Below are 72,089 nucleotides of genomic sequence, written 5' to 3'. Positions count from 1 at the left end.
TGATTTCCTCGATACCTCTGAGGATTGCTACTCACAAAGATGCTTTTAAACTAAGAGTACCAAGTAGTGAAGTTGAATATCCGTTGTAAATGTTATGAACGTTAAAGATGACGATGATTAGGTTACGATTGTCGTAACTACATTGTATATATAATTTCGTCCCACTTCCCCGAATGTGCCTTATCGATTAAGACATATGACCGGGTTTCTATATACACGAGCAACACGGCGGGTGCCAAATGTTAAGCAGGATCTGCTTTCCATTCCGGAACATCTGAGATTACCCAATGTCTTTTGGTTACTTCGTGTTACTCAATCTTTAGTTTTCTTTGTTGTTTCGTGTACAGTTATTTGTTTGTGTTTTTTTCCCCTTTTTTTAAGCCATGACGGTGTCAGCTTACGACTGTTAATATATTCATAAATTCGAATTGTTTTCAACATGGCGTTACGGTAAACTCGGTTTTGTTAACACTTAGGCAAAGCTCGATCCTATTTGGGTCAGTATTCTACAAGGAAGTAAAGGTTGAGTGTTTGAGTTATTGTTTTGTATGTGTTTCTTTAAGATTTGGACTGTAATATTTTAATCAACATTTGTGGGATTTTCTAGAGGCTTATCTTACAATTTTGCAAATGTCATACCTTATAGTAGAACACACTTGACATAGGTTGAAATATATTGAATGTTTCTTTTTTCGAGACTTCCTGAAGCTATTTTTATGTTGCATATGGAAATCGATACATTTTGATCCAATAATTTCCGAAACTTGAGATATATACTTCTTAGTAATATCATTCATGAGCTTTGTCTGTTTCCTTGTTTTAAAGTAAGCAAACACAATTGAATCCTCTCAAACCTCCAATCTATATTTGGTAGATAGAACGAATTTATTTCAATGTAAAATTCAATTTTACAAAACATAATAAAATTGATTTTACAGTTGGCTTTTAAGAAACTTCGTTATTTTTGTTGACATTAGAAGACTTCTTGACAAAACTTGTTCTGACAAAACAATATTAACATTCTAATATGATACTAAAAAATCTACGACTAAATTGGATTTTCAAGCTGTAATTAAACTCTTCTATATACAATTTTCCTCTAAAGTTATTGCCGTTAGACGAACTGCCATATGATATCAAAATCTAACAATGCTTCGCAGTTTATTATTCACAAAGTGGAAAATAGAATTATCAATAAAATTGAGAAAATCTACAGAAAAATACTGGAAACCTAACAAAAATTATAACCCGAGCGGAGGTTAATCTCCGAGGCTAAATGGTACATGACACCTCTACAACGCTTCATTGCCCAAACGCTATCTAAATGTGCAAAGTGTATGTCAATTCTAATTTTGACGGGCAAAGAAGAAAATCCAAACCAACGAGTCATGCATACAGAAGTTTTGTTGAAATTGACAACCCCGAAACATTAATTTTCATTGGTAATATGGATTCGTTTTTAACGCATATAGATGATGGGTTAATTCCATCTTTATTGATGTATGGATTTCTAGAGTTAACACAAAACGTCGAAAATGTCACAATGGATTTATCAAAATAAATTTCCTGGATCCTAGTCGGATTTATTGTTAATTTAAACATTCAAAGGGCATACAAAATAGAGAATATTACAATTATCTTATTTATACGCAGTCGTTTTATTCAAATTGTAGATTCAAATTTTTCCATCGATGGTCACGTCTAAGTTTTAACGACAACTTTATGCTTTTAATTACCTCATTTTGTTACGAAAGAAAGTTATAATTTAAATGAAATGAAAATTGTAAACATTTGTAGTATTGATAATGTTTTGCTTTCTGATAATAAGAATGGTTGTAAAACACATTATTTTTCTACTACAAGAAATAAAAAAATAACCATTAATACCAAAGTTGAATATGACTCCATTTGAAAATATTCGTACATTTACATTACAAATTCCTACAGACATCCGCACTCATCCATGCCGTTTTGAATTCCCAATCATTAGTTCTAGATGCTCACCACTAAGAGAAAGCATTTTCGAAATGCGTATCTATATGAAATGAGAAGATAAAGAATAATGGTTAATTATACTACTTCCCAACACAGACCAACTAAAGTAGAAGTTTACAACTATAGTTCAACGTAAGGAATTCAACAATGAGATAGACCATGAAGAGACAGAAAGTACCTGAAGCAGTAATAGTGATACAGTTAATGTCATAACGGTAAAAGGTCCCTACATGACAAAAGTGTTTAAATGAGAAAAGCAATGGTCTGATTTATGAAAAAAAAAAAAAAATATTTGATTTAAAAATGCAGATCAACATCTCTTGTTGACTCATATCTTTTGGGAACCTGAATCTCCATCGTAAAATCGTCCATCTAAAAAGTACACTGCATTACAAATGTGTGAGTTATCAAAAGAAAACATTTTTTTTTTTTTTTTATGATATCCCCAAATAATACATTTGTAGAAATGTTTGGGTATGGGTATCCCCAAAATAACTCAGATTAAAAACTGAAAAAAAAACATTTACAAAGACTCTTGTTTCGTAGGAATCATCTATCGCAAGTTTGGTTGAGTACTATTAATCCAGCCGTTTATATTTCTCAGTGGATGCACTACTCAATTGTATGTTCACTTTCTACGTAATCAATCAACAGTGGTACTGGAAAAAACGACTGAAATCGACACTACACAAGATTCCAATGGGTACTAATTATGCACCACTACCGGCCGACTTGGGTTTGTACTCATCTAAAGCTGAATCCTTGCAGAAACTTTCATGGCATAAAGTAAAAGCATCATGCAGAGTTCTTTGATTTCTCTTTTAGGTAAATTGATAATGTTCTGTCAATTAGTTATTAATTACCAAAATTAGATGAGTGCTTTATTACATCTCATTTACCCTAATGAACTCGTGATTAAGGATACTACCAAAAGAAGAAGGTATACGTCATAAAACTTTGAATTGTTCGAAATACTAAGGATTTTCTACACCAGTAATGGATTATCTTAGCTATATGTGGCAAAAACCTTTCAGTCTTCAACTTTGTACTTTGATTCAAGCATCACTGACAATTTTTGAAGACTAAATTCGTGTCTTGCGTACATATTACCCTGGTTATCTTTCATAAGATTTGTCACATCTCTATCTTTTCTCCAATGTTGACACAGATGGAAAAGTTCAAACTAAAATCTACGACAAACATGATGGTTTTTAAATTTCCAATTGTTGACATCGTATTTCTTACCAGTAGCCTACCCATTGTTCCATCTTATAACGTTTACACATCTCAGTAAAAACGTAACGCCCCTCACACATAATCTACTCGAAAAGAGTTACAAGGAAGAACGACTTAAATCGACACCACATCACAAATTGGTTGACTGTTACGATGTGTCGGTGTCTTGACTCACTTGATGTCTTAAATATTTAGTAACCAGTATAGTCATCTGATCTGTAGTTAGAGACATTTGTGTCTTATTCCCAATTGCTTAATTTTGACTTTGTGTCTATTCCGGCATGACATAACAGGAGACACTAACTTTTCGACACACCCTATCTTGCTTTTATGGAATTCATAGATTTTGTTTGTATCATTGATTTGTCTGTTTCTCATTGATGTTCAATATTTAAACACCAGTAAATTATTGTCGCCTTAATTTACAGTCACCATCATGAATTGGCTAAAAAAGAGGGACGAAAGATACCAGAGGGACAGTCAACCTCATAAATCGAAAAATAAACTGACAATGCCATGGCTAAAAATGAAAAAGACAATCAGACAAACAATAGTACACATGACACAACATAGAAAACTAAAGAATAAACAACACGAACCCCACCAAAAACTTGGGGTGCTCTCAGGTGCTCCGGAAGGGTAAGCAGATCCTGCTCCACATGTGGCACCCGTCGTGTGGCTTATGTGATTACAAATCCGGTAAATAGTCTAATTCGTTAGGTCACATTCATGAAAGGGAAGGAGATTGTAGTTACGACGTAAGGAACATATCCGATATCATTTGTGAAACGGTTATTCCATAAAGGTCAACCAACTCGTGATGGCGTCCGTAAAATTTACGAAGTGATGATTTCAACTTCACCATTTGGAACTCTTGGTTTAATAGCTTCCTTGTGAGCAGCAGCCATCTATCAAGAAAATCAGAATAGGAAATGCAAGCGCGGGAATATCGTATCAATTGGGAGATATATTCACCGTATGCAGGTGCTGCTGGAATGTTGCTACTTAGAAATGGAAAGTTCACAATTGGAAAGCTGAAATCATCTCTTTTGTTTTTAAAGTTGTGTTTTCAACCGACCCTCATTGTCAATTTCTAGATGTAAGTCAAGATATGATGCCGACTTAACTGTATCTGTTGTATCCTTTATCTCTATTTCGATAGGGCTGAACACAGTTTGTTTGGTACAATGATACAATCACAATGTGTGTTTTCAACTCACGAGGGATATGTTTGCGCGGTCCAAGACCATATAACTTGGATTACTATTATGTCCCTTTCCTAAACATGACATTTAAACGGATCTGGTTTGGTATTGTGGCTGTTTAATTATGGCGACGTATCATATGTTTGAGTTCATGAGATTCTTTGAACATAAATACTAGTATACAACTGTTGCCTCTTTTTAGTGATATGACGATGACGGTGACAACGCAAGACGACAAAAGTGTCCTTTTTGTGTCGATACCGATTTGTTCGATATTGACATTGCAGTTAAGTCTATTGTGGTGTCCCATCAACCCATTTGGTTTTCGATCAAAAATGTATTATTTTTTTATCTCATAAACTGATTTTAAAATATATAAAAGCTAAAACGTCTTGAAAATTTGTTTTGGTTGCAATCAAAGGAAAGTTGTCATATGCCTGGGACCAATTTAGATTTTAAATGACACAATATTATAGAATTCATGCAATAGTATAATAAATCCAAGATGATTAAAGGCAATTGAATTACAATTAAAACTGACACGAGGAGCGAACAAAAAACGTACATGACGATTTAATACAATTGTGTAATTATCAATTATCTTTGAAAATCCTTTAATCAAATATTAAGACTCCTAATCCACGGAAGCACATAGAACTTTCAATTCTTATCTGATTGCAGAGTACATTGCAAGGGAGATAACAAATAATCTGATCACGAATTTGATGAGGATAATGGGATTTGATACACGTACTATGTAAACACTGAAATTTCAAAAATCATATAACGCCTGTTTTAAGTCGTAGAATTTACACAATTGTCATTCATGAATTTATTGGCTTTGCAGGTATATTGCGTCATCTCTAGGTTGTCTGTTGATTTCACTATGATGTTCTCATCTGTGACCCTTTTTTTCATCTATCAACAAAATGTTGATTCCTTAATAATTTCATATGTAAAGGGTGCTCTTTTCTCTTCAATTTGATAATTGCTGCACCAGAATAAAGATTAAAACGATATACATTTCAGATATCTTGAGATGATTGAAGTTGTTCGAAATTTTATGCATTGCTTATTTATTCATCGTGATGCAGATCTTACTTAAAGACCTAATTTACACTAAAGGGTATTTTTTTTTTTAAACTTTACAGTAATTGAGTTAGCCCGAGTCTCGTCTCATAACTCCGATGTACCAAGGATATTTGTACACAAGTTGTTTTCTTTGTATATAATACATTTAATAGGATCAGATGATGTTTTCTTTTCAGTTGTTCGTTTTGTTGACACAAATATTCATCCAGCAAATTGTAAATTTTATACTGTTAGTGTTCAAACATGTTGCATTTTGATTAATTCGAAAACGTATATAGAACTTAAAATTACGTTTAACCGGAGAAACGTGTATCTGTATCCTTACGTCGGAGGTACAAATTCTGGGATTAACTGAACGGGAGAGAGACAGAGTACCAATTGACGGTACTGAAAAGCCGTTTTAAACATCTCATCTAACTTAACGCACACGGTCTTTTTTCTTCCAGTTGGTTCCAATGAATCATAGACTTGAGTAAGCATGAGTTTCTGAATTGTTCAGTTTTGCAGTTAGTTGTACCAAGTATCTTTTAGTTGTATCAGTTCTTGGTAGTTATCAAAGGTACCAGGCTTATAATTAAATTCGACAGACGTGCGTTTCGTCTACATAAGACTCATCAGTGACGCTCAGATCAAAATGTTTAGAAAGCCAAACAAGTATAAAGTTGAAGTGCATTGAGGACCTAAAATTCCAAAAAGTTGTGCCAAATACGGCTATGGTAATAATTTCAAATAATTTATACTTTTGTAAACAGTAAATTTAAAAACAAATGACCATATAATTGATATCCATGTCAACACCGCAGTGCTGACTACTGAGCTTGTGATACCCTCGGAGACGAAACGTCCACCAGCCCACTGCTGGTGGAAGTTTCATCGACCCAGTGCTGTAAATGGTTATCAAAGGTACCAGGCTTATAATTTGATACGCCAGATGCTCGTTTCGAATGAGTTGTGTTAACTATATGTGTACATTCATGGTCTTCAAAACGTCTAGGTACCAAACACTTGTCAGGATTGATAGCCGGGACCATACTCTCAAACCCCTCGAACAGAAATATCAACCTTTTGCAAGTTCTTTTGGACTGCAGATTTTCCAGTTCTAAGGCGGTTAGCATTTTGGTGACCGTTCCTTCTTCTCTAAATTTGTAACCGCTTCGTAAAAATCGTGGAACTCTTTGCTGGATCATATCTAGTTGGTTAATGTTATTTGTGGTATATTGATTCCATCAATCTACTGCCCAATATGCCTTTGTAGCCAATATAGATTTTTTTCTTGCAGTCTTTCAACAGTCTCGTAAGTTGTGTCTAAGAAAGCCGAGAGTCGTTTTTTTCTATGGGTTGTCTATTTTAAGTTGTCCGAAATGTGTAGCCCTGAGTATGGTTTGCGTTTTACCTGCTGGTGTATGTGTCCATCTAGGAGTCAATTGCCCAGTCTTTTGCCTATTTCTCTTAGATTTATCAGATCGTGATGTAGTGGTGTGTGAACGAATTGTGTTTTTACGTTTCATTATGACAGAAAACCGTCAGCAAAAAATATAACGGTAGATTTAACTGCATCTGACATGTCGTTGGTACGCTTTTAGAAACCCCTGGTTCGACTGTAGCCTCTTCGGATTCCTCTCTATCGATACAACTTGCATCTCTACTTGGGTTTGAAATATTTTCGGACATTTATTGAGGCGTCATCTCACGCCATATTCATCTAATTATATAATTATTGTGTTTGTGATTCGGTGTCACATGCTTTCCAAAAGTCGAGGATAGCGACATCGAGTCATGCAGTGTGACTAATAGCTGTAGATTTGTAAAATCTGTTTCTGTGAAAGTCACATTCTAAAATATTTTATCAGTGTTTCTATACAAATACACTTTACACTGCCAAATAAGCAAACTAAAATACAATTTTTTATTCTCAAGATTTAAAGAACGTAAACTTTCAACCCAAAAAGAACACTATCATTCTCCATACATTATCCAGTTACTGAAACTATTTTCCAGATATGTGAAAATGCGTCAGGTAATTCAGTTTTTTTGTTTGGCGACTTCTGTGTACTTTTGTTTAATCTGAAAACTTCAACTGTAAAAATTGTTAATGGAGCAGAACGACTAATGAGACAATGTGACGAAAGTTACCTAATCGGTTACAAGACATACTCATTAATGAGATGTCTAGCTCATAAGCTCTCATGGGATTATTAATCCCTAATATCAATTAACATTTCAAATTTGTCCGGGGTTGTAGTATCAGTTTCATAATGCTTTCATTTTGGTGATTAATTCTTATCATTTATATAATAATGCGAGAATAGCGTTTCTTTAACTTGTCTTGTATGGGTAACTTGCACTTTCAATCATATCATTCAAGCTAATTAGGATTCTAAATTGACATGCATAGAAATATTAACAAGAATTAAATAAACAAAAATTGATCATATCTTTTTAACAATATTTTAAAACAAATATTGTAAAATAGAAATAAACACAAAATTTGCAAGCGTAAAAAATGAAATGGATTTTTATCTCGGGTAAATAATCTACCCGGTTTGTTAAACAATTCTCTTTATAACTCGATTTCATGTGCGTTTTTATTTTCAACATAATTAATAGGAATGAACACTTTATCTATACACGAAGGGCATCAAAGACAAAGGCTGATCAGATATGATGAATTTATAAATTTTGATTTCCCAATTGCCTCCACATGTATTGTTATAGCATTATATAGGAGGTTGAGTTCAGAAGAATTAATAATCGAGATGGTTACGAAGGGTTAATCATAAAACAAGAGAAATAGAATAAATTTATATGATATTAAGTCTTTGATGTTATTCCAGTAACTTTCACAAAATCTAAAATATTTCGCATAAGCACGAGACTAGGTACTCAGCAATATGTTTATCGCCTTTTTAATATCGTGATGTAAACTTCATTCTGATACATAATGTATTAAAAGGAAAAATATATTGCACAAATTTAAAACTGCTAATTCTCATCATGCAAGAAAAAAGCAATCCAATTTTATTTTTGTAAATCACTGTACAATAAAATTTAATTAGAGTCTATAACTATGAGAGAATCTGTTAGAAATAAGTTTAATTATTAATTACCTAGTAGGGTTTCACTGAAGGAACGTGATAGCCCACGCAAGCCTGTATTTTGGTTTTCATAACTTGTTAAAATTAAGAGAACAACTGAAACGATGTGCTATTGTAAGTAATCAGATTGTTTATCTTTCTATCTATATATGTCGTTCGTTCAACTTGCTCAGTGGAAAGTAATCTAAGTAATGAAGAACTCAACATCGAATGACCGCAAGTTCTGGTGGATGATCTCAGAAAAAAAAATCTATACCTAAAAGTTAGGTTAAGATGCATTAATATATATTTTTTTGTGAGACAGGTACCTGTGTGGATGATGCCTGATAAATGACAGGGTATTCAACCTCATCGAAATGATTATTACATTGTAGTGATCTAATTATTGGTTATTAGTAAAATCTGATTTGTTGTTATATATATTATCTTAACAGGTGTATAACAGTTATATCTCTCGAGATATTCTGCAGCATGCGATAACACAATTTTTCGGTATTCATTATTTATAACTGATATGTATATTTCTCATGAAAAAAAGTTACCCGAGGTACCAGGATTTATAATTTAATACGCCAAACTCGCGTTTCGTCTACATCAGACTCATCAGTAACGCTCAGATCAAACTAGTTATAAAGCAAAACAATTACAAAGTTGAACAGCATTGAGGACCTAAAATTCCAAAATGGTGTGCCAAATACGGCTAAGGTAATCTATTCCTGGCATAAGAAAATCCTTATTTTTTCGAAGAATTCAAAGTTTTGTATCAGGAAATTTATAAAAATAACCATATAAATATTATTCATGTCACCACCAAAGTGATGATTACTGGGCTGGTGATACGCTCGAGGACGAAACGTCCACCAGCAGTGGCATTGGCCCAGTGGTGTAAATAGTTATCAAAGGTACCAGCTAGGATTATAATTTAATACACCAGACGCTCGAATCGTCTACACAAGACTCATCAGTGACGCTCAGATCAAAATAGTTATAAAGGCAAACAAGTACAAAGTTGGACAGCAATGAGGACCCAAAATTTCAAAATGTTGTGCAAAATACGGCTAATGTAATCTATTCCTTGGATAAGAAAAGACCTTAGTTTTTCGAAAATTCAAAGTTTTGTAACAGAAAATTATGAAAATGACTATATAATTGCTATTAATGTCAACACCGACGTGCTGACTACTAGGCTGGTGATAACCTCGGGGACCAAAGGTCCACCAGCAGTGGCATCGTCCCAGTGGTGTAAGTAGTTATCAAAGGTACCAGGATTATAATTTAATACGCAAGACGCGCGTTTCGTCTACGTAAAGACTCATCAGTGACGAAAGTACAAAGTTGAACAGCATTTAGGACACGATTTAGGACACGCAATTCCAAAATATTGTGCCAAATACGGCTAAGGTAATCTATTCCTGTGATAAGAAAATCCTTAGTTTTAAGTTGTGTGACAGGAAACTTATAAAAATGACCATATAATTGATTTTCAACACCGAAGTGCTGACTACTGGACTGGTGATACCCTCGGGGACGAGACTTCCACAAGCAGTGGCATCGACCCAGTGGTGTAACTATCAAAGGAACCAGGATTATAATTTAATACGCTAGACAAAACATTCTCAGTCATTTATCTATGTCCTTAAAACATTTCACGAATATTCATTTAAGAAATATATTTATAACAAGCGATAAAGAGTGTTATATTGCACTCGATAATATTAGCGTATTTATACGAAATACGTTCGGTTATAAGGAACCTCTCAAGGTTAAATCCGATGTAGACAATTCTTTACTAATCTAGGGTATTGAAAGTGTTGCTTAAGTGGTTGATTTTCAATACATCGAAGTAGACCACCGAGACGCTACATGCATAAACAAAACTGCGCATTACAATTTATTGATGTTGATTGTTGTTTATTAAACGTCCAGTGGCAAAGTTTTTAAGGATTTCCGAACGAGAACAAATAAACAATACATTTGATAGGTAATCCAGTAATAGGGGTACACCGGGATGAAGGGCGTTAAAGAAGTAGGTCCGATAAAGGCCGATCATGGCCTCAAATTTCAAGTTCATCTGACGAAAGATTTTTGACACTTTTTAAACACTTAAATGTCTATTTTAGTTGATTCAATTCGTTTATGTGAAAGATTTTTACTGATTTAGTCATTAAAAACGCTCCTATTCAAGCTTAAATATGAAAAATCTATCAAATATGCAAAAAAAAAATGTCACTTTTCAGATAGTTTTTGTCAAAAATGACAGTGGCCATCCGTGTTCATCCTCAACCTTTATGTATGTATTATCATCAAATACAACTTACATTTCATATTTAGAATTTGAAGATTTCAGTAATTTAACACGACTTAATGATACTAGCACCCGATATATGTGCATTGTATTGTAAAACAAACAGCCTATATTATTGTAGCATAATCATTCTACTTTCCAATAAATAGCTAACAGTTTACATTTTAACAATTTTGTAAAACTGCTATATTTTGGGGCCAAAAAGGGGTTTTACTGAACCTACTCCTTTGGACTCCCACTAGAAGATGGGAACAGAAATTTATCCTTCCAATTGTCATCTACGGGTCTACCTCAGAGTTGTTACCAGAGTTATCAACACGCTGAGAGCGATGTACTTTTTCTAAACGCACTTCAACTGAATACAACCTTATGGGATAAAACCTCGAGCGACCACATACATGTTGAACCAGGCCACAGTCTATATATAGTTGACTGAAGTAGGTTTTCGTCTGTCATAATTGTATTCCTTTCAATTCTTTAGCTTAAATTCGAAAGTTTTAAAAATAAAAAAGCTTTTATATGATTGCCAATGAAACAACTATTCAACAGAGTCCAAATTCACATGGGTGTAAACATAGGTCACAATACGGTTTTCTACAATTTGTTTGGTAAAAACCATAGCGTATAGTACCTATAAAAGGCGCTGACATGACAAATGTGAAATAATTCAAACACAAATTATGGCAAACAATTAGCGAAAACAAATATATAACAGACATCAACCGACTTGAAGGATTCTGACTTGGGACAGGCACATCAATAATGTGGCATAGTAAAACATATTTACGATCGCTCAACATAAGAACAAACTTAAAAAGTTAAAACAATTGTGGCAACTCATATATAACCTTCTTTTGTAATACAAATGTTAAATATAATTGCTACAACTCATAGAAAGTCTTATTATGTATGTGTAACGTAAATACGATAGATAGATATATACTTACTGTCACTTTGATGCGATGATTAAAGCATTAATTTTAAAGCTTATGTACGTTTCGTTTCGATTTTAAAGTTTATCGACATGTTGAAAGTACTCGTATAGGCACTAATTGTGCTCTTTTGATAGCAAAAGTGTTCCTTTGTCATGAATCACAGTTCATGGATAAATTCAATAAAGATTCATCATACTACATTCAATTGAAAAAAAAAACTCTTATCGTTTCCTTGATTATATTTATTCCTAAAATAATCAAAGTAACGGTAGGTATATTCTGCGGAAATTAACTCACGGGAACTGACTATAAACACATATAATATAAACAGAAGTACATTTGTATATTTTGGTTTTTATGACACGGGTAATAAATACAGGACGAATGTGTAACAGCACCTTTTTTGCACAAAGAAAATTAGGAGTCTATATGAACCATAGTAGTATAAATGAGAAAAATGTGAGCAAAGTTCACAGTTGGAAAAACGAAAGAAAGAGCGAACAAAAGAACACACGATCGGACTCGACCATAAAGATTCACGGAAGTGGGTGTTTAATTATAGCAAATGTGGTAAGTTGTATTTTCTGAAAGTCATCTAATATATATACTTTTATGTATATACTATTAATATTGGATTTCACGAATGACTTCTGTAATTAAAAATGATATGATTAATATTTAAAGATGATAACCAAATCTAGAACACACGATAACAAACCAGACAAATGCTTGCCTGACTATAATCATCTATTGATATTTATTATCATATTGTGAATTGCAAAATTATGTCTACCTGCGTAAAAATAATTAAATGTCAATTGTGGTGACAAAAATACCAAAACATAGTCTATTATTTATGAAATTTGTCTGGAATATGTCTGAAAATCAGTGCCTAATCGTGTGTTCACAGCATATTAACGTCTCCCAGTCCGTGTTTGTTATTTTTTTATAATATAATATAGGTATTGGTTATTCAAAGAAGCTTACACTACAAAAGTATAGATCTACACTGTCTGGTCAAAGAAGATAAGCCAAACGGAAGATGATTTATTTTGGTAACAGTAAATTCATGCTGTAGTATTTATCCAAGTATTCTGAACTCTTTAAAAAGCGGCGACCAACACCCAAATTCATTCTAACTGGCTTACGCACCGAAAAAGTAAGCATTGCGAAATCGAAAATTCGATGTTAATTCATCGATAAGTTATTGCAATTTAGAAGTTTAACGAATATGAGATGATTGCTGTGGAATCCCAAAATTGTTAGGTTAGGTTATCACACTGATCCTTTAAATTAAAGCGTACAAACTTTATTGTCAATGAATACAATGTTGAATGAACTATAAAATTGAGAATGGAAATGGGGAATGTGCCAAAGAGACAACAACCCGACCACAGAGCAGACAACAGCAGAAGGTTACCAACAGGTCTTCTATGCAACGAGAAATTCCCGCACCCGGAGGTGTCCTTCAGCTGGCCTGTGTTTTTTTTTAATTGATTATCATATATTGGAAAACAATTCAATATTCAACAATTACATAAGTAAATCATTTTCAAGTTAGCCAGTCATTTTACCAGCTCTTTTCTAGAACTACGATAATTTCAGTATAAGTTAAGATATTTAGCTCTAAATTTAAATATATAGTTGGCTTTAAAGCTATTTCAGTCCTGTTCATATGCTTTTCAGTTAGAGAATTTTTTGATCGATGATAACGTTAACATATCCATAATATAAACAATCAATGCCAAGCTCAAAATTAATGTTGGATTTTATTATCTAGAATATTAAAACTTTTTTCATCTTTAATTTAATTTTTTTAAACTTTTCTGAGTTAAAAATTTGAAGCATTCTCAAAATAGTCACACTTTTGATATGAGTTAACTATTTGAAGCATTATTCCAGCTAGCTAAGAGGTATTTTTGAAAAATTAATTCTGTGTTGTTATTATGTTTGTGTATGTGTTGCTTTGTTTGAATGTAATATATTGTACCTTGTTTTGTGGAGAGGGCTTACATAGACTATGCCTGTTGCCAAATCCAATTCAATTTAGTTGAATAAAATATTGTTTAAAAACTAAAATGCCAAGCTTTACAGGTATGGTGAAACTAACTATTCTAGAGTCGGTGTGAATCAGATGAGGATCTGTAAGAGTACATACAATCTAACACTCTTTCATCTTACAAAGGTATTAACACAATTATCTTACCTCCTATACATTTCTAGGAATGTGATTGGTTAAAAGCGTCCGCGTGAAGACCGTGTATATTTGATATTAGGTTAGTAGGGAAGCGGGGCTTATTTCATACACGGTTAGAAGTGGAGTTACGTCCCTTTATATACCATATTAGGAAGTAGGGAGGCGGGGCTTATTTCATTCACGGTTAGTAGGGGTGTTACGTCCCTTTATAAAATAACAACGGTACTGAGAAAAAATCTTAATGGTTTCAACAGACGAAGAATTTGATGATTAAGATTGAAATAAATTCATTAAACACATTTAAACCTCACACGTTGTTATCGTTGGCTATTCTTGTAGGATCAATGGAAGTAGTTTCTTAATGCTAACAGTATTGAAGACTGGCTTGGTCATTTTGATAGATCACAAGTTTAAATTTTACACGTTAAAACAGTCGGTAAGATAATTTCGTTACGTAGTGTGCTAGTGACGTAATACGGTATACATGGGGTCAGTACATTTGATATGGGAATTTACTGACCCCATATATACCGTATTAGGTCACTATCACACTATGTAACTAATAATATTCCCCATTCAAAATCAAAAGAATTTGTCTTGATTTGTTTCATTAAAAAAGTGCCAAGGTAGATAGAAGTATCTTGTCTAAGGGAGGGAGAAATCGTACATGATAACCAAAACATACTCTGAAACTGATATTATCCAGTTCATTGATTTCTTGATTTCAACATATTTGGTAAGTATTGGAAGACGTGTTTTTCAACATACAACACCAATAAACTCATCATAGATATCACGATTAAATTTTGTAATTACGCCAGACGCGCGTTTCGTTTACAAAAGACTCCTCGGTAAGGCTCGAATCCAAAAAAAAATAAAATACGGAGTTGAAGAGCATTGAGGACCAAAATTCCTAAAAGTTGTTTTACCAAATACAGCTAAGGTAATCTATTCCTGAGGTAGTAAAGCCTTAATATGTTTAAAATTCAAAAATTTTGTAAACAAGTAATTTATAAATATGAACATATCAATGATAATTCATGTCAGCACAGAAGTGCTGACAATACTGGGTTGGTGATACCCTCGGGGAATTAAAGCTCCACCAGCAGAGGCATCGATCCAGTGGTTGTAAATAAACTCATCATAGATACCACGATTAAATTTTGTGATTACGCCAGACGCGCGTTTTGTCTACAAAAATCTACAACTGTGTTCCTCTTCTTGTCGACTTGTTCATATCATGCTGCATTATATAGTAAGAATGAAAAAAACCGGCAATATCTTTTAACTTCACTTTTCGCTATATAGGTGACGTGTTCTCACTTACAAATCCAAAGTTTGGTGATTATGTTGAACGCATCTATCCCATCGAACAATAAATAGAAGATACAACAGATATAGTTAATTTTGCCTCATATTTTGACTTACATGAGTACATGGGTTTTTAGAGTGGGGTTCATGTTGCTCAGTCTTTATTTTTCTATGTTGTGCTTAGTATATTCGTGATTCTACTTTTTAGTTCATTTGAATCATCATATCTATTAACGGTCGTATATCATATACGTTATTATGATTATAGGGTCCGTTGATACTGCTTGTATTTCTGCAATTGATTTCCTTCAGGTACACTTGATGACAAAAGTTAAATAATTATGTCAGCCATATACAAATTGAAAAGGAAGCAACAGAACATTTATGACCTTCTTAGGTCAGTTTTATATGACAGGCCTCGACTTATTTTTTTTTACTGTTTACAAGCTGAAAATATCCACAGAGCTATATCATCAGCTCGTTGCTGAAGAGTTGGATTGTTTTACCGAATTATCGCTTCAAAACTTATTGGAACAGCCAATCAATTTGAAAGAAAGTAGTTAGTACGTTGTTTGATTTTGCCATTGGTGTCAAATGCACATCTGTCTAACCTCTTTGACTCATGTGTACATAAGTTATTATACAGAAAATACCGACCGTGCGAGGGCTGTATAGCCATTCAAGGTACTCAAAACTTCCAACATTATACATTTAATGCATAGATTATCTTAGCCGTATTTGGCACAACTTTTGGGAATTTTGGGTCCTCAATGCTCTTCAACTATGTACTTGTTTGTTGGTTTTTTTTTACTTTTTTGATCTGAGCGTCACTGATGTGTCTTATGTAGACGAAACGCTCCTTTGGCGTATTAAATTATAAGCCTGGTACTTTTGATAACTATTTACACCACTGGGTCGATGCCACTGCTGGTAGACGTTTCGTCCCCGAGGGTATCACCAGCCCAGCAGTCAGCACTTCGGTGTTGACATGCATATTAATTATATGGTCATTTTTTTTTTTATTAATTTACTGTTCGCAAAAGTATGAATTATTCGCAATACTAAGGTGTTTTTTTTTTTATCGCAGGCATAAATACATTAGCCGTATTTGGCACAATTTATTGGAATTTGGGTCCTCAATACTCTTCAACTTTGTACTTGTTTGGCTTTTTAACTTTTTTTTATGTGAGCGTCACTGATTAATCTTATGTAGACGAAACGCGCGTTTGATGTATTAAATTATAAGCCTGGTACCTTTGATATATATTTACACCACTTGGTCGATGCAACTGCTGGTGGACGTTTTGTCCCTGAAGGTATCACCAGCCCAGTAGTCAGCACTTCGGTGTTGACATGCATATTAATTATATGGTCATTTTGATTAATTTACTGTTTGCAAAAGTATGAACTATTCGAAATACTAAGGTTTTTCTTATCGCAGGCATCGATTACCTTAGCCGTAACACAACTTTTTGGAATTTTTGGGTCATCAATGCACTTCAACTTTGTGCTTGTTTGTCTTTTGACTATTTTGATGTGAGCGTCACTGATGATTCTTATGTAGACGAAACGCGCGTTTGTCGTATTAGATTATAAGCCTGGTACGTTTGATAACTATTAATGCTGTTAACGGTAGATAAGTGAACAAGCCAAATCCTGAAAATCATCAATAATAAATGTGTATTTTATTTTTAATTACAATACACTCTCGTAAATATGCAATCTTTTTTCTAAGAGTTTTTCTCTTCAAGGACATAATAGTTGTTTCTTCAGAACTATTATGCGTTTAAATGCTGTTCGTAAATAAACTCATCATAGATACCAGGACTAAATTTTGTATTTACGCCAGACGCGCGTTTCGTGTACAAAAGACTCATCGCTCGAATCCCCCCCCCCCAAAAAAAAAAAAGTGCGATGTTGAAGAGCATTGAGTTCGTGTCAAAGTTAAAACAATGGATAAAAATCTAACAAAAGGTTCGATTTAACTGTCATTAATGAAGCATAAGAATTTGATAACAAAAATTGAAAGCTTTTTTCTGTAATTTCAGTATAGGGTTGTAAAGGGGTTTGTGAACGTGTGCACATTTTTTGTATGAAGCAAATCCGTGCGCTTCATAAAAAATATGTTCAATGCTTTTACATCCGAATAAAATTACAAAAAGAAGCACTTAATTATTTTTTAGTAGAAAGAAGGATAACTCAATTTCGATGATACAGTATCAATGGGTACATAATTCATGAGAAAAAAAATAAATTAATGGCAATACCTCCCTTTTAACATCCGACATGCGTGTCACTCAAATTTCTTCATCTCTCCATAGAGGTCAAACTCAATACTTTATAATCCAATAAAACATTTCCTACATTACATTTACGTGTGTTTTGCATTTTTCTTTTCCTCTTTTGCCCGGGTATTTGTGTTCAAAACGCTTTCGCATATTGGCTTCTGACTTTTTCCCTGAGCGTACGCGTCTCAAGGTGAAATGTTGTCTATTGACATGTTTACAGATTGTGTTAGAGACATTATAATTGTATCATATGTCCTGTCTGCACTGACACTGATAAAATGAATTAACCATGAAAATTAAGTAATGGTTCTTCAACTAAATATGATAAAAAAAGCTACAGAGAAACTAACTTGAACACCTAATCTTTTCGCTTATCATTGGACCATTCTACTACTTACAACAACTTAAAGAGGGGTGAAAGATACCAGAGACACAGCCAAACTCATAGATCGAAAATAAACTGACAACGCCATGGCTACAAAAAACTGGGCAGGCGATCTCATGTGCTCCGGAAGGGTAAGCTTTAGGCATTAAATTTAATGTTAAACTGAAAATTGTCAATAGTTCTAGGGACCCCTGTCAGTTGGATACTTGTATATTTAAAACAGAACACAAGTTGACTTTTGTGTTATAAGCGAGTATTGCTCAAATTAAATCCAATAAGCAGTTGACAGAGATCGCCTGTATGTAGTTTTTATATTAAAATGTAAATGTTGAAATTGAAATATAACACAGGAACATGTAAACTATGCAAAACATTTGAAGAATATGCCCATAAGTGAGGGTAAATTTCTTACTAATCTCTGGAAAGGAGACATGTTTATGCTAATACAACTTAAAACAAAATATCATTGCTTTATCTCAGCGGATCGATCCCCTTAAACTGAGTTTCAGAGTCAATGTATCATAACTGAAGTGGCAGGACTATAAAATAGAACTGAGATATATTGATGCTAATTTTAACAATAGCATACCAAATATAATATAGGCCACATGAAATAGACATAATTGCAAACTGTTTCAAATTCAATGGGTCATGCCTGCACAAAATCACTAGGGAAAATAAATGTGCCAATGCTAATACAACTACATCCAACTTTTTGTCAAACTTTCACACATTCTTGACAACAAAACTGCTGATGGAAGCAACATGCCAAAGTCTGACCTCTGCAACTTTGTCAAAGTGATCAAAATCTGGCCAATTTTACATGCATTGTTAAAAGATGAATAGATCGCAAGAGTAGCCTTTAAATTATGTTACAATAATCTCAATATAAGCTGCATTTTGGAAATTTTCTTAGGTTTGGTTATATTGACATTTTTTAGATTTTGTAAGATAAATGGTCTAGATTTTGTGTAACATCCCAATTTTTGTCGATTAACTGCCATGTATGACTCTATTTTATAACTCATGAAAAGCAGACTTATTTAAAACAAATTAGCAATGTATTATTAAATTGGATCAATTTGTTGTTATTCTGTAAATAAATATAGTCGCTTTCAGGTTCAAATTTAATGTTGTTCTCTAAGTGTTATATTTAAAATTGCCATAAAAGTGCGGTTTGAATAGAAACATAACCAGGTTCAACCAACCATTTTTCTTAAAACGTCCTGTATCAAGTCAGGAAAATGGTAGTTGTTATCTTATAGTTTGTTTCTGTGAGTGTTATATTGTCGTTTTTTTACTTGCATTTTAGTGTTAATGTTGTTTCTTTGTTTTCCTCTTAATAGTTGATGTGTTTCCCTCGGTTTTAGTTTGTAATACAGATTTGTTTTCTCTCAATCAATTTATGACTTTCGAAAACAGCGGTATAATGCGGTTGTCTTTATTAGTCATATTACAGAAAGGGGGAAACTGACCTAAGCACAAAATCTTCCTTTTTATCACTTTACCATATGGATATGTGGTCATGAAAGTCCCATCAGATTTACATACACTAAATAAAAGCCATGTATACCTTTAGTAACTGAGGAACTGATCTAATCATGAAAACTCAACATTGATCATTTAAAGAGGTACAAATCAGGGGTCTCCTGTGACTGAGAAAGACATGCACACCTTGCAATTATTTTCCAGCTCAAATATATAATCTGACCATTTAGGTTACGTTACCATTGTAACAAATCGAACAAGAGTGTCCCCCTTTTTGTCACCATGTTGGAGATGCAGTGTGCAAATTCCATCAGAAATCAGCCAAATTCAACTTGTTAAACTTACTGCAGGACTTCAAAACTGAACATTGTTGTGGAACATTGACATATGCCATCTATATATGAAATACAGATTGTCTAGATTTTCTAAAAATTGAAATATTACTTATTGCTATTGATGTCAGATTTACCAAAAATTGTCTTGCATTTTGCTGCATTTGACTCTGGGAATGCAAAAGTCCCGATGATTAATAAAAAGAAACAGAATACCCTCTTTTTATTGTTGCCATTGAACATACCATAGGTTACTTTTCTAAAAGTATGCAATCATCAATCACTTCGATATGATATAGTATTACAAGTCGGTAGCCAAGTATAAACTAATTCACAAGTTTTTACGTTTTATTTTAAATATCTGACAATAAACAAACATTGAAAAACTTCTTTTATACATATAAACACACTTTAAAAGTTAACAGACAAGTCATTGTTCAATATACATTATTTAATATATAAACTAATGTACTGAATTTTTGTTCTCATTGTGGTTTGATACAACAGCATGCATTATAAATGAAGTTTTGTGTCTTTAACACTAAAAACCCTATAAACTTATTCCTGGTTATTCAAATTTCAAACATTTTAGTCTTAAAAATGTTGGAAAAAAATCAGTTACAGTCTTACCATAAAAACATGCAAAACATAACTTTGATCAACTTGCTTGCTTTTTTTGTTTGCGAACATTAGGTAGGCGGAGTTTCAGTCTGTTTACTATATACTGGAATTTGATTGGACAATAAAAATTAACATACAATGTGGAACAATGAAGTTAATGTTTATTGCCCAATCAAATTCCACTATATAGTAAACAGCCTACCTGTTGTTTGCAAACACCCAAACAAACATAGCAAGCAGGTTGATCAACGGTTTACTTTGCATGCTTTTATAGAAAAGCTGTAGTTTGAACTAGATCTTGGGCAAATTCTTTACAACCTTTGATGAATTTAACATAGCAATTTTACCAGTATTGTTATAGTTACATCATCACATGTGCCATTTTACAGTTTATGGGGTAGAATGTATATGTTATATAGGTGTAGATAACTTTAAACCTCAATAGTTACTCAGATAAAACTTAAAACCTCAATAGTAACTCAGATTAAAAAAAAATATCAGGGTGCACAACTTACAACCTATAGACAAATCTGTGCTAGTGCCATAGAACTTTATCAGGTCTTTTGGTTTTTAAATGGTTGTGATTTAACAAATTGATATAAGAAGTCAAATTTTGGTATTGAAAGCCCCTAAACCACTTAGATGTTATCAAGGAGTTATATAAATACAAAGTGTGATGTAAGGCTAAGCCTCCATATCTATATGCTGTCAGGTAGTAAATGTTGAGAGGATTAACCATGTAACCTAATAGTTGTTGGAAAGGAGGTGAAAATTATGCTAAAGTATATTTCCTCACTTTTATTATTTGTAATTAATATGTTTGTTTTCCTGCTTTCAGTTCAAAATTTCATCTATAAGTCAGGTCAATTTATTTAGAAATTCTATTGTAAAAATGTTCATGTCTTATATTATAAAATTTAAGGTAAGATTCATCATAAAGGCTACAAAAGACATATTTTTACAGAAAAAGCACAAACTTATTGCTATTTGTTTAACTGATTTATCATTGAGTGATTATTTTACAGGATTGAAAAACATGATTCCTGATTTAATTTGACCAAATTCATGATTTTCATAAAAATAAAACAAGAGGGAATTTAACATTTTCTACCATGAATGCTGTTTGAATGATTTACCTCTAATAGAATTTTTAACATTTTGGTCAGTGATTTCTTTACCCAAGTAGAAAAATTACATGATTATAATTCTTTGTGAATTTGTCAATCTATATATGTTCTTCACTTTCATAATTACATCAACAAAGAAAAGAAATCAAGATGCCTGCTACAAAACCCTTAAGTTCACTTAACACCAAAAAATCTGCTAAAAAAAGAAGGTTGATTGATATTTCGGCAAACTTGACATTCTCTTTTATAAATACACCAACAAGGAAAAAAAATGGCAAAAATAAATCAGCTAGAAAGAAATTCTCTGAGAGAACAGCATGAAGATAAGTTGGTTTACGGTAAATTAAAGTTACTTCTGCCTACTTGGTAGCATGATATAATATGAAGGACCAATAAATTTTCAAATTATAATAACAACAATAAACTTATATAAATTAACAAAACATTTACAATAAATGTATAATTAAACAAAAAACTGTAACATAGATCTAAGACTGAGTATTATCGCCATTTTCCATTTCATGGTCCAGTTGGTCAGTTAAAACACTTTGTTCATTCAAATCCGCACTAATATTGTCTACATCTAGCCCCACCGCTCCAATCAAATCCCTTTTACTCTCTTTACTTTCATCTATATCTTGACTTGTTTCAGATACAATTTTTATCACCTCCCTTTTATCTTTTGGTTTGACAATAACAATATGATCAGGAATTTTATTCATGTGTTCAGAGTCCCATTCTGTTTGACTGGTACTAAGTGTAATGCATCCATTATGGGAACCAGAACTACTTTCTGTTTCCATTTCCAATTCCTGTCTACTAAATGTTTGTTTAGGTTGCCCTGTCACTATGTGAGTTGGTCTATCTAGATCAATGGTTAAGTTGTCTGCAATAGATGAAATAATAAAAACATAGCAAAATCCTAATAATCAAACCATAAACATCTGCATTAAGGAGGCTCGCAAGTATAAGATTTTCAGAAAAAAATTAAACATTTTTTTTTTCATTGCAAATTTTATTAATTACCTTTAGTAGTTTTTACTTTATTTTATGGTACATGTACAAAAATTATTCCAAAAAATTAAATCGTGTTGGCCCCAGGTGACTTTAAAATGTAGATATCATTGAAAAAGCTCCAATTATCTCCCTTTGGTGCAAAAATGCCATTTTTTGGCATTGAAATTGAAATATCTTTTTTAACTCATCGGTGGCCTATATTTTTTAATGCTGTTTTCAAATAAGCTGTACATAAACTAAATAATTATAAAATTTAAGCGATTTCTGTAATTAAGTTCTTTTTTTATTTCGATTATAACCGCTATTTCTCCTATTAGTTCAACAGAAAAAAAAGGACATTAACAAAAATGTATGCTTCGAGGCAGATTGTGAGCGTAAATGAGCGGTGACCCCATTTTTTTTATTTCATTTTTCTATTAAGTTTAAGATAAAGTTCATTTATAGAAAAATATAGGGAAATCCTATATTAAATAAAAAAAATGATTTAGACCCACAAGCCCCCTTAACAAAATGTAAATGATAATTTCTTGTCTGCCCTTTCATTAAATATCCAAAAGATATAACTGTTTAGTGTTTTTACCTGACAAGTAATTCAATAATCAAACAATCATTTTAAGTTCACAAAAGGGCCAAAAATTCATTAAACTAGAAGAAACATTTGTCTTTAAAATACATTTTTTGAGTACAGATTGTAAAGATACAATGTTGAGATAAATTTATCCCTTCAATGGCTTCCCTTATCATGATTGTAAAATTCTGAACTTATAAAAGGGAGGAGACCATTCAGACAAAAATAGAATTCTAAATTGCTACAGCCAGAAAATTTATAACAATTTTTTTTTCATACATAATAATTAATTATGCAGATATAATAGGTTAAGTATTTTCAATACCCTTCTCAGATGGATTTTGCTAGGTCTTTTTTTAGTCATATATAGTATTGCTCTTTCAACTTTTATACATCTTTGATTTTAAATGTTTGGGTTTGAGCATACCTCATGAAAGTAAATCAAAAAAAGCACTTTGGACGCAAAATTTCTAACATACTCTTTTTGTCTAACTCAGTATATTTCTGAATATGACTGATTCATGTCCAGAGCACCTTGTTTCAACCTCTTATGGGTAGGGTTGGTGCTACTCTATCTTACGGCACTATATCTTTTTGTGGATTGTCGTCTTTTCTTTGTTTTTCTATTGCAATGGATGTTGTCTGTTTTTCATTATCTTACGTTGTTTTTTTTATCCACCCTGATTATTCTATACTCTGTTATATTACCTGTTGCTGAGTCATCTCCACTGTTTGTTTTAGCTATCTCTAATGCCTTTAAAGCCTGAAAAAGTTAAACATAATAACTTGTGCATTTATAATAATAAGGATAGTGAACCAGAAGTATTTTTGACATTGGTTTAAAAATTCACATTCTGTAAAAACTAGTTACCTTGTATGGTTTTTTAATTTTAATTTTATTAATATTTTTTGGAGTTGAAGTATGATCTCCATTTTTACTGAAATAGTTCACATTTTTATTTCTGGGCCACTGAAGCCCGCCTCTGGGTGAGGGATTTTCGATCTGTGTTGAAGACCTATCGGTGGCCTTCAGCTGTTATTTGCTCTTTGGTAGGGTTGTTGTCTCTCTGACATATTCCCCATTTCAAGAATTTCCATTCTTGATTTTACATGTACATGTAGTTGTAAAACCATAAATTTTCAAAAGAAACCTCTTTTTAAGTCATTTTAAATCTGATTCTATACTGTGAAACATTACTATTTGCAGTTTCTACCGACATTTACAAATATATGTTATAAATTTCATCTAAGAAATTAAATCAAAATTTGTTTTATGCAATGTTCAAAATAACACCTTGTTCTAAATTGTAATGCAATATAATTTCAAAATGGAATGCAAAAATAATCAGTCTTTTTGGTAAATATGAAATACATTTTGTGATTTTCAATATCCAATTACCAGTATTTGTATAAGCATTATGAAAATATAGCATTTTGTGAACATGAACAAAATTTAAAAACTGCAATTTTGGTTATTGAAAATTTGATATTAATTGGATGAATGGATAAATAAATGTCAAATATTCAATGTCAAATATTATATGTATAACAAGATAGAAAAATCACAATGTAATATAAACATGAAACAAATTTATACTAGACCAACATGCTGAGACAGATTTTTAGTGTCCCTGTAATAGTAAATAAGTCCCCAAGAAGACATGTCAACCTATGTATACACATTATTCCTACTACAAGCTGACCAGCATATACTAGGTACATGTACATGTACCAGCTTTTAAGTTATTGGTTTCAACCTTGATGGGGATTGAATGCAAGCCCTCTTCATTTAATGGAGCAAGACAAGAAGACAGATGGATGGACACCCAAATCGTAGCTGCTTGAACAAATCAAACAATAGAGTACTTGTATAACAAGATCTTAGGGTACCATCTTAACTTGAAGAGGAGCCAAACACTTTATAAATACTACATAAAACACAATGCATAATTACATGTGACTGTATGGCAGCCTCTACTTGATTTCTAATAGCCTCTTCTAAACTATGTGTAGATACTGATGTTGGGCTGTTGCCATCTTGTACAACCTCTACCATCATTTCTTCCATTTGTTTCTCAGCAACCAGATTCTGTAATCTTGAGGTAACCTCCTCTACACTACCATTTGGATGGACAATCACAACTTTAGGGGCGGAGCCTAATTTACCATCTCTCATGTCATTGAGTAATGACCCTTGGATAAGATCCTCCGTTGACAAGGCAACATTTCCTCCATCTCCTAACTTCTTGTTCCAGTATTCTGGATCGTGGTTCTGCATGTGACGTAACAAATTACCTTTATTTGCAAAAGATTTATCACATAAATTACATTCATAAGTTTTCTCTTTGGGTTCTGGTCGGCTGTAGTCTGGTGTGTGGTACAAATTTTTGTGACGTTTAAGAAGCTGTTTTTGTCTAAATGTTTGTTCACACTCGTCACATTCAAAAGGTTTTTCTCCTGAAAAAGACAAGAACAGGGCATTCTTAAATTTTAATGAACTGATAAAATATTCTAATCTATTACTATTAATAAATGAAGTAATTATTTCTATAAAAGCAAAAATTTAAAATGTTTTTAATATATTGGATATAAGACTGTTATAAGAACATCTTTTTCTTCAACTTGGAAGATAAAAACTAATCCCCTTAGAAATCAATTTCAGAGCCAAAACAATTAAAATTTGACCACACACTTTTCTACAGTATACCATGTATATAAAATTCCTGAAAAAAATCAAATCCAAGTACAATGAGGAATACTTACAATGGACTTCAATAATTACCCCCTACTTTTGTTGTAATAAAGAAAATTAATAGTAAAATTTATCATACATTTAACATTATGTAACCATTACACTGTAGGTTAACATTTTGATAATGTGAAATAAAATTGAGAAAGGAAATGGTGAATATGTCAAAGCGACAACCACCCGACCATAGAGCAAACAACAGCCGAAGGCAACCAATGGGTCTTCAATGTAGCGAGAATTCCCGCACCCGTAGGTGTCCTTCAGCTGGCCCCTAAAATATGCATAATAGTACAGTGATAATGGACGTCATACTAAACTCCGAATTATACACAAGAAACTAAAATTTAAAATCATACAAGACTAACAAAGGCCAGAGGCTCCTGACTTGGGACAGGCGCAAAATTGCGGCGGGGTTAAACATGTTTATGAGATCTCAACCCTCCCCCTATACCTCTAGCCAATGTAGAAAAGTAAAAGAATAACAATACGCACATTAAAATTCAGTTCAAGAGAACTCCGAGTCTGATGTCAAAAGATGTAACAAAAGAAAATAAATAAAATGACAATAATACATAAATAACAACAGACTACTAGCAGTTAACTGACATGCCAGCTCCAGACCTCAATTAAACTGATTGAAAGATTATGTCTTCATCATATGAATATCAGGTACAATCCCTCCCGTTAGGGGTTTAGTATCATACTATCATAACATATATGAGAAGAACATAACCCGTGTCATGCCAACAACTGTTATTTTAGAAATAAATGTGTTTAGTTCCGATGCAAAGACCCTATCAGTGAATCAATGTTAAAGCCAAAATATGCAATCTTTAATGACCTGACAACAGTATCGTAACTATATCCCCTTTTGATAAGTCTATTTAAAGGTTTTGTTAGTTTCTGAGGAGAATACTGACATTTTTGTGCTTTATAAAGAATATTTCCATAAAATTTTGGATGTGAAATACCTGAACGTATAAGATGTCTGCATGTTGAGTTATATTTACGAATTATTTCCTTATACCGGTGATAAAATTTAGTAAATGTTTTGACCAGTTTGTGATATCGAAAACCCTGGTGTAATAATTTTTCAGTAATACATAAATTTCTCTCGCTAAAATCTGATACATTGTTACATACACGAGCGAATCGTACAAGTTGAGATATATAAACACCATTATAACATATTTGAAAATAAAATACAAATATAAACACAAATATATAACATTTAAAATCAAAAACAAGCTTCACAGTTCATATTGTTACTGGAACATGGTATTTTTTATACTTTTATAAATTAATAAAAATATATTTAAAAAAAATTCAAATACAAATATAATTAAAACTAACAATACATTATTAACGTTTTATGCCATGTTGTTGAAATATTTTCCTTTTTTAATTTTAGTGGAAAGAATGTTAGCCAGATTTTTGGCCATCAAACTATGAAACTTGCATTAAATAAAACCAGATGCTCTGCAGGGCGTAGCTTTATACAACCGCAGAGGTTGAACCCTGAACGGTTGGGGCAAGTATGGACACAACATTCAAGCTGGATTCAGCTCTAAATTTGGATTGTGATTAAATAGTTGACACAGCATAGATTTCTGACACAGAATGAATGTGTTCTAATGAACTTAAAATTTTTGTTTTCTCTTAGAGCAATTCACTATGCTGTTGAATATTAATCCTCTCAAAAAAATGTTTGAAGAAATTTTCTTTTTTATTTATGAAATTTTAAATGAGAAAAATTGAACCCAATTTTTTTAATCACATCCCCCTTTCCCTTATTCCAAAACTAATCTCAATTAAAATTTCTAATGGAGTTTGCAACAATAACTACTCATTTAAATACATCATAAAATATTAAGATGTAAAAAAACTGCTTGTTATCACTGAATGGTAAAGATTATTTTAATTTATCAGTTGGTAGTAAAAAGTGAATATACATTGTATATTGTATATAACAAAGATTTAAGTTGATTCTGGACAAAGAAAGATAACTCCAATTAAAAAAAAATCTTGCTATTGCACAATATTTTGCAATTAGATATTTCTTGCTTACTATTCTGGACAAAGAAAGATAACTCTAATTCAAAAAAAATTTGCTATTTCACAATATTGTGCAATTAGATATTTCTTGCCATTGCGCAATACTGTGCAATTGAAAAGACTTGCTATTGCACAATACTTAATATAATAATTTTAGATCCTGATTTGGACCAACTTGAAAACTGGACCCATAATAAAAAATCTAAGTACATTTTTGGATTCAGCATATCAAAGAACCCCAAGATTTCAATTTTTGTTAAAATCAGACTAAGTTTAATTTTGGACCCTTTGGACTTTAGTGTAGACCAATTTGAAAACAGGACCAAAAATGAAGAATCTACATACACAGTTAGATTTGGTATATCAAAGAACCCCATTTATTCAATTTTTGATGAAATCAAACAAAGTTTAATTTTGGACCCCGATTTGGACCAACTTGAAAACTGGGCCAATAATCAAGAATCTAAGTACATTTTTAGATTGAGCATATCAAAGAACCTAACTGATTCATTTTTTGTCAAAATCAAACTAAGTTTAATTTTGGACCCTTTGGACCTTAATGTAGACAAATTTGAAAACGGGACCAAAAGTTAAGAATCTACATACACAGTCATGACAGTTAGATTCGGCATATCGAAGAACCCCAATTATTCAATTTGGATGAAATCAAACAAAGTTTAATTTTGGACCCTTTGGGCCCCTTATTCTGTTGGGACCAAAACTCCCAAAATCAATACCAACCTTCCTTTTATGGTCATAAACCTTGTGTTAAAATTTCATAGATTTCTATTTACTTATACTAACGTTATGGTGCGAAAACCAAGAAAAATGCTTATTTGGGTCCCTTTTTGGCCCCTAATTCCTAAACTTTTGGGACCTAAACTCCCAAAATCAATACCAACCTTCCTTTTGTAGTCATTAACATTGTGATTAAATTTCATTGATTTCTATTTACTTAAACTAAAGTTATTGTGCGAAAACCAAGAATAATGCTTATTTGGGCCCTTTTTTGGCCCCTAATTCCTAAACTGTTAAAACCAAAACTCCCAAAATCAATCCCAACCGTTCTTTTGTGGTCATAAACTTTGTGTCAAAATTTCATAGATTTCTATTGACTTAAACTAAAGTTATAGTGCGAAAACCAAGAAAATGCTTATTTGGGCCCTTTTTGGCCCCTAATTCCTAAAATGTTGGGACCAAAACTCCCAAAATCAATACCAACCTTCCTTTTGTGGTCATAAACCTTGTGTTAAAATTTCATAGATTTCCATTCACTTTTACTAAAGTTAGAGTGCGAAAACTAAAAGTATTCGGATGCAGGACGACGACGACGACGCAGACGCCAACGTGATAGCAATATACGACGAAAAAATTTTCAAATTTTGCGGTCGTATAAAAAAATAAACATGAAAATAACAAACTAATTCAATTATATATCATGTACATTACCAAACACATAAAAACCTAGGTTAATAGAAATGGACCTTTATTAAATTATACATGTAAATGTAGGTTGAAATTTTTTTTTTAAACATGAATATTAATACTGTCATGACAGGTTTCATTAAAATCAAAAAATATGTATGCTCTATACATGTACATGTATATATATATAGCAATAAAACAAAAGAATATGTGAAAAGATTGCCAAGAGACAAATCTACAGCAGAAAACAAATGACTTAGATGTGAACCACTTTTTTCAATAGAATTTGTTCAGATATGCCTACCTTCATTACCTTAAAGCAAGTATTTTAAAGAGAAATGCCACTACATTCATTTGTAGGTAAACACAAATTGTAATAATGGTTGGTTTAATTGGGGGAAAAAAATGAAAATATTACACTTTTCTGAAAGCATCCTTTTTTCAAACAGTAATTTTATATGTGCTGGTACTACTTCAGCACTAAAAATGTCTTGTCTGCTAAAAGCATTGTGTAAATGCCCTTTATGTTTTTGACTTTTGGTGTTTCTGAAAAATTCATTTAAAGTAGCTATTTGATACAGATGCATTTTGATATTCTGCTTGAAAAAAATTGAAAAAAGTTTATTAATATGGATGGTTTTCTAGAAAGAATTATCTCCCCTTACCTGTATGTGTTAACAAATGACTTTCTAAATGACGTTGTGATAAAGCAGCATATTCACACTGATCACACTTGAAACATTTCTCTCCGTCGTGAGTTTTCAAATGTAATTTAAAGCTATAACGATCTTGAAACACCATGCCACATTTCTTACAGTCTACAGGTTTGTCATTGCTGTGTAATTTCATCATGTGTATTTTTAGATCAGTTTTTCTACCACATGTTGTTGGACAAAGTTCACACTGGAAAACAGGTTTTAGACCAGAGTGTATAAGTTTGTGTGCCTTCAGACTGTTACTCTGTGTGAAACGTGCATGACACACATCACATTCATAGGGTTTCTCCCCTGTATGAATTCTTAGATGGCGCTTTAGTTTGTACGTGTCAGGGCTCGCATAAGGGCAGTGTGGGCATTGATAAGGTCTCTCTCCAGTGTGTGATCTCATGTGCCGTTTAAGTTTACTTAGTTCCACACTAGCATAATCACATTCTGTACATTTGTGTGGTTTCTCAAATGTGTGTTTGTATCGAATATGTCTGACGAGTTCTCCAGAGGTAGTGAATGCCATTTCACAGTCCTTACATTTGTGTGGCCTAACGCCAGTATGTGTATTCACATGGTTTTGAAGAGATGCATGTGTTTTAAAACTCTTCTCACAAAGATTACATTGATAAGGTCTGTCTTCAGAGTGTGTTTTCATGTGACGCATCATTAAGTAACGTTTTGGTGCAGTATAACTACAATAATGACATTGCAGCTGTGCAGCAGGGGATGGAACCATTTCAAACTTTTTAGGATTCACCGAATTCACCCGTATTATTTTCCTAGTGGTTCCGTCATCATCAACAACTTCTTCAACCATATTTTGTCCATCTTTAAAATCAAAGACTGGTTGAAACATTCCCATATCCAAGGCAAATTGTTTGGGAGAGCCGCCTTCTTTTTCGCCATCTGGTTGTGAAACAATCAAAACATAATTCATTTCTCCGCCCTGATCCACTGATGTAGGAACAATTGAAACAGTTTGGAAGTTAGCATTTGATCCTGTCTCTGCATCACTAGTTCCCATCAATTGGATCTCCTGTGAATTATTTACTGTCACTAATTGTGGATTGGCATTTTCTGCATTCTGTAAGGCTATCAACTGAGCATTGGTTATATCTGCCTGTCCTATCTATATGATTAAAATCAAAGAAAATAATGGTTTGTACATGTTTTTGTTCATACTAAATGAGTATTATATTAGTAATATATATACATTATCTTGTTTTCATTAAATTTTTAAGCATAAAAATGGTGCAGGTGTATGATTTCATATTTATTTGTCATGTCTGTCAGGTTAATCATATGTTGTTCATCAGTTGTTTTGTCTTTGTGTGTACATCTACGTTATCAGGTCTGGTTTTATTAGACACAATGAACAACAAAACTTAGTGTGGTCTATTGTACTGTCCACTCTTTCCGGTCATTTCTGTTATCCTTTTTATGATTTATTAGGGAAATAGACTTCATTTAAACTATGGTGGATAATTGTCTCATTGCAATTAAACTACTTCTCCTTATTGTTGTATAGGTAATATCAATATGCAGACTAGATCATTATTTTAGTTTTCATCAAGAGTACCTGAATTCCTTGAAGTGATCCCATTCCAGCTGAATTTGAAGCTACTGTGGTAATCACATCAGTTTTCATAGCCTCTATCTGAAAGATAAAATCAACAGTTTTCATTTTTTTCCCAGACCAGGCCTATCATATAAATGACAATAACATAGGGGTAAATTTTTCAATTTTCTGAAGTGAAATGTTGTAGTTTTAAGGTATATTATATTCATTTTTGCAATTAAAACATGAATGTACATCAAAATTTAAATTCTTTTAAAACTTTTGATCAGCACTGATGAGACAGACACATTCTTAAATCAGTGCTTTAAGAATGTGTCTGCAACATGGCTGATATAAATATGATATAAGTTTCATAAAAATCTGCCAAAAATTGTATTTATGAGAGCACCCACAATTCAATTTTCCATATAATAAATATTTCTAATGGAAATGACGCTTTTAAAAATTATCTAACTTGGCTGAAACACTCACGGGGGGTCTCTTCCTATATAAAGGTATATACATATGTGCCGCTGGAATGGGTCCCTTTTTTGATCCGTCAAATATATCAATGGGGTGCAATTTTACAGAGGAAATATATCAATAGGTAGTAATTGGAAAGTGTTTTTGATGTATAATAAGATTGTATATGCATATAGGTACTATTTGAGCTGATATATATGAATGGGGGTGTTTTTAAAATCCCAGCTGCACACCTGTACCCAAAATCCCATGTTGAGACCCCCCCGTGGAAACACTGCTAAAATAAACGTATGTTATAAGCTTTATAGAATTCTGGCAAGAATTGTTCATGTTAGAGCCCAAGCTCTCACCTTTTCAACTTTAATTTATATATAGTGAACCAACACCCAAAGTAGTAATGATGCGGTTTTGTAATTGTACAAAAGAAACATAAAACAAAATTTAGATCCGACAGTAATTTTCATTTTAAAGTAAATGAGTATGAAAAGGGTTTCTAGACTCTCAGCCTGCAACTTATACTTTTTTATAAAAGCAAAAATTTCCATTTCCTACCCCTGGTTGTAATATTTCTGATGGCTGAGATACATGAATTATCTGGGGAATAACCGTTGTCATGGAATCCATAGACACTTGCATCTGTTGCATCTGTTCTTTGCCCTCAAGGGAGACAACTGGTAAAACTTTCTTCCCAGGGACATTTACCTTAAATTATAATTAAAAGTAAATACACATTATGATCAGTTATAATAGGTCAGAGAATTAAATAATTTAAGAATGATGGCATAACACATCATAAATCTTTATTCAAACAATTTAATTTGTAAGAGTCTAATACTACTGTATATCAAAATATATATGTAGAAATGATACTACATGTGCACATGTGTGTCTTTCATAAAAATAAACTTTTCATGGATTTCACTAGTCAATATATACTTTAAAGAAGTCCAACTTTCAAACAAAATATGAATATTATTGTATAAATTTGGGGTATATCGTGAACATTCATTTATTCTAATACAAATGTATGATGACCTACTATATTATCGTCAACCAGTATAATCACAGTTTCTCTAATTTTTGTGCTATTTTCACATTTTCTGACCGGTGTGAGAAAAATATTTCTCCTCACTAGTGAAAAATCTGTTCTCGGCAAATGATTGGTTGAAATTTAATTGTGACTTTGAATTTTCTTGTTTTCTTCTGAATTTTCTTATTGTGACGTCATGAAAAAAGGCGACCATGCCTGATGACATCACATCAAAAGGACACAACTTTCCTCAAATCTTTGAAAAGGAAGGATAAAAATCATTAGAGAAACAGATTCCACCACTGTAACTCGTGAATAACGATATTTTTCCACTCTCAACAGTGAAAATTTTAATTATCTAAAAAGCTTGGCAAGCCTCGCGCTTTAAATATTAAAATTTAACTGTCTCAAGTGGAGAAATATTGTAATACACTTGTTGCAGTTGTGGAATCTATATATATCTACTTTAAGCGCAAGCGCACAAATGCACATAACTGGTTGTTCCGCCTTGTACCCAACTTAATTATACTACCAGGTATTCTCAATATATCTGACATCAAAACCCACAGTTTACATAGGCCAAGATTCAGATACAATATATACATTAGTTATCTCTATTCAAAAGCAAAATAAACAAATCAGTCCATTTCAATTAATTTTTCTTGGTAAAATTTCATAAAAAGAAAAATTCCACAAAATGATGGTATCTTCTTTGCATGGCAATGAAACAAAGTGACGTCATACATGTATGTATGTTTCTGTATTTAAAAAAATCAAATGTAAACACCGGGCATTTTAAAGCTTGTTGTACCCCTTTGTCCTCAAAATGCAAAATTACATTATACATGTTAAAGGTGAATTATTATTATTATTGAATAAATAATATTACTTATATGTGACCAGCCACGACATATCCAGGCTTATGGAGGTAGAACGTCATTCTGAGAAAATCGCCGTTAACTATATGTGACTAGCCATTTCCAGGCTTAGGAGGGTACATTGTCTAAATTAGATTTTTGTATATTTATCTAGAATATTCCGAAACAAAACTCTCTGTCATGTTATTATGACATATTTGTTGTAATAGCAATGAAACGAGTCATTTCGAATACCGGTATGAAAATGAGACTGTTCTATGACGACTTTTATTTATTGAAGCCACTAATTTATAAAAGACAAAATTATTGTATTTATCGGCTTAAAGTGATATTCAATAGCGTATTTGAATAAAATTTCCAAAGACTTAAATTTACTACAATGCAAACAATTCTTAGCTCTATTTTAGAACATGTAATTTAAACTTGTTGAAATGAAGTTAGTTTGAAATTTGTCAAAGTACATGTAAGCTTTAAGAATTCCTTTTTTTAATTTAGATTTATTATGCACGTCTCTAAACATAGTATGCGACGCGTAACAGTTTACAAGTAGGTGTTCTCATATTTTAATTTGATACGGTGCATTTATTATGGATATATTTCAAACTTCATTTATGAAAGAAAAACTTTAGAGCTGAGCATTATTTGTTTGTTTGTAGCTCTATTTTTGAACATTTAATTTAAACTTGTCGAAATGAAGTTAGTTTAAAATTTATCAAAGTAAGCTTTAAAAATTCCTTTTTTTAATTTAGATTTATTATGCATGTCTCTATACATAGTAAGCGACGCGTAACAGTTTATAAGTAGGTGTTCTCTTGTATGCATTTGATACGGTGCATTTATTATGGATATATTTCAGACTTCATTTATGAAAGGAAATCTATAAAGCAGAAATTTGATTTTTTTTTTGTATCAATTTAAAATGTAGATTCAAATATTTTACACTTCAAACGATAAAGTAAAACTTCTTCAAAACTTATATATGATGTATAGTTCGGCGTCCGCAAAAAGGAAGCCAACTAAAGTGTTTATCTCTTCTTCACAAATACGTATTTCATTGAATCTCGATATTTATCATGTTTGTAATTTTTATAACAATGACGTTCTACCTCCATAAGCCTGCAAACGTCATGGCGGGTCACATATTAGCATATCAGGGTTCTCTCTTCGGCGAGTCCATGAGTCCTGCACTCATGAAAATCTGTCTGGACTCACCATTTTCAAAACTGGTGAATCCAAAGATGCATCAAGTTAAAATTTATTTGTATAAACTAAACACATATCACACCATTTTATAGGAAAAGTTTAAAAGTAATCTGAATTTAATGTCATTTCATTGCTCTTTTGGGTCATTTGGACTAAAATAATAAATCATATTGCAATACAATATCTGCTTCTTACTGGTGGACTCACAGAGGCCAAAAATGACAAGTCCCTGGACTTGCCCATGAAAACAGTATCCTGCGTATAGGGCTTTCAGGGTTAACAAAATTACAGAATTTGTCCCATTAGAAATTCAGTCTGCACCAAAAACTTTTTCAACTACTAGTCCTAAGACCAATATTCTGACATTTTTCTTATTGGTCCAAACTAAGTTTTTCAAAAACTTACTAGTCCGAATGAAATTTTACTAGTCTGGGGCATCGGACTAGTAGCTAACCGTGCAGACTATTAGAATTGAAATAATTCATGGCAGCGGTAGATTTGTTTTCATTTAAACATCAGGTTAAATAATCAAATATAAATGCCCAACCCAGGGTTAGATGAAAACAAATCTTTGGCTGTCATGGATTATTTCTTAATTTATGCATATATTATCTATTACTGTCTTAACATTATCAAAATATACCAATATTCAATTGTGTTACATAACATATTAAAATGATAATAAGGAGCACCCCTTTATCTCACCTGTACCAAAGTTCCTGGGGCCCCTGGTAATCCTTGTAAAACAACAGTTCTCTGCTGCTGATCTGGTGAATGTGACAAGGGAGATAACACACTTTGACTGATAACACTGTCAGTTTGATGTAGAAGTGCACCACTGTTAGACAGAGCCTCTGCTAACTTTAAGGTCTGACTCTGAGGGTCAAGGTTATCTGTTGTCATGGAAATTTCTACTTTACTATCATCACTTAAACTTGACAGTCCTGAAATAAAATAAAGCCAAATACATGATGTAGCTGATATAAAAACTACATATTGGTGATACAATGTGTAAATGTTTTTTTTCTTTCAAGTTCAGACAAAATAACAACAAGGTACAAAATGATATTGAGATTGTCAAAGTATCATTAGATAATTAATGAAAATGGTAAAAAAATTATTGATGCTCACTTGAAAAATTCAAGAAATTAAAAACATAACATTTTATGTCTTGGTTCATTTTTTCTTCTCTAATACAATACATGTATGTGGTGTGTTTCTTAGTTGCAGTTTCAATTGGATGCTCCTTTCATTGTGAACAAATTAAATCATTTCAAGTTCAACAGCAAATATAAAACTCCATTACAAATTAAATTAAAATGCTGTACAATGTATTATTGATGCCAGTGACATCAAACTATAAAGAGTATTGTTATTCATTGTTCAGCAAGAACGAAGCTTTTTTTTATTGATAACGCTTCTTTTTATCTGTTTGCTAAATTTAATTTATGAACATGTACTGTTCAACTAATGAGAATCATGGTACCTTGGCTAGGATGTAGACTTGTAGAAACATTTATTATCTGACCATCACTAAATAAAACAGGTCTTGCTGAATTTTGTAAATTATTAGAATCTACTTGTATTTCCCCTATGCTGTAACCTGTTGGCTGTCCTCCATGTCCTATTTCCTTGTTAAAGGTCACAAGGTAACTCTGAAGGTCACTAAGTTGGTCAGGACTAGTTTGGATAGAAGTAGGTACAGTAGGACCGTGATTTTGAAGCTGAACTATAGTTTCATCTCTTATTATTACAGGACTTTCTCTGTCGTCAACCAGGTGTTTCAAGTCCGAGTCATCGTCATGACTTTGTGAATCAGCCACTAGATTGGAATTATTTGCTAGTTTGCTGCATCCATCTCCACTTGTGAATTCAGTATCTTGTTCATTGAGATCTTGTTTTATAGTATTCACCTCTAAGGAATCCATATCCTATTCTTCAAAACAATCATTCTGAAATCAATTTAATAGATCAATGAAAATGCTATTTTTTTTATAATAAGACAACATTGAAGTACAAAAAAAAATGTACACATGTTTAGACATGTTAGATGTGTGTAGAGATTAAAGACTATTTATGAGTTGCAACATGATGTGGCACTCTTATATATATTGAGTGTTGAAGAGAAAATACATGATGCAACCCACAAAAATGTTTGTTAATCTAAAATTGATAACCGTATTTCATGCATAGGACTATCTTTTCATATATTAAAAAATTGCTTTAATAAAATTGAGAATGGGGGTTGTGTCAAAAAGACAACAACCAGACCAAAGATGTAACCTAGATTATAGACAATTATATAATTAGCATTAGAAATAAATAATTATATTTGTGTTACTTGTTTTTGCTACTATCAATAGTTATAAGATCAAGGGAGAGTGTAATAAAATGGTACACAGAATGAATGTAGGCTTACATCATACAAAAACATCTACAGTATGTCATGTACAAAAATGTACAACTCTAAATCATACAATCTTAAAAAGTAATAATTTAATATTCAACAGACACTATTAAACATGTAACTTTAATCAACACGGTGACACCAAATTCTCTAAATAAAAAAAACAACAACATTAAGACTTGCTTGGCAAGACACAAAACACTGACAAAATTCCTGACTTGGGACAGGCACATGAATTAATATATGGCTGGGTTAAACAAGTTTTTTTAGATCTCATACCTGCCTCTTATCATTTAAACATTTTGGCTGAGTCATATAAAGGGACTATATTCTAGAATTATGTTCTGACAGATGAAAAAAAAATATACAAAAAGTACCATACATGTACATCATGTACATTTATCATACCATGGAGTAGTCCAAATAATTATGACGTCTTGAAAGGCTATGATAATTTTTTTCTTTGACGCCCTACTTTTCTTTTTTTTAATGGAGTGATCGAAGTGATCGTAATATAACAACTGGATTATTCGGGTTATACTTGAGACAAATTGAATTAGACAGTGTTCACTGACTGTTCAAATGTCGTGAAATGAAGCAAGGTTTGGCCTTAAATTACATTATTGGACTGTGTCCACATATGGATATACTAGGTTAGGATATACATGTAGACCTTTAAAACTAACCATTATTTATACACTAAATTTTGAAGTCCCAGAAATTAATGAGATGAAGCTAACATATAGTAGTCCAAACTTTTTGAAAGTAATTTATTCTTACTTTAGGTTAATAGCGGACCAAACCATTCATTCCCTCTCTGCTAATCTAACACCAATTCTAAATTACAAAAAAGTATTTGAAAGCCAGAAAAATATGTTTTATTCAATTGTTTATCAATTTCGCTGCTGTCAAATATTTTCTTACACCCACGCCTGATAATTTTTTTTAAGATTAAATTAGATAATAGTGGGCTGCATTCAATCAACCCGTTGATATTCTGGATTGGAAAAAATATCATGATTAAATATTTTAAAAAGTAGTTGTAGTTAGGAAAATAAATATACTGGAGCCGAGAATTAAAAATAAATGAACTCAACTGTTTCAGTGTTTGACGTTTGGAGGGGGTCGGCAGCGATTGCTTCAATTCAGCAATATTTCAAGTATATTTTTGCATATGCAGTCATTTCGTTTAAAACATATGACATTTGTAGGATTAAGTGTTCCATAAAATATAACAATAATTTAGGGAAAAGAAGATAAAACGAAAGTAACTTGGGGGTCGCTGCAATAGCTTCGATACAGCGCCACCCTGATGGTCAGCGCCACCTTCATAGTGTTTTGTGTCACCGATAGGTGTCGAGTGATCGTTGATAACCAGCAGCTGCTCGAAACACTCACAAAAGAGCACTCAAAGTGCAGAAAGCAATGAATATGTTTCAGTTTTCTTTTTGTTACCGTGGAAGTTCTTGTTGTTCCTTGTTTTGACTCAATATGGCGACGAAATTCGTGGGATTGATGTAAATCGGTCGTGGAATCATAAATAAATTTAAGAAAATATGTCTTAAAGGACATAAGTTTTCATCTCAAAGAACTTTTAGTGTCTTATTATTGTATAGATAAGTTTTTCTTTGCTCTTACATATACATGTAGGGTCAATATTAAAGAAAAAAAGTCCACTTGCCCATGAATATACTACAAAAACAAAGCATGCGCATATATTTCAGCGGGAATTACAAAAATGAGGGAAGGTCTAAAACGCAGAAGTGAAAAATTGGTGTACATTACTAATATCTCTGGAACTGCTTAAGATAAATTGATAAATAAAACGGAATTTGAAAGCTTATATAATAGTCTATAAAATAAAGTTAAAAAAATATATATTTGAATATGTGTTTTTACCGAAAAATTGACCGGAAGTCTTACATAGCGTGACGGCTGGCACTCGACTAGCAATACAATTTTGATAGATGAAACACGAAAAAGCATTTAACCCAGTCAAAATCTGTAAAATGATTCTTCAAGACAATTAAATGACAAATAATATGATATAAAGAAAAGTTTAAATACATTACGTAAAAAGGGTAAAAAATTGACCAGAAGTCCCCCTTGTATATGATAAATCACGGAAGAAGTCAAATTTTCAACTTTGAACTAAAATTCACAAAATTTATATAATTTAATTTTTACCATATTGTAGGAAAATGTAAGCAAGTTAATGCGCATTATAGACCTGACACTTTTTCTTCTAATTTTCCGGCGCTCAGTTTGTTATGGGGAAGTGGTTTTACTATGAGCCGGTCTCAATGTTCTGCATGGTAACTCAGTTTGCCAAGTACTTTTGGTCACGGTAAAATATTTGTTCAAATGAGAATCATTATTGAACGAAAAAGAATTTTTAAATGAGTCATTTCTTGTTTCTCATCAAGTTTTTTTTATTTCTACGTTTTTTATAAAGAAATATTTCTTCGTATTGTACGAGGTCAACAATAATCTTCAAATATTCTGCCGGTATCTTAGCCCATAACAGAAACAGAATACTGTTTACAACACAAAAATAAGGAGACAAAATATTTTCAGAAAGAATTATATATGATTTACCATCTTACTAGAAATCTAGAGACATTATGACAAGCTCTCCCCAGCTACACAAAAAAAAAGTTGTGTGAATAGTCTTTATATAACACTCATATAACCATGTATTGATAAACTCGAGAAAAAATATAGTTAAGAAGTTAAAAGAATTAAAGACACGAGAATCATCATAAAGTAACTCCGACACGTTTTTTTTTTAAACTTTAGTGTCTAAAAATGACTTATACAATATATGGCTAGAAAATCTACAACCAACATGTTCTTTTTTTTTTTCATTATGTAAAAGGAGAGATGTGAGATAATTACTCCAAAACAGGTTGACAGATTTTTTTTATAAGTTGTCATAATCCTAGAAAAAAACTTTGAATGATATATACCGTAAAAACGAAGTCGGTGACCCTATAATTATTATTTTTTTTATTTTTTTTTAACTTTATGGCGTGCCAACGACTGTCTAGATTTTATGTGATTTCACATTAAACTGTAAGTATCGGAGTAGATCTTTAATCGTATAAACCTTGCACCTTTCGTAAATTGAATATGGGATTCTATCAATAATTAAAAATAAAACACTGCAGGTATGACGCGATGTTTGTCCGTTTTATGGGATTCCATCAATAACTAAAAATAAAACGCTGCAGGTATGACGCGATGTTTGCCCGTTTTATGGGATTCCATCAATAATTAAAAATAGAACGCTGCAGGTATGACGCGATGTTTGCCCGTTTTGAAGATAAACTCTGTTGAATGACTATCTTTTAGTTACTTTTGCAAAGCAAATAATAACACATAAAACAACACAATCCGCACATGAGGGTATATATATTACATACGACAGTTCAAGTGAGTCTTCTGTCAATTAAGGTTTTTGAAATATTAAAAATACCACCAAAAATAAATGTTCGCTATAAATGTGCATATATATGTATATTCCACCTAATGGTAGAGCCAAATGAATCAATATTCATCAAAGTTACCAGGCTTGATAATATTTAATATGATTCTTTTTATAAATGAGTGTTTCAATACACAGTTAAGAAGGAGGTAGAAACCATAAATTTTGCTTTTTGAATTCCTCTGACAATTTGTTTTAAATATCGGTAAAATAAATTATCAACAGAGGCTCTATCATTCAAAAGTATTGATCGTTTGCAATTAAAAGTTTAAGTATTTCTCTAAGCTTCAACGGGAACATATTTATTCTAATAACAGGGGAAGTAACTCATTTGTAAAGAGGTTTTTGCACTATATATGAACAATAAATCCTTAAATTTACTAATAATAAAGCTGTGTTTTGCTTGTTTAGCAATCTTTTATACTTCGGGTGTGGAAACGTAGTCATATGGGTTTTTTGATGTTTTCAGTTTTAAATGTAAGAATAAGATAAAAGTGGTAGTATTGTATGCTATAGTCATTAAACAGTTACGCTTTATATTCATATCATAAACATAGTGACAAACTCGATCAGTATTTGTTGTTTAAAAAAAAAACACTTTACAGTCTCAGGTTTAACCTAATTGATAAAATAAGAAAAAATAACAAGAGAGCTAAAAGACATAGCGGGGGGGGGGGGGGGGGGGGGGGGGGTTATTATATTATATAAGAAAAAACATTGAAAAGGGAACAACATATAGAGAAAAGGGCACTACTTCCCAAAACAGACTCTGGCTAAAATTAGATAAGACCTTCCGTTTGGATTTGATTTTGACTTATATTTTTGTGCATTATATATGCCACCAGAGGGGTCTACACAAACTGAAAATGATTTTCACAGACTAGAGAATGAAATTAGTACCTTTGTATCGAGAGGGAAAATCCTAATAATGGGAGACTTTAACGCAAGGACTGCTGAATTGGATGATTTTTATAAAACATGTTTCTAGTGATCTAAATAAATATATAGAGATACAAATGTCTAGACCGTATAACCAAGACCTTGCACGTAACACATACGGCAACAACTTAATTGATTTATGCATATCTTCTAGACTCCGAATTGTGAACGGTAGATATATCGGGGGACTCCCAAGGTTATTATCCATGTATTACCCCAAATGGTTATAGCAGTGTGGATTATGCTGTAACTAGTGTGGCTCTCTTGCCCTCAGTTCAATACTTTAAAACATGTCCATTCAATTATCTATCAGACCATGCTCAGATAGAAGTTGATTTAAAATGTAACATAAAATTGAAACAAACAACATATGTTATGATGGTATGATACTAAACCCCTAACGGGAAGGATTGTGCCTGATGTTCATATGATTAAATCATAATCTTTCAGTCAGTTTAATTGAAGTCTGGAGCTGGCATGTCAGTTAACTGCTAGTAGTCTGTTGTTATTTATGTATTATTGTCATTTTGTTTATTTTCTTTGGTTACATCTTCTGACATCAGACTCGGATTTCTCTTGAACTGAATTTTAATGTGCGTATTGTTATGCGTTTACTTTACTACATTGGTTAGAGGTATAGGGGGAGGGTTGAGATCTCACAAACATGTTTAACCCCGCCGCATTTTTGCGCCTGTCCCAAGTCAGGAGCCTCTGGCCTTTGTTAGTCTTGTATTATTTTAATTTTAGTTTCTTGTGTACAATTTGGAAATTAGTATGGCGTTCATTATCACTGGACTAGTATATATTTGTTTAGGGGCCAGCTGAAGGACGCTTCCGGGTGCGGGAATTTCTCGCTACATTGAAGACCTGTTGGTGACCCTCTGCTGTTGTTTTTTATTTGGTCGGGTTGTTGTCTCTTTGACACATTCCCCATTTCCATTCTCAATTTTAAATAATTTTGACTCCTGGAAAACAATTCGTATGGGGAAATAAGCATTCAAAACAAAAATTAATAGAAGTACTAGCTTCAAATGAAATAAAAGAAAATATCATAAATTTTGAACTTGAACATTTTTCAAAAAGTCTGTTTGGTATAAATGACTCTTAGCATCAGAAAAGCTGACTTCTATATTGGGTAAAATATCAGAAAAAGTATGTAAAGTAAAAGATAAAGTACTTAAAAGAAAGAATAGCAAAAAACATAAACAGCCATGGTCAGACCATACTATTTATTTACACAAAAGATAAACTTAAATAACATTGGAAACCTTCGGAAGAATCCAAGCGACAAAGTGAATAAAACTAAATATTATAACCTGAAGAAACAGTTGAAAACAATGGTCAATCAGAAAAAGCTATAACAAAACTTTTCAATTTAACACTTTCGTCTGAGTGCTACCCTACAACCTTTTGATACCGCCTCATAAATCAGGGGACAAATCAAACCCAAATAACTATAGGGGTATAGTGTTAACTAATTTCATAGCAAAACTATTTAGTGCCATTATAACTAACAGAATGACAAATTTTCTGGAAGATAAACTCAACAAATCCCAATTTGGATTTAGAGAAAAACATAGGACCACAGATAATATTTTTATATTAAATCTTTGATAAATAAATATATACACAAAAACACCAATTCCATATTCAAAGAGGGGTACCACAGGGGATTCACTAAGCCCATCCCTCTTTAATATATTTATAAATGATATTAGTGATCTCTTTAATAGCCAAGACTCAAACCCAGTCTCTCTTATTGAATCAAAAATAGGAAGCCTTCTATTTGCTGATGATCTGATCATTATCTCAGAAAATCAAGAGGGACTTCAAAACAGTTTAAATAAATTAAATAACTACTGTGAAAACTGGCAACTTACAGTGAATACTAGAAAAAGTGATCCAACTATGACAGTAGGGCAATCAAAATGCAAAAGAAAGACAACTTCTTTGACGATAAACGGAGAAACATTAGAGGATGTTTCTGAATATAAATTTTTAGGTAATATTATAAAATGTAATGGTTCATTTATACAAAGTACACTAGACTTATACCCTAGACTTGTCAAAAAAGCTAGAAAAGTACTATTTTCTTTAAAGTCCTTTACATCCTCTCTTGGAGAGCTGCCTATAAATGTTGCATGTAATCTATTTGAAACAATGTCAAAACCAGTATTAAAATTCAACTCTGAAGTATGTTATATGGACACATATATATCCTATTATCTATAATACTAAAATTACGAGGTCCAATTTGTCAGCCGTCATCACGTAAAAACGACGAATCAAAGAATTCAACTTTATATATAACTAATATAGTACAAAGGTGTAGATTAAAAATTACACCACTCCAGGCCCTTTTGTTTTCCACGTAATTAATATTGCCAATAATTAAGAAGTTCCGAGTCGAGTCCGATACCGATACCAATAGTATATTCACCTGCTACCTATTACCTTATCTGTACGTTCCGCATCTGACAGACGCACCAACAAACGATGTATTCAGGATTAATATGCTATATACACGGGTCATAATCACAGGGTTGACACTACTAAATTGTCAAATTGTTACCTATTGTAGTATTTTAATCAGTAAGACTTTCTAAGATAACAATACGAATACTAAAAATCTGGACTAAAAATAAGGCGTATAGGTACAGTTTTCAATTTGTAAGCGAGCATGACGTAAAACAGCGAATCAAAGAATTCAACTTTATTTATAACTAATATAGGACAATGCTGTTGATTAAAAAATATTCCATTTCAGGACCTTTTGTTTTCCAAATAATTAATATTACCAATAATTGATAAGTCCCAGTTCGACGGGATCAAACAGAAAGATTTGAAAGCAGAGAAAACTGTGTATCTTATAATCGGCATGACTTTATCAGATGACAATACTAATACTATGTTAAAATAAGGCTTGCGCATAGTTATATACTTTAATTCAGTCACGGACCCGCGATATCACGGTTGTGTTCTATTAGAGCTAAAGAGAGAGCAAAGAAAACTAATCAGACAGTTGATAAGTTATCTTTTATTGACAAAAGTCCCACTGAAAAAGTCCACCGTTTATTCTGTAAGCATATACTTGGGGTAAGAAAATTCTCATCAAATATAGCAACACGAACAGAGCTTGGTCGACTCCCTGTTGAAGAGTATAAACTCTCTCAAACATTGCTATACTTTTCCCGTCTCACTCTGGAAACCCAAAATGTAAACCCCTTATTAAAAGAGGCTTCTGAAATGTGTAAAAAATGCTCTCAGAAGGAATATATACATGGTATACTTACCTTGCTGATATTTTCACAGAATTAGATATTGATCCAGAAATAATAACAACTGTACAAAATGCAAAACATAAAAAAGCAAATTTAATCTTGTTGCAATGTCTTTTTCAATAATCTATAATTGGAAAAAAAGATAAAGGACTTAAATGAAAGTAATATAATTTTTCTATACAAAAATATTAAGATTAACTTGAAACAAGAATTTTACCTTAAACATAACCATTCTGACTCGAGAAAACTATTAACAAAATTCAGAATAAGCGAACACACTCTTTTAATAGAAAAAGGTAGACATCTTTAAAAGATCCCTAGAGATCAGAGATATTGCAAATTCTGTAATGAGATAGAGGACGAAAAACACTTCTTTCTCAAATGCCCTAAATATAACTTTTATAGAAACAAATATTTTGACTCCATGAAAATCAATTCGGAGTGGAAAGATACTGCTAAAGATGACATGCTTAAACTTAAAATAATACTAAACCCCACATCTCACAGTCAAATTAAAAATACAGTTTCCTTCATAAGACAGTCATTAGAAGTGAGGACGGGAGACCCAAAAACAATAATTTGAACTGATACATTTTGTGTTTTAATATTTTATTGTTTATTGTTTGTTTTTGTATATATGTTATGTTTGTCACATATCATGTTTTTGATTTATATGACAATAACATTATTTGATTTGATTGATTTGATTTAATGCCTCTAATTTGGTTTTCTAAATAATTAGTCTGATGTACATAATGACTACCAGAAACACATATTGAGCAGGTATCACACGTAAAATTTCAGAATCATTCTCACTTTATATCTGGTTTACTGGCGCGACAAGTTGGTGAACGATAGATGTCAATTTCCCTTGCAGAGTTATCGGTCCTTGCTCTCTCTCAAGATTTGCTAGATGTTGGAATTCTTTTTTTTTTAATAAAAAAATATCAAAAAAACTTATGTGACTACGTTTCCACACCCGGAGTCTAAAAGATTGCTTAACAAGCAAAACACAGCTATATTATAATTAGTAAATTTAATGATTTATTTTTCACATATAGTGCAAAAACCTCTTTACAAAAGAGTTACTTCCCCTGTTATTAGAATAAATATGTTCCCGTTGTAGCTTAGAGAAAAGAACTTAAACTTTTAATTGCAAACGATCAATACTTTTGAATGATAAAGCCTCTGTTGATAATTTGTTTTACTTATATTTAAAAACTAATAGTAAGAGGAATAAAAAAGCAAAATGTATGATGTGTTCCTCCTTCTTCATATAATTAAAGTATTGAAATTCTAATTTACAAAAAAACTGTAGTTGTCATTAACAATCCTGGTATCTTTGATAAGTATTTAATCATTTGGCTCTACCGTAAGGTGGAATAAATATATATGCATACTGTTGAAAATTTATTTTTAGAGGTGTTGGAGTTAAATTTTGAAATCTAATTTTGAAATCCTAAAAAAGTAGCAGTAGACTCACTTTTCGAATTGTTTTATCGATGAAATCGATGGACATTTATAACTGATATATCAACAATGTATGATTATTAACTTTTAAAATATAATTACATAATAATCAGGCGCACTTATAACGTTAAGATTTGTTTTCTCCTATTATGTATCGTAAAAACAAAATAAAGTTTGTTTTAAGACTATTAAACTTCAAAATTTTGCATCTCCTGGTTTGGAAAAGTGTAATCATCCTACCCTTCTGGGGTATCTTAGATCCCCCTTAGTTCTTTAAAGTTTTTTTTTTTTAAATGTTTTAAAGATTGAATATGAACATGATCGGAATATATTCCACTGACACATCCAACAAGCAATCAATTAAGCAAAAAGAATAGCAGGATAACGGAATGAAAAATAAATAATGTAGCATTTAAATCTTGATACTATAGTCATAATTCATGTCGAACCTTTTAATAACTTTTCTATGAGTGCAACATTTTTTTACTAACTAAATACGGTATTTCTGGTTTTTAACCTCTGTACACAGTAAACAATAAATGTAAATTAGTCTCCGCTTTCTGCAAACATGGCATGTTTTTTTTTTATAAAATGTATATCCGAATTAATCTTACACATTTACACGGAAATATAGCATTTGTTAAGGTTTGATCTCATATTCTCTGAACATTTTTTGGAGACAAAATCATTGGAAGAGTAATAATAAAAAAAATCTCAGAGAAATAGCAATCAGTCTATTAAACTACATTTTCTATAGATGAAATAAAATAAAAATACATTCAGTAATACAAAGAAGATGTTGCTTCAAGGCTATTTTTAAGTTATTAATGAACAAGGATGAAAAAGTCATTTTAATTATGTACCATGCGACAATTGTTGTCAAAAGGAGCATTTGGTAGTGTGAGAGTTTGTAATGTCCTGCATTTGTTTGTATAAAAATAACCCCTGGCGGTAAGCCAGACAGCATGTACATAACATGTACTTATTGACTAATATTCAGCTGTCATAAACCACTAAAGTCAAAGGTCAGTCAACCAGAAACTTATTTATTTCAACAACTATCTCTAATAGTATAGTTGTTTTATTTTTGTCAAATTAATAAAAGTTACATTTTCTATAAATAAAATTTGAAAAACCACAAGGATGTTGCTCCAAGGTTGTTTAAGTTATTAAAGGATGAAAGTAGCCATGTTTATCATGTATAATCCGACATAAATCGTGCATAGGACAACATGGTGCAATCGTTTGTGTATTTTGCGGTGTTATGGATGTCAATGTCTGGTAAGTAAAATTTATGTTTTCTAGTTATCAAGTTTTTTGTCTATGTATTTGCCATAAACAAATTGGTTTTTGTTTGTTCTGCAAATAAAGAATTTAAAAAGTAAAAATTGACTTAGATAGAGCGTGTTTTACGTTAGTACGGGCCGGTTCCGCTATTGTAGTGTGGTTAAAGTGAATTTACTACTGTAGCACTTGTATTTCATCACTGAGGTTGTGAGTTCGAGCCCCAAATGTGGCAGTTGCATTCATCTGTAATCTGAATCGACTAGGATTGTCAATTTTCTTGTCTCATGTCTGAGGTTCTCACCGGGCACTCCCGGTTTTTCCCATCAATAAAAACTGACGCACACGAAAAAGTCAAAGGTGGTGAAAGTGGCATTAAAACACCCAACATTTATCAATCAATTATTAGTAAGGCATCAAATTAAGATATTTTTGGGGCAACTGAAAATAAGAAAGTGATAAAAACAACAGATCAACAGATGAATACCCTCCCCTCCCGCCGTTTAAAAAAAACTTTAAAAAGAATACCTAAAGTAAACCTAAGTTTATTATTAATTGTAAACTTACCAACTTAAAAAAGCGTAAATTTTTGTCCGTCGATATGTATATGGTTCGAAGGCACCAAGTTGTGTTTAAAATAATGGAATAGGTTAACGTCTTTTCCTTTGGAAAAAGGTTACAGACAAGGACACCCTCTTACTTCCTATTTATTTTAGTAATAGTAATTAAAAAAAAAAGTATGTTATAATTCATCTCAGTACCGATGCACCGACTGCTTATAAATATAGGGATGGTTATTTTGTATTTTTTTTAATGACTTTACAAGTTAGTCTTTACTTTCTACAGTTCGATTTTAACATTTCAAAAATTCTTTGACAAATTTCATTAGCAATAAAATCAAAGAAATAGGTCCTGTTAAGTGATACACATTTGATAAGGTTTTATCAAAGATAGATTAATGGGTGATAACACACGCCTTTTAAATAATTTGATGCACTCTCTTGAGGAAAAAAATAAAACAGGTCTTTTATAACCTGTTGATTTTGAACAGGCGTTTGGTAACTATTAGAATGGTTATTTTTTTTAATTCTTTAAAAAGGTTTAATTTTGGTCCGTCGATATGTAAATGATTCGAAGGCAGCAAGTTGTGTTTTAAATAATGGACACATGTCTACGTTTTTGAGTAGTTGAAGACAAGGAGACCCTCTTACTTCCTATTTATTTGTACATGTAATTGGTGTTTAATTACTGTCTTTTAAATAAAAAGGTAATCCTGATAGAAGGGGAATTTCAGACAGTGATATAGAATCGTTTTTAAGCCAGTATGCAGATAACACATTCCTAATGTTAGGATGAGCGAAACACTTTCATGTCTTAAATTTTTAATTTTCCTTCGCTGGATGATTTCCCATATTATATTCAATAGAAAAATAAGTGAGTATGTCCTGACTATTGAAAAACAAATAAAAGATTAAAAAAAAAGGTTCTGTAAAATGGGTTGATCGGCGACACGAAGGGCTGGAAATTTAACCTTTTGATAGTGGTGGAAATTACGCATACCAGAGCCATCTACGGACCTCTAGAAGAGTTGAAAAAATAGTTCTTTGAAGAAAAGAGAGGTTGAGAGTATCCATACACCATGGATTTGAATGAAGCTTAACAATCAAGGGGGTGCATTATCATTTTGTAAGATGTCGACTGCTTCGTTGAAATAATTCAAATGGTTACAAAGGAAAATTTGAGTTGTTTAGATGCACAGTTGTGTCTTATATACACCTTCATTTTCTTTGTGCATCAACATAATGATTCAAAATTGTTGTGGTAAATATTAAATTGTTTACGAGATCTTGTCTCTGTTGTTTGATTGGTTTAACATGTCAAGTTTAACAAAAGGTTTTTACCCTCCGGAAAAATTTTATAAAATTAACTATGTGCACTTTTTTAATATACCACTTCAAATATGTTTTACTGACTGTACGAGTTATATATTTATCTTCACGTACGGGGAAGTGAACTTAGATGTAAACTTTCTTCAAAAGTGAATACGACCTCGTCAATCATAATACATTCCATGTCGATAAGTTTCAAAATGGACATGAAAGAAAAAGAGGAGCGTAAAGATATCATGACCCAACATTTTATTTTCACGCATGACAAACAAAATGTAATACCTTGTATTTAGACAATCAGCCATGTGCGCTAATCGACAACATAACAACCTGTCATAATTTAAAGAAGAAAACAACAATATAAACAACACGAATCCCATTAAAAATCGGATGAACCAAAGAGCTCCGGAAGTTATTAATTCTTGTCCCACTCGTGATACTATTTAGTCTGTGTTGCTGATGAGGTTTATGTAGTGATGTCATAATTTAAACGAGGAAAAAAACTAAAATAATAACCAACTGAACTCCAAGGATTATTCAAAATGGAAAGACCCTAACCAAATGACAAAATCAAAACCCGAAACACATCAAACATGTGTCAAACGATTTGAAAACAATTGTCAAATTTCTGACTTGGTGCAGGTATTTTTTATGTAGAAAAGGGACCATGATTGTAAACGTGTAAAGTTACTTTCTACTGGACATTAGAAAGAGAAACTTTATCAAACAATCCGTTCGTATTGCCAAAAATAGGGTCCGAACTCTTGTTTTTCGATTTTTTTTAATTGTCACCTTGAGGGGCATTGGTGATCGAGAGGTTGAAATAGTCAAATTTCTGTATCCCTAGCCTGTTAACACAGGTTGAGTTTGAATCCTAAGTCTTATTAAATTGATATATGATGTTGGGCTACTGCCACAACCTTGTTCATGCTCTTTACTGTCCTGAAACAATCTAATAATTATCAAAAGTGATGCATTATATGTATTAGAAATTACTTAGGTATATTAAAAGGGCAATATGCTAATTATTTAGTCTTATTGCTATGTTATATTAAAATTTTGTCTTTGGCAATTCACAATTTTACTATAACAACTGAGTGAGTTGTTATAGTAAAATTGTGAATTGACAAAGACAAAATTTTAATATAACAGCCATATGACCGAAAAAGACCAGATTTCTCCAGGGAAGAAAACGCGCCAAAGGGGGAGATAATGCCCTTAAAAAATCTGCCGTATCAATGACAAAAAATAATGTAATTTTTTTACAAGGCAATAATTATGCTTCAAATTTTTTAAATAGGATTCTGTAAAAACTGTGCCATCGCCAATCGTACCAATGCACCTAATTTTATATATAAGAGACATTTATTGTCGAAATCCGGATCTGGTGTACAAAAAAAATATTGACACCTTATGTTTATGGCATAACATATTGGCCACAAGTTTATTGTTTTCTGTTTAGTATTAAATTTATATCAAGATCCGTTTTGTTACATCTTGTGATCAATTTTATTTGGCAATCGCCAGTGGCAGTCAGCAGGGTTCAAGAACATCAGTTGTTCGACCTGTTAGTCAAATGCGTTTTGTTTAAATATACTTTTTCACTTTTTTGGTCTTTTGGAAATTGTTGTTTGTGCTGTATTTAGACCCTTCTACAACTAAATTTGTTTTACATGCACACGTATAAAAATTGCGGTTTTTATCCAACGCAATCATAGGTTTGAACGTAGTTTTCGATTTAGACTTGTATATATATATATATTGTATAGTGTGTTTGTATAGTGTGTTACACTATATATTTTTTCAGGTCACAGGTTGGCGCCTATCAAAATGTTTAAACCCGCTGCATTTGTTTGCACCTGTCCTAAGTTTGGAACCTGTCGATCAGTGGTTGTCGTTTGATAGATTTTTTGTTTGAATGGTTGTATGTAATAATCGTTTTGGACTCTTTATAGCTTGCCGTTCGGTGTTGGCCAGCGCTCTGTGTTAAAGGCCGTACTTTGACCTATAATGGTTTTATTTCTACAAGTTGTGACTTGTATGGTGAGTTGCCTCATTGGCACTCCTACCACATATTCTTATTCATTTGCACCCCTACCACATATTCTTATTCATTGTTATCATACCACATCTTCTTGTATATAATATGGTTGTATATAATTGACTGCATAAGAACAGTACCGTAGGGAAAGGGTATTACGAGACATCTTAAAAAAAATATAAACAAGAAGGCGAAATCTAAATTTAAGAATGTACGAAATATATAACGAATATAACGAAAAAATCGTTCGAATCTGACACAATGTAAATAAAATAAATGTGAGATAAACGTGACTAGGACAGCAAAAACACATCTAGAGGACAACGTACCGTAATCAACAATAGACAGGTGGTTATAAGATATATCAAGCTCTAAATCTTCCCGAAGTACAATAAGGTTGTGAACGAAATAATACATTACAAATAGCTGTTAGTATAGTACTTTACAAAACATAAGTTAAAAATAACAATAATGATAAATACGTTCTTATCGTTTCAATGAATCCAAGCAATTATTGAAAAAAAAACCAAGCTCAATTTCCTTATCATGTTGGAAAGATATAATTGAATCATAAAATGCTCGCATTTGCCTCAACTCGACCGATTCCGTGCCCAGATAGAAGGAGAGTAGCGGATTCTACCGAGGATAGCCGAATGAGAATGCTCGCTGTAATTGAAATCAAAATCAAAGTACTTAACCTGCTGTAAGGGTCATCATGCACACTAAGTAGAATGCGTATTTCATGAAAGATTTCATACACAGTCAAGTCAGCAACACAGGAAGACATTATCGAAGAAGTTGTTGTATTCGTATGTCAGACATGTACAGTGAGAAGAGATAATTTTTTTTAAATAATGGAAAAAAAAAGACAACACTGTGTTGTATGATTTATGACTTAACCACTTCTTGGCATATAATACATTGTAAAATGGTAAACTATGTTCGTTCATTTGACGTCTTATTTGATAATCTTTGAATTATTTAGAAAATTGTATTTGTCCGATTTTTTTCTTTAAATTCCTGAAGATTTTTAGGGATATTTATAGTGCACCAAGGTGACTTACAGATGCATTACTATTTCACTGGTACAACTAGTATTTCATATGCATTCTGAGAAATGTATAAACAATTCTGCTGCAGGCAGGCACATTTATGTCGTCTTGACACATCTAGTCTATTCATAGATAATCTGTTCAAGTTATAAGAAGTGTCCACTTAATGTCAACAACGTAGGTACACTGGCACTGGTAACAAAATAAAAAAGATAGTTTGATATATTATTATTATTTATAAAAAAAACAACTTATATACAGTGTATGCAACCTTGTGAAAGATTTAATTTACACAAAGCAAAGAAAAAACGTCTACTTCATATGTAGATATAAAAGACATACGTACAAGGTAAATAAGTTAACTAATCAAACATACACGTGAATAATTGGGCATGTATTGAAATGTTAATGGACACCTGTTATTTTTACAAAACTGCATGGGAATTCGATGTATTGTCTTTATGTTTTTGTTGTTTTTTTGTTTGTTCGTGTTTTTTTTTTGTGGAAGGGAGGGGGGGGGGGGTTCCAATGAATGTCAGGTAATATACAACACGCCGACAACCCCTTTCCAGATTAAAAAAAAAAATGAATGAATCTAAGACTGATTTTAAGCTTGGTTCTATTAATTGATATCAAGGATATAATCCACACTTGAATTAGTAAGGCTGGTGATACTGGACGACGGTCAAAGCCATCATTTTACGCATATTCAACAGATACTGTGTGTTCACCACTTTGAATTATATGTTGTTACATCTAATAAATACTTCTCGTAATTCGGCATTGTGCGTTCACCTGATGAAGGTTATTTCAGAAAAGCGGTTCGAACGCATATACAATTAACTAAGTGTTGTTTCATTTTTTCAAATCATCCGTTGTTATTACAGTTTGCAGAGAATCTAAATTTTGATATCAACTACTCCATTTATAGCTTTGTCGACGAAACTAGATAGACGGAGATTTATTTTAATTTTACCTCAATATATTTACAATAAATTGGCAAAATATCGAATAGAATTTAATTAGAGGCATCATAATTGGATAACATTTCGTTCCACAAAATTCCTTTTTTTTTCCATAATAAAATTGAGAATGGAAATGGAAAATGTGTCAAAGAGAAAACAACCCGACCATAGAGCAGACAACAGCCAAAGGCCACCAATGGGTCTTCAATGCAGCTAGAAACTCCCTCAACCGGAGGCGTCTGCTTGCTTGACTGTGTATAAATTAGAATTTATTACAATTTTACCTTAACGTGTGTACCATAAAGTTAGTCGAAAATATCGAATCAGCTTTTTGTTTAACAAAATAGCTTTTTAACCGTTGCTTGCATGTGGCTATATGTGACAAATATTCAAACAAATATAACTCAAACCTTTTATACATTTAGGTGTTGATGCATTGGAAGGCCAACTGACAAACAGTTTCATTATTGACAAACGGGGCAGACGTAGTACTAACAGTGATGACAGAAGTGGTCGACTTGAGGCAAAAACTATTATAGCTGGTGATGTATCAGCAGGAATCGTGAGCGCAAAGAATATTATGGCAGATGGCATAAGGGCGGATACAATAAGAACAAAATATTTAAGAGTAACACGAAAACGGAACCGAGAACAACCTCGAGATAATTCACCGAGAAGAGCAGAATTTAATAAAGATAAAAATACACCATTAATTGAAAATGGGCTTAATTGGCAAGAAAAAAGTGAAAATTCTACAAAGTCGTCTGCAAATGACCGATCAAAATCGGAACAAGCGATTGACAAACGGAGACCTCGTACAAAGATAAGGCCGAGGAGTCAAACAGGGCCGTCTGAAAAGGATTTATCGAGAGAAGGAATTCGTTCAGTACAGCCAAAGGAAATTGAACCGTTAGTAAAAGCTGCGGAAACAATACATATGGATATTCTCCCTACACCAACACGACCCCCGGGGATAAACGAACAGTCTGGATTACTAAAAGCAAAAGAGATTAATTCAAGAAATATTCAATCAAGTTTTGTCAAAGCTAAAAATATAAAAGCTGATAAAATACGTGCATCAAAAGTTCACAGTGATAGTGTTTTTGTGAGGAGAAAAGGTGGTCGTTCTGGGAGGCGGAAGCCAGTCAGGTCTGAATTCAATGTTGGGTCTGATATACCTGGTAAAAACAAGAAAAATGATATAGTTAAACCAGCAACTGCTGAGAAAGTTCGTATTAAACCTTCACAAATACACATGAACGGGAACGAGCAGAAAAGACCATCTGAATTAAATGAAATAAATGCAAAGATCTTCCCAACAACCCCACCAGAGTTTAGTCCCCACAATAATCAGTTTCACACATTTGTTCCACATTCGACACATGTACGAGATAAGACATTTCCCCGTTTGAATCAATCATTGCCGGGAAGGAATGACGAAGAAAAGGAAAACTATATCAATTCACATAGAATGAATTCAAAATTAGATTTCCTTCACTTTCTTGGTTTATCCGATGATTACTCTAGGAATTTACAAACTGAGAAACAGACAAACCGGAGACATCCCAGTTCAGCTGGGGTTAAAAATAAAATGGATGCCAACAGATTCATAAAAAATCGTTCCTTTATGAATACATTTTTGAACTGATATTGTTGTTTTAAAAAGTATTCATTATTTTATGAGTAATCCGCTTCATATTATGGAAAAAAACAGAGGAATAAAAATACATATGCATTAACAAAATTTACGAGAATATTTATTGTCATCGAGTATGTAATAAAGCATAATAAAAATGAACCACTTAGTGCATTTTAATCCAAAAAAAGCAAAAGCAAACAAGGACGATGATATTGAGAAAGTTACTAACAAATCTTTCAACAACAAAACATAGTGAGGAAAATTAACATATGTACATACTAGGTTTACTTCATTTATTCGACCTAGTCTAGAATATGCTGACGTTTTATGGGACTCTCTCACTAAACTTGAGAACATACAGCTTTGTGCTACATGCGTATTACTAGTGGGGTTACAAAACTAACAAACACCGACAAATCGTATGCTGTAACTATATGCGATACATTGTACAATGCATGAATTGATGCAGTCATAACTTAATAATTTTAAAAACAAAATTCTGAATAATAAAACGAGGGTCTGAAACGTTAAATGACTTCTACCGTTTGAAAAAGACATAAAATTGAGAATGGAAATTGGGAATGTGTCAAAGAGACAACGACCCGAACAAAGGCAACCAATTAGTCTAAAACATAGCAAGAAAATCCAACATCCGGAGGCGGGGCTTCAGGTGGCTCAAAATAAATTGTGTACTTGTTCAGATAAATGGACGTCACACTAAACTCAAACACATATAAATGAACTAAATTAAAAACAATACACAAGACTAACAAGGGCTAGAGGATCCTAAAGTGGGATAGCTAAATATGCGGCGGCGTTAAACATGTTTTGTGAGATCTCATCACTCCGCCTATATCTCTAGTCATTTTAGAATAAACAAAAACAGTAATATGCACAGTAAAACTCAGTTAAAAGAAGTCCGAGTCCGATGTCCGAATAGGTATCAAAAGAAGTTAAGCAAAATGACCAATGACTCATTAATTAAGATAGGACTACAAGTAGTTACTGACATGCCAGCTCCAGACCTCAATTAAACTAATAAAAGATTATGTCTTCATTATATGAAAATGAAGCACAATCCCTCCCTTTAGGAGTTAAGTATCACACCATTATAAAATATACAAGAAGTACATAACCCGTATGCCGACAACTGGTTTTAACACAAATGTGTTTATTTTCGATGCAAAGACACAATGCGCGAATCAATATTAATGTATAAAATATGCCATCTTTAATGAACTGACAAAAGTATCGTAACTATTTTGCTTCTGAATAAGTTTGTTCCAAAGTTTGGTTAGCTTTTGCGGTGAATGCCGACATTTGTGTGCTTATGATAAAGTATTACCATTAAGGATTGGATGTGAAATACCTGAACGTTTAAAATGTCTGCATGCTGATTTACATTTACGAATAATGTCCTTGTACCGAAAGGACAGTGTTCATTGTTAGTATTAGCTTATTCAAAGTTGTTTCACCAGGATATATCTCTTTAGTGTAGAAACTAAAATCGTCATTATTGAGAACCACTCAATATACAGAAAATATGTCAATATATCATCCAAATATCTTAAAGTTATAAATATTAAATTGTTGTATCAGATGATGTTTCGATGGGTCACAACAATACATAAATAGGTCCGCATTATGTGGTGCACAGTCATTTCCCGTTGAAATTCCGAAAATTTGACAATCTACGGTATCTCCAAAGTGAACAAAAGTGTTATCTAGTAAAATTTTCGAATCAAAGCAGGTCATAATCATAACACAAGACAACTTATACTGTCATACAACTTGATACATGAACCCGTTTCTGTATTTTTTAAGTGAATATCTATCTAATTCTAAAAGACATCAGAATCGGACTTCTCTTGAACTGAATTTTAATGTGCGTATTGTTATGCGTTTACTTTTCTACATTGGTTAGAGGTATAGGGGGAGGGTTGAGATCTCACAAACATGTTTAACCCTGTCGCTTTTTTGCGCCTGTCCCAAGTCAGGAGCCTCTGGCCTTTGTTAGTCTTGTATTATTTTAATTTTAGTTTCTTGTGTACAATTTGGAAATTAGTATGGCGTTCATTATCACTGGACTAGTATATATTTGTTTAGGGGCCAGCTGAGGGACGCCTCCGGGTGCGGGAATTTCTCGCTACATTGAAGACCTGTTGGTGACCCTCTGCTGTTGTTTTTTATTTGGTCGGGTTGTTGTCTCTTTGACACATTCCCCATTTCCATTCTCAATTTTATATTCGTACTCGTAATGCATATTGTCGTGGGGATACGTTCTTAATATAAAAAGAAGATGTGCTCACTTAAATAAACACAATACGTGTTCATTAAATACGCATGTTTTTGTAGTGACTTAAAAATAATTTCTTGATTCTTACTGCTCGTTATCATGTCCACTATATACCAATTTTAGGCAATACATTTTGCCTTCCCTTTTAAAACTTCCTATTCCTTTTGAAGCCAATATCTTGCTTTTTGGCTCAACTAACAGCACCTATGGTATGAATTTTTGTACATAAATAAATTATCAAAACCAGACGCTCTAATCTAATAATATAAATGATATAACACACTGTTAACAATACACAATTTTTCAACTGCATGGTTATGTCATACTTCATGTAATTTTTAACATCCTATCTATTTCAAGCATACTATTTTGTATTTATACAAAATGAGAAGTGATAAAACAAAAGGGATTTTCATCAGACGAAATCAAACTGACAATAATTTAATGCCCTGGCAAAGCAACGAAAACAGACCAAAAGACACACATCAGTCGGCAAAACCCAACGCAAAACACTAAAGACTGAGCAAAACGAATCCCACCAAATGTGAATATTTAATTCATAAAATAGTAGATCTGGTTTAAACTACACATCAATAAAACAATTTTAAGACTTTTTTCTCAGATGGTCAGTTTTCCTATTGATGAACAAATACCAAGTCGGAATTATGAAAATTACTCAACTTAAAGAGAGAACATTTACTTTCAGTACTGACTTGACTTAAAAATAAAAGCAACAGTAGTATACCGCTGTTCAAACTCATAAATCCATGGACAAAAAACAAAATCGGGGTAACAAACTAAAACTGACGAAAAACGCATAAATATAAGAGGAGAACAACGACACAACACTACAATGTAACCAACACACACAGAAACGGACCAAACATCAGACAAAATCCCACGAAAATAACAAATATAACATCAAAACCAAATACATGAATTTGGGATAGACAAGTACCGTGACACGTCTTATCGCAATGTCAATTTACTGGCATGAAAATACGGATTTTTTTTGTGTTATTAAATTTGCTGTTACAAAATATTAAAAGTTATTATAAATTAAGGAATGTATCTCCCTCGTGCAAAGCTCTGATTCCTTTCACGGATTTGGCTGTATTTTTTGGAACTTTTGGATTATAGCTCTTCATCTTTTATATAAGCTTTGGATTTTACATTTTTTGGCCACGAGCATAACTGAAGAGACATGTATTGTCGAAATGCGCATCTGGTGCAGAAAAATTGGTACTGTTAATGTTATTACTACCACTGGGTCGATGCCTCTGCTGGTGGACTGTTAGTCCCCGAGGGTGTCACCAGCCCAGTAGCCAGTACTCTGGTACTGGCATGAAAATACGGATTTTTTTGTGTTATTAAATTTGCTGTTACAAAATATTAAAAGTTATTATAAATTAAGGAATGTATCTCCCTCGTGCAAAGCTCTGATTCCTTTCACGGATTTGGCTGTATTTTTTGGAACTTTTGGATTATAGCTCTTCATCTTTTATATAAGCTTTGGATTTTACATTTTTTGGCCACGAGCATAACTGAAGAGACATGTATTGTCGAAATGCGCATCTGGTGCAGAAAAATTGGTACTGTTAATGTTATTACTACCACTGGGTCGATGCCTCTGCTGGTGGACTGTTAGTCCCCGAGGGTATCACCAGCCCAGTAGCCAGTACTCTGGTACTGGCATGAAAATACGGATTTTTTTGTGTTATTAAATTAGCTGTTACAAAATATTAAAAGTTATTATAAATTAAGGAATGTATCTCCCTCGTGCAAAGCTCTGATTCCTTTCACGGATTTGGCTGTATTTTTTGGAACTTTTAGATTATAGCTCTTCATCTTTTATATAAGCTTTGGATTTTACATTTTTTGGCCACGAGCATCACTGAAGAGACATGTATTGTCGAAATGCGCATCTGGTGCATAAAAATTGGTACTGTTAATGTTATTACACTCAAAAATAAGAGAAAACAAACGACACAACGTTAAACTGTAACACAGACTGAAACGAACTATAATATAACAAATAACATATTCCTGACTTGGTACAGGACATTTTTAAAGGACAAAATGGTGGGTTGAACCTTTTTAAAATTGTCTGTTATGAACTTAGTAATTATTTAGAAACCAAAGTTGCATCTTCCTTGATGAAAGATGACCGTATATAGATTTTGATATACAAGTTCGCTGCCTGTTCGTCATATAACCCATATAGCTCCTCAACTGTTTTGACTCTTATACATCCTCGGATTTCAAATATTCAGCATTGACGAAGGTAAATTCAGAAAAGCCCTTCGGTCGCAAGACATTTAAAAAATATTGTTTACATTTTTTTACCATAAAATTTTTATAAATCTGTAAATAATGCTGAATTCATTTTTTTACAACGAATGTAAGCTAAACAAATAAATAGATTCATGTGTTGCACGAGTTTAATGTGTTTGAGCTTCTGATTTTGCCATTTGCCTAGTGACTTCCTGTTTAGAATTATCCTCAGAGTTCCGTATTTTGTTATTTTACTGCTTTATTATGTTTTCCTGTTGACACCACATGTTGGATACACATCTCTAGTTGTTGTATTGCTCATAACTGCTTGTAAAATATCTTGCAGTTCAGTACTTTTGATTTATTTGTATCAGTTGGATAGTTTTAATGTAGTTTTTTTCAGACATTTAACATATTTAATGTCTCCATTAAATAAACATTAATGCAGTTAATGGACATACTACATACAAACAACTCTCGATGTAGGTTAGATATTAGTGTCACTAAGCAGCTGGACGTATATCTGATGTATTTTGTTCATATAAACAAACATTATAGGCACTAACGCATGGAGAGTAGTGTAAAACATGCTATCGACAATAATATTGTTATTAAATACATAAAAACGACTGGGATGAAATTAGTATTAGTACGTTGAAGTGGAAAAGAGAATGACATAAAATATTATTTAAATATTATGATCTCTCGAATTAACAAACAGGGATCCTTCACTAGAATGTAAGACTAGAGTGGTAAATTGTAAAGAACAATATTTTTTTAAAGACAAAAAGAAAGAGAGTGTTATATATTTACAAGACAATATGAAAATGTTCTTTCATTCTTTTAATATTTTTTTTTTTAATTTGTGGGGGGGGGGGGGGGGGGGGAGAGGCTGATAATATTTAAGGCCAAGGATATATTAAATGAACAGCTAGGTTTGCTGATTAAATTCAAAATTTATTACTTTTATGATAATGGATAAAATTACCTAAATTCGTAATGTTTTTTTTTTTTAATAATCTGATGCGTTTTGACTTTATCTTCAGTTTATAAATAATGTTACTTTAGTTATATATATACATAATATGCATATATCTCGGACAAACAAAGGCGGAACTATGATTAAGACAAATTAATTGCTCCTGAATGAAGAAAAAATGAACCAATGAAGCCTTTCAAAGTTATGTCAATTTAATTTACAAATGAACAGACTGAGATAACTTTGAACAAGTTTTTGATGTTTTGAACACGATACAAAATGTAAAATCACCAAACAAATACTGAACTCCGAGGACAATTCTAAACGGAAAGTCCCTTATCAAATGACAAAATCAAATGATAAAACACATCAAACGAATGGACAACAACTGTCATATTCCTTACATGGAACAGGCATTTTCAAATGTAGAAAATGGTGGGTTGCATCTTGATTTAAAGCGCTACACCTCTCACTTGTATGACAGTCGCATCAAAAAGGTTGAATCCATTAGCAAATATTCGAAACAAAACAAAATTTATATATTATGGGTCAAATTAGATAGTTAATTGAAAGAAGTTAATGATTTCGCCAGTGTTTATGATAGAAAAAAGTAAGACGTTATAGGCTACACGCTCTTAGAGAATAATTTGGTTATCTCAGGAATATGAGACAGCACTCTTTTAAGATTTAGAATAAATTAAAAAAATCTTTTCTAAGGAAATAGAAAACAAAATGTTTGAACAAATACATGCACCTAACGGTAAAAGACAGGATAAAGATTCCAAAAAGAGAAACAAAAATCATTAGTAAAAGGTACATTATTGATGGGCGGAGTTTTAAATCTTGTAGACTATTGGTTAAAAGTTTACTACACTAGATGCACATTACGACAAACGAAAGTTTCGTCAGTGATGCTCATAAAAACGATAATATTTTTACAAGGCAACTTCCTATAAACTAAAAATTCACCAAAAATGGACACTTTAATGGTATTTAATGTGATAACTGACCAACGATTTAGATAGCAGAGCTTAGTCGAGCCAATGCGGTATTCAAATCCTGAAATAAAAATGCAATCTTTCTCTGATTAATCGTTCAAAGATAAGAATGCAATACATTTTACAAAACAAACTGAAATAAAAAAACAAAGAAACTCTGTTTCCAAAATATTAGATGATTCTTTGAAGCCTCAATTCCACCAAACCGTGGACTAAACTGTTATTTGTGAATTTGTTTTGCCATAGGAATTTGTTTGGAACTATGTTAAAGGAAATGGAAAAACACAGCTTCAGTGGAAGCTACTACACAATAATCAACACTACATATGATTTATATGGTGAATGAGTTTTGCAATTACATTACTACCATTTTACCAAATACAGAAAAGAATATAATTATGTTTATGTATATTGAGGATGTGAATGTTGTGTGAATAAATAAAAGGCAACAGTAGTATACCGTTGATCAAAAGTCATTAATCGATTTAGAGAAAACAAATGCTGGTTACACACTAAAACCGAGGGAAACACATCAACTATGAGAGGAAAAGAAAGGAACAACGGGACCTCTGAATTGCAACAAAAACAAACGACAACATACATAGAAACCAACTATTTGACAACAACTGCCATTATCCTGACTTCGTACAGGACATTTTAGAAAAATGGTAGGTTGAACCTGGTTTTATGGCTTCAAACCTCCCACTTTAGATGTTAAAAGATATAACAAAACAATGTACTTTTAAAAATGGAATAAAGTTTGTATGGTAAAACATGATATAAGCCAATTTTCATATAATATTTTATCTATACCATTTTGTAATAAAATGGTTAATAGAAGACGTCATGGTATTTTAATTATAATTTCAAGGTACCTCAAACTCCCATATTTTTTTCCCTGACAATGGGGAATTGCTACACTAACATATTTATAACCAAGCGCACATTAACTGCTTACGGCTATTGCATACCAGCTACTGTAACTAGTATATAATAAAGTGTGCTTTTTGTTATAAATTATTTTTTTTTACCTCGGTTGCAAAATGTTATAGGTCATTAAATTAACTAAGGCTTTCGTGACATTTGTATTTATAATTCATGTGTTGATTTGATGTAATTAAAAGATTACAGTAAGGTGCAATGGTTCTTCCGATATTGAACATTATTTGTTTTTGTAACATTGCTAGACAATTTTGTCGTGGTTGTATGTAATAATGAAGTGCATTGTAACGAGGAATATGATTTCATCAGTGTGTTGGAAGTATTTGCCATTGTGTAATGAATTTTTTTGATATGTATGTGGTTTGCTGTAAAATTAAAATTCCTTTAAAATCATTCGAAACAGTACACCAGAGATGTCACTGTTTCTTGTAATGCTTGGCTTAAATAAAGGCAACAGTAGTATACCGCTGTTCAAAACTCATAAATCCATGGACAAAAAACAAAATCGGGATAACAAACTAAAACCGAGGGAAACGCATTAAATATAAGAGGAGAACAACGACATAACACTAAAATGTAACACATATAGACAAAATCCCACGAGAATAACAAATATAACATATATATATAACATCAAAACCAAATACATGAATTTGGGATAGACAAGTACCGTGACACGTCTTATCGCAATGTGAATTTACACTCAAAAATAAGAGAAAACAAACGACACAACGTTATAATGTAATACACACAGAAACGAACTATAATATAACAATGACCATATTCCTGACTTGGTACAGGGCATTTTTGAAGGAAAAAATGGTGGGTTGAACCTGGTTTTGTGGCATGCCAAACCTCGCACTTTTATGGCCAAGCTACCAAGATCATTTAAACATCATTTTGCAGTCATTCTTAAATTGGGTTTACTAACATGATTTGGAACTGGAAAAAAGGACATTATTGATAGTCTTGTCAAATTATACTAATAACTTGGTCCTGAAAGAGTTGGACTGAATTTGAATTTCCTCAAGGTTCCACTAAAGTCAAAATATTGAAATTTCATCAACATCTAAACTTTGCCTGTATTTTCAACCTATGAATAAAGTCCTAAACTATATGAACATATGCTCATTTAAACATACTTAACATATGCACACTGTATAAATTGTAAATAAACTTGAAATTGTTATGTTGTGGCAAAACCGGTTCTCAAAAGAATCTACTCGTATAGAAAACTTTCTGATTTTTGATGGGTTTAGAAATAAGAATACTGGTATGTTAGCTGACATCAGACGGTCCAGCAATGATAACACATACATACATGTATCAACAATCAATTTCAATACAAATGAGATAACGTCCGAAAGTAGAGGTAAAGGGTCCTTTAACGATCTATAACTTGCGCTTGTTGCTGTTAAGCAACAATTACCATATCCTTGGCTTTATCAAGACAGACAGTTTTTATTGGTGGAGGAAGCGGGAGTATCCGTATAGAACAATTGATCAGCTTCAAGAAAAATTAGCGACCCCTTTCTAGTTGGAAGTCAGCTAAAGTCATTTCGCTACCTGTGGAGATTATTAATTAAGAACGACTTAGACCTCTTTACAAACCACCTATATATCCCTTTCTATTTGAATACTGTCGACTTCCTAAGAAATACTGTATGTTTTGTTTACACTCTTTTGGTTTGCATGCTATAAAATGATTTCTTTTTTCGAAGTTTATGGCATCTCACAATTTAAGCGTAACTGTTTATATAATATCAATATCCCAGAAACATTTTGTGAACACGGTCATCCGTGTAATAATTTTGTATTAAAAATATCAAGTAAACATTTGTTATGATAGAAGTAATAAATTCCCTTAAGTGTATATGATAAACATATTGTTTAACTAGGCTACATGCTCCAGACGAAAATTTAATTATTTAAAATGTACACGACAGTTTGTTGCAGAAGTGAATATGATTTATTATCTCATAAAAACTGAATTCAGCTAGCCATCTATTAAATGAAAAAATCAAGCAAAAACAAAAACAATTTTAATATTATAACAAATACCTCGTAAAGAACAAAGCTAGTAAAGTGTCCCTCGGTTATAAAATTACTCAAAACTCGTTTACGTTGGATGTTCATGACCCGATAATTTTATATATTATTCATGTTAGATTTATGTATTTGATATACTAGCCGTTATGGAATAGAAATAATGTAAAAGTACAATGCTTCTTCTTATATCGATCATATTACCTTGCTTGACATTTTTGTTCTGATATCACAGTGTAGATACTATTCTGTACGCTATCCGGAAGTCGCGATTTTCGAAGCGAGGATTTCAAACTGGCTAACAGAACGGTTTTGTTTTGGTGCTTTTTCTCATCATTTGTTTACTCCTATATCTATAAAGTGCTTTGCACATCTTAAATGTATGTATAACATCATAAATATGAGTAACTGTAACAAAAACATGCAGTAGAATATAAAATATTCGCGTGCATCACACCAACTTCATAGAAAAAAGTGAAATCGATTGACAATTTTGCTCCCGTAGTACAAAGCAGATAATCTTTTATTGCGAATATTTGCATCAGTTTACAGTAAAATATATACTGTTTCAATATTCCTACCGTATTTAAGTAGAATGTTCGTATTTCAAATAAAAAAATATGCTTTCCTTGAGGAACCCAAAATAAATTACTGTACGATCAGTCTAAAACTGACTGTATTCTAGTAGCGATTTCAGATTTTTTGTCTGTATGACCAGTCGTGATTTTGAAGAAAAAAACAACAACAAATGGAAGTTTTTAACGACCTTGACTGAAAAACAACGGCAATTTGAAGGTATATATGTGTCTATGTGATATTATGATTGTGTCCATGGAACTATAACGTGTAATTTCTTTCATCAGACAATACAAATATATTTCTGATGATTTTTGTAGACGGCAAATTAATTTTTGTTCTGTCAGTCTTACTTAAAATCAAATGCCTAAAAAGCAATACATGATTCGCTTGTGGACTGTATTAGTGTGTCGTTGCAGTTATCTGTTTAACTATTACATTTTTAAAGACTATTTACACCGTCTACCGTTGATCAATTGGTGATTACATACATCAAGCCTGTCTCTTTTAAAATGACAAAAAATAGATAGAGAAAGCTTTGTTAAAAAACTTTAGGTATTGAGGAAAGAATTAACGAAATTATACCCCGCCACTTCTATAGTCCATGTTTTGGAAAAAAATAAACCACCAGAAAAACTGAATTATAGGTGCACAGGGGCATCATTTAATAACGAATATGAGAAAGTTTTATTAATACTAGTATATGGTAAGTTTTTGAAAGTTGCGTATAGTAAGCGGGTACTACCCAATAAGGTAATGGAAAAGTCCATATCATGGAAATAAAAAACTGATGATTTTTCGAAAAACCAAAATAAGAGGTACACAATTGAATTAAATGATAAGGAATCTGAAAAAAAAAGATTCATTAAGTTATGACAAGTGTCTGAAGGAAGTTGTGGATATAAAATAGGTACGCCCAATATAAGGTTATGACAAAGTCCGTATTTACGATAGAGAAACATCAAAAATATGTTTACAAAATATTCGAAATAGAAGGTCCATACATACATTAATAGATTACAAATGGAGCAATTTTAGAAAAGTTTAACAATTGGTTTTGGAGGTCACGGTTGAAAATATCTGATGGGTGCCCCCATATAATGCAATGTTCAAGTCCGTATCTTATATAAAGAGACCCCATAAAATATTCTTAATAAAATCAGAAATACATTCCTTTTATTATATAAATAAGGCCGTTAATTTTCTCGTTTGAATTGTTTTACATTGTCATTTCGGGGCTTTTTATAGCCGACTCTGTGGTATTGGCTTTGCTTATTGTTGAAGGCCATACGGTGACCTACATTTGTTAATATCTGTGTCCTTTTGATCTCTTGTGAACGGTTGTCTCATTGGCAATCATACCGCATCTTCTTTTTTATATTTTTTATATTTATGATACGGAATCCGAGAAAAAATAATTAATAGTTATACCATTGACGGATTCAAGAAAATTGGGATCCGGCGGTTTGAAACTCTTTTTTTTTAACTTTCAATGCATTTGTATGGGAACATGTATTTGGAATCCTCTTTTCTCCTGGATTGGACCCCCTCTCCATTTCAAAATGTCTGGAAACACCAATGTATATTAAGTGGTGTATGTGGAGATGCGCTTGCAAAACCGGCGAAACATGTTGTACCGGTCCAACGGACAAACGGAAAGACGGACTTCATTATCACTATAAACCATCGCCTCACAAAGTGGTGTACAATTGAGTGTGAAAGAGACAGATCTACATCCAAAACAAAGTGAAGGAACTGTGATCAATTATAGGCTACAGTACGGCCTCGAATGTTTGTAAATTCATGCATTTTTATATAGTAACTATTAAATCTGTGTGTTTGTACAATTTTAAGTAAAACGGAGGACATTTCTGAAACTTCTATAAACAAACAAACCTTTTTCTTATTTCAGCCACATTCAAACATCCTTATACTTAATGTAATAAGTCGAGTACACCCTATCAAGCTAAAACATGTTTGAAAAGTTTACAGGATGTGAATTTATTAAAATATATTTGTGTTATTTAGAAAAATGCCATCTTCTAATGTATCGTAAATAACTTTGAAATCACTACTAGAATACAGTGAAATAACGACTGATCATACAGTTTCAAAATATACAAGCGAGACTGATCGTACAGTGAAAAATTCAAACAAGTGTAATTTTCTTATTTCTGGCTTCAAAGATCTGGCTGAAACTTTTACCACCACTTAAAATACACTTTATCTAGTAAATTAAGTCTGGATTTTACGTTAATTTGTACAGTAAGAGTGCAAAAAGATTGTTTTTAGGTTCACCAACTGATTTTCCTTAGTGATGCACTTGAAAATCTCTTAATTAAGGCAAATATACGAATAATGAATGTGCTAAATTTAATTATAAACCATTTGTGAGTATCGATGTCAGCTGAATTAATCATTAAGCAATGTACAGATGAACATCTTACCGTTTAATATAGTATATCCGACAAATTTAAAATGTGATCCAAAAAGTTCTCGCTTCGAAAATCGCGACTTCCGGAAAGCGTACAGAATAGTATCTACACTGTGGATATGCTTTGTTTATTGGATCACTAAAAAGAGCGTAAATAGCTGAAAGACTGGTCAAACAGTTTATTTCAATACAGATTATTGCACATGTGTCGAGGTTTTGCATCTGCTATAATGGAATTGTTTGGGTAATATTTTCTCTTGTCACCGACATGGAAACTTAATATATTTCAATCAAACTTTATTATCAAATTCATATAAGTTGGGTTTTTTTATACAAGAAAAAAGAGAGAAAAGCAACATTTTCTTTACTTCAGGCGTTCGATGCGCTTTTCTATATGTACCTCCACCAGCAAGGTACCAAGCCGACTATTTAAAAGCAAAGGATGAATAAGAACCAAAAACAATTTTATAACTTAAAAACAAAAATATATGCAACTGAGCATATTTTCGGAAGACCCAAAAAAAAAATATCATCTGTCTGAAAAGAAAGTGAAAATGATGAAAGATATTTAATATTAATAAAATAAGACATTTAATAGTGAAAAACTCACCATAGATATAAGCCAGACAAAATCGAATATTATTATTTTTAAAGACTAAAAAAAGCACGGAGTTGAAGTGCATTGATGACCAAACTCAATAACATGTCTGCCAAATACAGCTAAGTTAATCTATCCCTGGCTGTAGAAAAGCGTTAGTATTTCGAAAATTCAGACTAAATTTATAATTAAGACCATACCAATGATAATTCACGTCAACACAGAAGTCCTGACTTATGAGTTGGTAATGCCCTCGGCAAGAAAACCTCGCAACAGAACTGGCATCGACCCAGTTGTTGTAAATAAACTCATCATAGATACAAGGATTGAATTTTGTATCTGAAAAACAGAAGGATGAAAATAATGGTATACTCCCTCTCATGTGTAGACAAAGAGGGGGGATGTCGTATCGAAGTCTAGCAGCAGATTGTAATGAAATTGTTTATACGGTACATCGAGAAAGCCAAATCCCTAGTCCTTATTCTCCGTCAATACCTTTAAGAAATATTAACCATCAATCAGTAAGTTCTACAACATGGATCAATTTGAACAGGGCAGGAATTTTGGACTTTCACAGTAAAAGTTGGTTTGTCTGGTTGGAATCAAATTCGAAACACTTATTATCTTTAGACAGACCCATTATAAGGTTTCTATCGTCAATACATACAGAAAGCTTTATTTGATCTTAACAAGGAACGTCGGATTTAACTTTAACATTTCAACAAGACGTCGTTGAGTATAAAAAAAAATCAGATACCAGACATTCTGTTGTCATCGATCTTACTGTGACACGGAAGTAGTCTATGTGACCATATTTCTATATCGTAGTCAATCCTTTAAGTTTAAGCTTACTTTTACATTATAAATGCGAAATGTTATGTAATTGTCTCTATCGACATAAATAATTCAGATGTTGAAAAGTATTAGTTAACTTTTTCCATCAATATTCTACTTGCTGCTGTACATTTCAATGCCATTCATATAATTGAATACGGAGGTGTGGTATTTTTTCATATTTTGTGTTTTCATGGACAATAGCTCGGAATAATACAAAGTCGACACATTTCTATACAGAAGTTTTATCTACGTGTACCTAAATATTAGTGTAAAAACACAAAGATTTAAATAAATATCTGTACATAAAGTACTTGCAGAGAAATGCTTTTTATTTCGATGGTTAAATTGTAGTATATATATATATATATATTTTTTTTTTTTTTTTGGAAAATGAATTAATTATTATCACTTTTGCTGTCTTTATAAATGCAGGATGGTTGATAACACAGAAAATTCCGGTCATATCAGAATGAAGACTGTGAATCCGATGACCTATGAAGAGTGAGTAGCCAACACTCTGCACGTGAGAGAATCATTGTAACATCTATCTGATGGATCCGTATATATCCTTGTTGCAAGAGAAAATTGATGGCCCTATCAAACCTTTATTTTCCAGTGACAGACCAAATTCCTCGTGTTTCACTCTATTCGGCCTTCATGTACCTGACAGAAGCTCATATTGTATCATTTGCTTTAAATAACTATGTAACCTTGGTAATCACTTGATCTGTTTCTTATAATTATAAACAGTTCCCGTTGATGTATTAACAAATTACTAAGAATTCCAACTCCCTCAGGAAAAGTTGACATATTAATTAAATTTTGGTATTCCTTTTAAATGGTTTAAACGTTGCTACGTTTTCATAGATCACAGCCTTTTAATATTTAGGTATGAATGCTTCTGATGCAAGTTACTTCAGACGAATTTATGAGGTGTTGTTTTCATTTAGGGAGCTACCATTTGATTTTTATGGGGGGCTAGGATGAAATTTGAAAAAAATAGGCAGGACAGGAGTTTTTAGTAAAAAAAAAAGGCAGGATGAGAAACTTGTTAAAAAAAAAAGGCAGGATGACAATTTGTGTAAAAAAGTCAGGATGACAATTTGTGTAAAAAAGTCAGGATAAACTAGTAAAAAAAAAGGCAGGACCGAATAGAGTAAAAAATAAAAAGGCAGGACAGAGATTACAACTAAAAAAAACCAAACAGGACAAAATTTTTCATCCTAGCCCCCCCCCCCCCCCCTCCCCCATAAAAATCAAATGGTAGCTCCCTTAGCGTAGTCATCATTTTGACCAATTAAAGGTAATTAGACAAGGTACAAGTTGTCAATGTCTAACTAAACAATTACGCTGCTATATTTCCATAACCGTTTTACAGAACTAGTTTCTGAAAATAAATTCCAAAATTATGTCCATGTACAAAGTACATTCAATACCAAAATTTAAAATTATTTCTGTTATCTTTAGTAACATTTATTGAAAGGGTATAGTTCTTTACCTGGAGTAAAAAAATCTCACAACAGCAACTTAATTTGTGCATGAATAACGGCATCATCATATACGACATCAAAGTAAAATATTATATGTAAAACATAGGGAAACCTACATGTGTTTAAAATCAGGATACAATTGGTTTAAACATTAATAAAACATCAAAACACGATATGTTAAGTAACAACGGTCTATGAACGCAAACTGATTGTTCATTCGGGATGGTAGAGCTAACATTTTTAATTGCAGCTGCAACTGTTGGAACAATGACGTAAAAAAGAAATAATTCGTCAAATATAAATCTTTAAGGTCTCTAATATCTTTGCTTTTATTACGTAACCGTTTATGTTATTGTTAGCTAGACCTCCTGTCTTGATAATTAAGTCATCATTTATTTAAACGAAAATTGAAATATCTATGATTAACACATTTAAATTGGGAAAAAAAACAGCAATGTGAAGAGATAATTACAGTAAACAATGCTATACATCATAGATGTGTTTAGATAACATTACTTCATTTTAATTTTCTATTATCAGTAACCAAATGCTCAAAAGTATATGAAATTACTGACATTATAAAACTAGAGAAGTTCATTTAAATATTTAACAGTATTTTTCTTCAGATATAATATTAAATGAGTGACTGGGAGTAGAGAAATGTGGTCATAACTGGAATTTTCCGAGGGTAATAGATGACGTGAACTTGGTTTCAATAAAATAAGACATTTTACAATTGTTTAAAGTATTCTTTATGGAACAATCCTGTTATTAACTTGGATATAATAAATGAACTCATCATAGATACCAGTATTGAAATTGTGTACGACAGACGCGCTTTTCGCTTACAAAAGACTCACCAGTGACGCTTGAATAAAAA

The 72,089-nt window shown here is 32.3% G+C and overlaps 2 protein-coding genes across 10 annotated transcripts; one reads left to right on the top strand and one right to left on the bottom strand.

The window, feature by feature from the left end:
• Positions 1–20,198: 20,198 nt before the first annotated feature.
• Positions 20,199–39,260, bottom strand: LOC139523950 (uncharacterized). Of its 9 annotated transcripts, none has more exons than XM_071318390.1 (10): positions 39,148–39,260; positions 36,772–37,237; positions 35,991–36,229; positions 32,727–32,876; positions 31,713–31,790; positions 30,092–31,262; positions 29,451–29,465; positions 25,152–25,654; positions 23,906–23,960; positions 20,199–22,498 (listed from the first exon to the last, which is right to left on the bottom strand). In XM_071318390.1, exons 2-10 carry the CDS (start codon positions 37,211–37,213, stop codon positions 22,101–22,103), a joined length of 3,051 nt encoding a protein of 1,016 aa, XP_071174491.1. In that variant the 5' UTR covers positions 37,214–37,237; positions 39,148–39,260; the 3' UTR covers positions 20,199–22,100. The 9 variants fall into 9 exon arrangements, with proteins under 9 accessions (XP_071174491.1, XP_071174498.1, XP_071174492.1 ...); XM_071318397.1 differs by having other exon boundaries at positions 25,152–25,492; XM_071318391.1 differs by having other exon boundaries at positions 39,091–39,192.
• Positions 39,261–47,918: 8,658 nt separating this feature from the next.
• Positions 47,919–55,898, top strand: LOC139523948 (uncharacterized). Its single transcript, XM_071318383.1, has 2 exons — positions 47,919–48,150; positions 54,526–55,898. Exons 1-2 carry the CDS (start codon positions 48,102–48,104, stop codon positions 55,746–55,748), a joined length of 1,272 nt encoding a protein of 423 aa, XP_071174484.1. The 5' UTR covers positions 47,919–48,101; the 3' UTR covers positions 55,749–55,898.
• The last annotated feature ends 16,191 nt before the right edge of the window (positions 55,899–72,089 follow it).

This window comes from Mytilus edulis, chromosome 5, assembly GCF_963676685.1.
Source record: "Mytilus edulis chromosome 5, xbMytEdul2.2, whole genome shotgun sequence".
In the NCBI taxonomy this organism is placed as follows: domain Eukaryota; kingdom Metazoa; phylum Mollusca; class Bivalvia; order Mytilida; family Mytilidae; genus Mytilus; species Mytilus edulis.
This window is presented reverse-complemented; position numbering and strand designations above follow the sequence as displayed.

Bases quoted from the DNA above. Each gene is read 5' to 3' on its own strand.
- LOC139523950 (XM_071318390.1), bottom strand. From the start codon at position 37,213: ATGGATTCCTTAGAGGTGAATACTATAAAACAAGATCTCAATGAACAA. The intron at 32,877-35,990 runs GTGAGATAAAGG...TTATAATTTAAG, and splicing joins CCCCAGGAACTTTGGTACAG to GTAAATGTCCCTGGGAAGAA. The intron at 31,263-31,712 runs GTACTCTTGATG...TTAATCATATAG, and splicing joins GATCACTTCAAGGAATTCAG to ATAGGACAGGCAGATATAAC.
- LOC139523948 (XM_071318383.1), top strand. From the start codon at position 48,102: ATGGTGCAATCGTTTGTGTATTTTGCGGTGTTATGGATGTCAATGTCT. The intron at 48,151-54,525 runs GTAAGTAAAATT...TTATACATTTAG, and splicing joins GTTATGGATGTCAATGTCTG to GTGTTGATGCATTGGAAGGC.